Source organism: Lagenorhynchus albirostris, chromosome 5, assembly GCF_949774975.1.
Source record: "Lagenorhynchus albirostris chromosome 5, mLagAlb1.1, whole genome shotgun sequence".
NCBI classification, from domain to species: Eukaryota; Metazoa; Chordata; class Mammalia; order Artiodactyla; family Delphinidae; genus Lagenorhynchus; species Lagenorhynchus albirostris.
This window is the reverse complement of record NC_083099.1, coordinates 144,750,995-144,823,083: the sequence shown is the minus strand read 5'-3', so window position 1 is coordinate 144,823,083 and position 72,089 is coordinate 144,750,995.

The window sequence follows — 72,089 nt, the reverse complement described above, 5'->3', positions numbered from 1 at the left end:
CATAAATTATATGTCAATAAACTTGATGTGAAAATAAAAAAATAAGATGACTCCCATTAAGGATAAACATAAAGAAATCTATACCTAGATACACCATGGCGAAACTATATAACACCAAAGACAGAGAAGATCTTAAAAGTAACCAGTTTCAAAAATTCCTTGAAATGAGTTATCATTTAGATTAAAAGGTAGCTTCTCCACAGCAACGGAAGCCAAAGACAGCAGAATATTATGGTTGCCAACTCCAAGAAAGTAACTTTCCACCCAGAAAGTTAAGAAATATCTTTCTTAAATATCTTTTAAGAATTAAAGTGAAAGATAATTTTAAAGTTATTTCAAGACATTTTTGTTTTATTTGCTTTCAGCTAAGAGTGGGAACTGTTACCAGCTGCTCTGTTACTGAATTTTCAGCCCCTACTAAAGCCTGAACTAGGTTCCACGGCAAGTTCCATCTATGCCTTTAGGGCACTGAGAGATATGCTCAACATAAAACTCATGAGGATTTTCAAGCTGTAACAAGAGAAAAAATGAAAATTAAAAAAACGCTACTGAAAACTTAAAATAATTTCTAGGAGTCATAAATAGAGACACTGGCAGATTTTGGTAGATTTGCAAGCCAAAATTAAACAACCATAGAGAAGGAAATAAGGCAGTGAAAAAATAATCACAAAAAAACACAAAAAACAAAAACCTCCCACTGGCAAGAATCCAACAAGTAAGTCAACACACTAGACTTCCAGAACAGAACTGAAAAGATTTGTTGGTTTTTCAACATTAATTTTTTACTGGATACTTGAACTATTCCTACGATAACCCTTTTCATTATGGCCCTATCATATATGTATTTAACAAGGTAAAGATATATCACTACTCTTGAACATGTAAACAAAGTTTTTTTCTAAAGAAGAGTATGTTGCATGCCAATTTTTCCCATTAGAACTGATTTTAATTTTTGAAAGCAATCTTAGGTAAAACAACTTCAGAATGACTTATTAAATAAAATATGTTCTGAACATTAAAAATAAAACAAAAAAGGAAAATAAAGAAGGTTTTCAGTTTAAAATTGTTTTCTACTAGCACTGTCACCATGATGCACTTTAGAAGCAGCAGCATCTAAAGAACAAGAAGAAATGAAGAGCAAAGACAGTGGTGGGGCGTGAGCACATCTAAACGGACAGTGACGGTGTAATATAAAGAGGGTTGCATGGTGTTAAATATACAACAACAGAGAATGAAAATAACATGTGAGTCAGGAGAGGATAACCAAAGATAAAGTATTTTAAGATTCTTGTATCATTTGGGATATGGTTAAAGATACTGATTAACTTTAAACATTAATAAATCAAGTACACATGTAAGACAAAAACGAAAATAAGAGAAACCAAAATTATACAGTGAAGGAGAAAACTGATGAGGAAAAAAATAATCTGTCAATCAAAAATGTGAAGAAAAGAGTAAAAATAAACATTAAAAAGTTGAACTAAACAGAAAGCCCAAATTAAGATTGTAGGAAGGAGTCCAAATCTATAAGTAATTAAAGTACATGAAAGTAAACTAAACTCTCCAATCTGTAAAAGACAAAGATGGTCAGAGAGGAAAAAAAATTCCACTGGATACCATCTTGAAAGATACAGCTAAAACATACAAAGAGACTGAAAGAATGAGGAAGAAAAATATATGCTGGGCAAATATATCAGAGAAAATTTACTTTAAGGCAAAGATACAAGACCAGATATAGACCACATCACGTACAGATAAAAGGGCTCAATTTATTAGTAAGATATTACAACAGTTCCAGACGTGCATGTACCCTCCAAGAAAGTGTCAACATTTTATACAAAGCAGAAATGAACAGAAATGTAAGAAAAAGACAAACTTACAATCATACTGGCAGATTTAAACACAACTCTCACAGTGATTGATGTATCAGTTAGAGAAAAATGTTTAAAAGGATAGAAAAAATTTAAACAAGATTTCCAAGCTTCATCCAGTGGACATACATAGATCTTACACTCCAAACCAGTGGAATATGTTCTACTTTGAAGCACAGAACATTTCTGATGCTCGATCACACATGAGCCATCCTCCATGCACGTGAAAGACGATGAACACAGAGACCACCTTGCCAACAATGCAGTGAACCAAGAAATTAAAATATTGAAAAATATTGTATATATAAATAACAATGTATATTTTTAACATAATATATGTATTTTAACAAAGTAATTCAAAATTTTATTGGTTATACTCCATTTAAAGTTATAAGATAATGGCTGTATTTCCCTATGCTGTACAATATATCCTTGTTGCTTATCTATTTTTTTTTAACTTTTTATTTTATATTGGAGTACAGTTGACTAACCATGTTGTGTTAGTTTCAGGTGTACAGCAAGGTGATTCAGTTATACATATACATGTACCTATTCTTTTTCAAATTCTTTTCCCATTTAGGTTGTTACATAATATTGAGCAGAGTCCCCTGTGCTATACAGTAGGTCCTTGTTGGTTATCCATTTTAAATACAGCAGTGTGTACATGTCAATCCCAAACTCCATAACTATCCCTCCCCCACGCCCCTCCCCCCTGGTAACCATAAATTCCTTCTCTAAGTCTATGAGTCTCTTTCTGTTTTGTAAATAGGTTCATTTGTGTCATTTAATGTTATTAACATATTTTTAAAACTCCATGTGTTTGGAATTGAGAAACACTTGTTAATAACTCATAAGTCCAAAAAGAAGTCATAGTAGAAACATAACAAAATTAAGGATTATAAAAGTACTATGTATCTTAATTTGTGCACTGCAACAAGCTGTACTTAGAAAGAAATGTTTAATTTTAAATGCTTATCTATATGAAAAGAATGCTGAATATCAATGAGCAAAAATCGAATATAAATTAGGAAAAGAACAACAAAATGAACCCCAAAAAGCAAAAGGAAGGAAATAAGAACAGAAGTTAATAAAATAAGAAAATAAATAGCCTGTAGAAAAAAATAATGAAAATTTTTTAAAAAACAAAAAAATGAAACTACACAAGTACTAAGATAAAATATGAGTGATTTTCTCTTTAATTTGAGTGTAGGAAAAGGCTATCCAGCTATGACTAAAAACCCCAGATACAATGAAAGATAGATAAATTGAACTTTATAAAAAATAAAAATATTTGGCACGGCAAAATTGCCATGAGAAAATATTTATGACAGATAAATGGAAAAAAATATCTGCAACATATATCGCCATATTCTTCACAATGCCAATGTCAGAAAATTGACAGGAAGGCTGCGAAAATGTTCCAGATTAAAGGAGACTAAAGACCCCAGACAACCAAGTACAAGTCGATCCAAGACCAGACCCTGGACTGGATCTGGACTGGATTTGGACTGGAAGGAAGCCGCACTGCCAGAAGGCACTGAACCCACAGAAGATACTGGAGCACGGTCTGAGGGTCAAAGCCTGGTACCTGACTGCGTAAGAGAACATCCCACTCTTGGCAAACAGAAGCCCCTGTGCTCTAAACCCAAAGGCCACTGCCAGACTCCTTGGAGACCAGCATCTCAGCAGCATTCCAGGCTCTCTCTGTCTCCTTAATCTTCAAAATTTGTTTCTTTACTAACTCCCTTTCAGGTTTTAAACATATTCAAATAGCTTCTGTTAAAAAACAAGCAGACAACTCTCCCCTAGACCCATGTTTTCAGAGTCAGACATTTAAACAGCCACCCACAGGCTCCCTCTCCAGTGACCCTGGCATTCTCTGGCAGCACTGAGCTGAGTTTCCCTCTCAGGCACGCCAAATCCAATGGACATCTTCAGTCCTCACCTTACCATACTTTCTTCCCTCTCAACCTGGAGAAAAGAAATACGTTTTGCCATTCTCTGACATAAATCCTACTAATGTTTTCTTAGGTCAGTCTCCCAAGGCAATAGAAATAAAAACAAAAATAAACAAATAGGACCTAATCAAGCTTTTGCACAGCAAAGGAAACCACAAACAAAATGAAAACACAATCTACAGACTGAGAGAAAATATTTGCAAATGATGCGAGACAAGGGCTTAAATTTCAAATATACAAACAGCTCATACAACTCAACAACAAAAAAACAAACAACCCAATCAAAAAATGGGCAGAAGACCTAGAGAGACAATTCTCCAAAGAAGAAATACAAATGGCCAATAGGCACATGAAAAGATGCTCAACATCTCTAATTATAGGGGTAATATAAATCAAAACTACAATGAGGTACCACCTCACACCAGTCAAAATGGCTATCATTAAATACTCTACAAATAACAAACGCTGGAGAGGATGCTGAGAAAACGGAACCCACCTACCCTGTTGGTGGAAATGTAAGTTGGTACAGCCACTCTGGAAAACAGTATGGAGATTCCTCAGAAAACAAAAAATAGAATTACCATATGATCCAGCAATCCCACTCCTGGGCATATATCCAGACAAAACTCTAATTCAAAAAGATACATATACCCCAATGTTCACAGCAGCATTATTTACAATAGCCAAGACATGGAAACAACCTAAATGTCCATCGACAGATGAATGGATAAAGAAGATGTGATACATATATACAATGGAACACTACTCAGCCATAAAAAAGAACGAACTAATGCCATTTGCAGCAACATGGATGCAACTAGAGATTATTATACTGAGTGAAGTAAGTCAGAAAGAGAAAGACGAATACCATATGCTATCACTTATGTGTGGAATCTGAAATATGACACAAATGAACCTATCTATGAAACAGAAACAGATTCACAGACGTAGAGAACAGACTTGTGGCTGCCAAGGGGGAAGGGACTGGGGGAGGGATGGAGTGGGAAGTTGGGGTTAGCAGATGTAAGCTATTATATATGGAATGAATAAAAAACAAGGTCCTACTGTATGGCACAGAGAACTGTATTCAATATCCTATGATAAACTGTAATGGAAAAGAATATTTAAAAAATAATGTATATATATGTAAAACTGAGTCACTTTGCTATACAGCAGAAATTAACACAACATTGTAAATCAACTATACTTCAATTAAAAAAAAAAAACTTCAACTTCACTGATAGAGAAAAAAACAAAAAGAAAAACCGTTTGCACCAGCGCACAGTGTTACCTTGGGCTATAACAGGCACTCTCCAAGACTGCTTGTGGAAACGGAAAATGGCCCAATTTCCTGGAAGATAACCTGGCCATGAGACTTGAAGTCTGAACTTCATACCATTTAATAGTGGTGAAGTGAAGGGGTTACGAGAAGGTCTGGAAGGGGAGCTCTGGACTTGACTCTGCTCTGGTGCTGACTTCAGTTTCTTTGCTGACAGAACAGGCTAATCAGAGGCCTTGGAGAATTGTGGGGACCCAGGGAGGAACTTCTGCCTGGAACACAGCAAATACTATGACCATCTTCTCATACGGTCCTACATTTACCCCTGGAAAGACCCTGACGCTCCCTGCCCTCTCCGTAGAAGCTTAAATGGCCTGAACCTCCTGCTCTGGGACTGGGCAGGACAGGTAAGGAGACCCAGTCTCACAGATGGAGAAGCAGCGCAGACGGGGACAATGACCTAGCCAAGGTGCCAAGGTCACAGGGTGATCCGGGAGAAGGGCTGGAAGCAGAACCAGTCTCCAGACCCCCAGGCTGACTCCACTGGCCCAGGAGGGATCTCTTCCCATGATTTTCACCCACACTCTGCCGAATTAATACAGGGGACAATGAGAACAGCTCACTGCTGTGCGCCCAGGGACAGCTGCGCTCCAGCTGCTCCAGCCCGCTGGGTGTGGCCTGAGGCCTCAGCTCCACACAGAAGGAGCATGTGCGCTCAGAAAGGCGTGCTAGGATGCAGAGCTGGGAGACAGGTGGGTAAAATCAAGCACAGGGACTCGGTTACAGGGGCTGACAGTCTTGTGCCCTGAAAGAGTGAAACAGCCAGAGCTCTCGGAAAAGGTGAAGGCCCACACTGAAAACCTCTTTCCAGCTCAGTGTTACTGGAGCGTACCAATGGTTACTCCTCACATCAAAGAGAAGACAGCCTCCCTGATGCCAAAGCGCTAAACCCAATGGTATAACCCATAAGTGCCACTTGAGTTCCGGAGAAAGAGCATGGAGGCCTGAATGAGCAGAGCTGGTGTGTTTAACTGGAGAAGTAGAAGCATCCTTGGCCCTGTGGCCGTGCAAGACACTCCCCGGTACAGAAAACACCAGGCTGCCCTAACCAGGGCTGAAGGTGGGGCACAGCCCTCCACCCCGGGGCACACCTAACCCCTCTCGCCAGAGCAAGGGTTAAGCCGCCAGCTGCTTACTGAACGCGCGGCACGTTTGTAAATAAAGCACACAGAGAGGCTGGCTCCTGCTTGTCTGAAGTATACCCAGCGGCCACCCGTCCTCCAGCCCCGCACGCCTCCCCGGCCCCAGGGGCCAGCCACACAGCTTCAGCTCCATCACTGTTTCTGCGCGCAGGGCCGCCAGACAGCCTGGCCACACGCAGGCAGTGGAGGGAGGAAGGAATGAGTCATCCCATGAAAACCTATCAGCCCTTCACGCCAGGCTGCTCTGGGGCAACAGCACTCGCCAGCGTCTCTAAGAGCAGAAAAAAGAGCCCAGACTGAACATGCTCGACGGAAAAAGAAAGAAAAGCCAAGAGAAGGAAGGGAGGGAGGAGGGAGGGAACGGGTGCCTTAAGACCTCGGTGGGCCCAGTAGGGCAGCGCCCCAGGGCAGGTGCCGGGTCTGTGAGACACCTGGCGGAAGGAAGAGCGAGTCAGAACCTTGGAAGGGAGGCGGGGGAGCCGCAGAGCAGCCCCGCGCCGGCTGCAGCCCCCGCACTTCTCCTTCGCTCCTCGAGCTCCTCCAGAGGATGGGGAAACGCCTTGCCTCTCGGAGCACGAGCTCTCCGTCTCCACGATTCCAACAGTGGCTGGTGCCCACTGCCGCCCCGTCCTGCAGGCCCTGCTATCTTGGCGTGGCGGGTGGCGGGGCGGGGGGGGGGCAGGAGGATGCACCACAGATGCCAGAACCGCTGCCAGCGAGACCCCGGGACAGGGCCCTGGCAGAGCTCCTGGGGGTGGGAAGCGGCCAGGTGGGGCTCCCTCCCTCCCGACATCCCGCCCTCACAGCCGGTGGGCTCCTCTGCGGTCCTCTCCTCACATTTCACACGCCTCATCCCTGCCTGTGCAGACGGCTGGCCATTCTCCTAGACCCCTCTCCCTCCTCCGCTGCACGGGGCTGGCCCAGCCTCCAGGGGTGTGGGACCACCGCGGCACACGGCTAGCGCACACCTGGTCCGCAGACCGCTGCCGGCATACAGCTGTCCTGCGTTAACACTGCCGCAGTCCACTTGGTGCCACATAACACTGTTAGCATACAGCGGCCCTGTGGACTGTGACGCAGCTGGTATGACTCGGGCTTCTAATCCTGAAAAGGCAGCTGCTTGCCCTCCATCACGACCCTTCTGTTTCCCACCGGCTGAGTAGTTGCAGCTAGAGGTCAAGACAACAGAGCAAGGGAGGACCACAGAGTGACAGGCCACCCAGAGCGTGGGGTGGGCGTGGCCTCTGGGCAGGGGGCCTCGTGGAGCCCAACCCATCCACCCCAGGCCTGTTACAGCCAAGGGAACCGGCCTTGACCACATCGAAGCCCCCGTGTTTGGGGCGCGCTGCGTGCCAGCAGAGCCCTGTCCCCCATGGGCTCAGCAGCTGCTCTCGGTACTCGCGGCTCCACAGTAGCTGCCCTCAGGTCGGAGCCAGGCTCCCTAAGGCCCCAGGGCATTTCTCCCTTGGGTGGGACACAGAAACGTACAGAGCCTAGCACCCTGGTCCAAACCGTAATGCTCACACTAACCTTTACAATAACTAGTGCTCACACGAACCCAATCCTAGTACTAACCTGAACTCCAGCCCTAACCCTATTATAACCCTCATTCTAGCCCAAATAAAATACTGAAAAGGTATTACAATTGGAAGAGATTAAAAAGTATCAATAAGACCTAACAGGATTTATTCCAAGAATCAACACTTGGAATTTCATCACTGGAATTCTCTACACTAAGAGATAAAAGGAGGAAATCCTGTGACTATCTTAAAACAGTAATGAGCATTTAGTAAAATGCAACTTTTATTTTTGATTTCAAAAAACAACTTAATAGAAGAGCAGCAGAAGGAAACTTGTGTAACTTGATGAACACGATGTACCAGACAGCCAGCCACAGCAAGCACTGTGAAGTTCACGGTGAAAACATTTGGGTCAAGTCAGGAATAAGTCAAAATTCAACTGACAAACCTATTGCAGTTAAAGCATGGCCGCATGCAATACACAAAAATTGATATCTTGCCTATACATTATTAAATATTAGAGAAATGTAATAGGAAAAATTCCAATTACAATAAATAGATACTATAAATAAGTTAGAAAAGAGCTCAAAAGAGAAAACCTACAGCAAGAAAGCTATAAAATATAACTGAAGGCTAATAACGGAATAAATGAAGAAATAGAATATCTTCCTCTTTTAAAAACTGAATATTGCTAAAATATCAGCTGTTTGCCATTTAAATCATAGGCTGATGCATCTGAAGTGAAATCCCAGTCTGATCAGCTTTCTAACTTGAAAATCATCCTAAAGTTCATCTAGAAATTGAGTACCAAGAATAGCCCAAATAAATATACCATCAAACTAAAATAATTAAGGCAGTGCACCAGCACAAGAGCAAACAGATCAGTTCCAGAATTCGGAAATAGACACTAGTATATACAACGTTATCATATAAGATGCACACATAGGACAAAAGTAGCAGCACAAATCACTGGGAAAATGAAGTAACTTTTAATAAATAGTGTTTTCAATATCTGTAAGCAAAAATAACATATATTCACCCAATAACATATATCAAATTAAATCCCAAGTGGATTACACATGTCGATGCAAAAAGTAAAAGCAGGAAAGAAAACAGAAGTGACTACCCACATTTCAGGAGGGGAAAGCATTTTCCAAATGTACATGTGCCATAGAAGATGACGTCACAGAGGAAGATACTGATGCAGTGGCTCCAGACGCCAACGCCACATTAAAAGGTGAACGACTCTTTGGGGAAAATAAGAGCCGCAAACATAAAAGCTGAATGTCTTCAGTGAAACACGAGGAAGGACACACCAGCTCTAGCTGAAAAGCTCAACCCGCTTGTACTTCTTTTCGGCTTTTAGAGACACATAAAGCCCCAGGTTTTCAGGGGCCAGGAGCCCAGGCACTCACGCTGCCATAATCTACCGTCTCGAGAGCGACTGGGCGATCGCACATTACGCCTCTTTTAAAATGTCCCTCTCCTCTGACCCGGGATTGCACGTGGGCAAATACCGCAATACTGCCTCGGGAAGGAGGAGACTGACGTATTATGCACAAGGAAACTCACCTCACGACTACCGGTACTAGTGCCAGATCTGAAAACAATCCAAATATTGAACAGAAGTGGAGTGATTGAACAAAATAACACCTACATCCATATAGTGGAAACTATGCAACCTTTTAAAAATAATGTTTTCAAATGGTAACGTGGAACATTTTGCCGTATACCATTCTGTTTAAAAGCAGAGCACAGAAGTATGCATGCAGCTTAACCCCAGAGGCAGAACCTGGAGTGAAACAGACCAAAATGTCCGCAGCAGTGCCTTGGACCCCGTAGTCCCCAAGCACCGACCATCAGCGGGGTCCTCTCTGAGCACCGAGAATGTGCTGTGCGTCAAGGCGGGCTCACGCGTGGTGGGGAGCGGGGGAAGCAGGAGGAGGTGACGCACAACAAACATGCAAAACCAGGAGAGCACAGGGTCCTGGAGCCTTTGAAAGAACACACCAGAAGGGGCGGCCCTGCTGGCCTAAAGCTGCAGCGCTCAGCTCCCCAGGGAGAAAGATCTTCTACCGGATTCGGCAAGGCAGGGGCCACACGGTCTGGCCAAGTGGTGAAGACACAGCCCCGCTGGGAGGGCCAGATGGCCATGCAGGGGAGCTCGGCCCGGCAGAAGCAGACAGCGGAGGGGCTGGGGGACTGCTTTCAAATTCTGGGGTGTGAAACAGCATTTGCAATATAACCTTTTACTTTTTATTTTTAACACATTATAAACGTACATAGTTTTAACAGTCAGAGTCCCACAGAGCTGATGGGGAGCCGCGCCACCGGCCCTCTGCCCACCTCTGCCCCGCAGGCGTCTTGCTCCTTTTCCCTCTTTTCTATTTCTCTCCTCGGTTCCAATGACCGGCTCTGTATGGATCTTGTGTGTCACCCACTAGCTTCCTCCTAGAGCCTGAGGATGAACCTCCACCCCACCCACACCCTCCCCCCATCCCTCCAAGTGCTACACCTCCGCCCACCGGCTGTCAGCAGGGACCACAGGCAGCTGTCAGCAGGGACCACAGGCAGCGTGGACCTGCTCTTCACACCTCACGCTGCATCTCCCTCTTGTACATGTGTTTCCTGGAGTGAGTGAGAGGCTTGCTTGTTTGCATAATTTTCTGTGTACTTAGTGTTACTTTACCTGCAAACTCTCAGCCAGGGACCCACCGGCCTCTGACCCCTCAAGCATAGCAGGAGGCAGCCCATGATCTACTCCTGGAGCCTCATCCCCCTGCCCCACCACCCGAGTGGCAGCACCTGAGCCCGTCAGCCTGCCTGCTCCACCAAGCCGCGCCCAAAGGCCCACGCCAGGCTGCCAGTGCTCTGGGGGCCGGCTGGGTAGGGGCTGGGGCCACAGGGCTCCAGATCCACTTGAGCGCGGCCCCACCTCCTGTTTAGGACAGTCCCCTCTGCTGTGCCTGGGGCCTCCGCTCCACCCTCCAGCCTGCAGCCAGGGTGGGGAAGCGGTTTGTCCAGGTGTGGGAGCCGGGGCTGAGAGTCTGACTGCTTTTTAATCAGGCTTTCCACAATTTTCCTATTTCCGCTTTTCTCCTTGAATTACGAGGCGCGGTCATCAGCTGAGACTGAAACCTGATTACATTAGAAATCTGAGGAAGAAAGATCAGATGCACAAGAAGGGCCTCAGATAAAAGCACACCTTACTAGGGGTTGAGGCGAGGCTGGGTTGGGGCGGGCTTGGGGTCCCCCAGGCCCTTGGCCAGTCTTCAGGGCTGCATGGTCTCCTGGGCAACACCACACTGCTGTTGCATGGAGGGGACAGCGGAGGGACAGGAAGGACCAGGGGTGTTTGTGAGAAGGTGATTACAGGGCTGCCCCGTGAACTGCAGGCTGCAAGTGGAGGGTCACCAAGAAGGACGCGGGTAGTGTGGGGGGAAGGAGGCCCTGATGGAGGAGTCCCGGTCGGGAGGCTCTGTCTGCCCTCACTATAGGTGAGTTTTAAAGTTCTTTTTCATATTTTCCAATTGTGTAGTGAAAGTCGTTATCTTAATGCAGGGCCGGGGGCGGGAAGCCTAGAAAGCCAATAATCTTTCTCAGTATTACAAAGAATAAAAGACTTCAAAGTAAATAAAAGTTTCAACAAGGTTTTCGTTATCACTATTTGCTGATTCCCTGATCTTAGTGTGGCCGAAGGCCTAGCCCCGAGCTGGGCAGGGGCGTGGGGCGGGCTGTGGGAGCCCAGGTCCCCGCTAAACAAACCGGGGTCAGGGTCCCAGCCGGATGTGAGCACAGGCACGCAGGGCGGCGGGGAAAGGCCTATCTGCAGCTGCTCCACGGAAGACTGCCCTTTGCCCGACTCTAAGGAAGTGTGGAAAGTTCTCGGAAGATGTGCAAATGGAAAAACAAGTTCTTCCGGAGCCACCACATCCTCTGGGGAACATCCACTGCAGATGAGTTCCCTTCTGGCTCATCACCCCCTACTCCCACCCAGGAATCCCACAGGAAGACTCTGCAGGGTTCAATCGAGATTGAGATTGCCAATGGAAGCGGACTGATCTCTGTTCCAGCCAGCTCAGTGCCCCTAACAGCTCCCTCCCCGCTCACAGAAGAGGCCACAGGTGCCCTATAAAAAGCCTGCTGCCTTTCCTTAACCAAGCCTCAGGGGATTTGCAGTCCTGTGGAATCACAGTCCTGCCAGCTCGCACTGCCCGGCTATCTCTGCCTCTGCCTGGGTGCCGGGGCCTCCTCTAGCGCCCACACTAGGCCCTTGGGGCCATGCACACGCACAGGGGGAGCAGCCTGGGCCAGCCCGCCCCACCCAAGCATGCTGGCTGTTTCCAGAACTGCAGGCCGGTCAGACTGCCCGGCCTGCCAGGGGGAGGGATGTGGGCGACACCAAAGTCTAGGGGAGAGAGGCCCAGCACTCACAGGGTGTTGTTTATATGCCTGAGTTCCAGAGGCCCTTCCCTCGGGATTTCTGTGAAAATTAGATCCAGATTTGCACAATTACAAAGTTGGTCCCAAGCCAGTTGGGATTTGGATGTACTCTAAGAAGCAGGTATTATAACAGCTTTAGTTTGCAAAAACAATCCAACATGGAGAAAAAAGACTACCCGCTCGCCGCTCCCACACTCAGCAGCGTTGCCCGCAGTGAGCAAGGGCCCCCGTGTATCCCCGCTGCCCTCATCTCTGGGCCCCGCCCCTACGCTCGCTGGCTCCCCTGGGCCTGGAGCCCTTCACCTGCCACCACCCACAGGGGCCACCCCGGTGCCTCCAAGGCTCTGCTCAGATGCCCCTTCCCAGGGGCCGCCCTGACCCCCATCCACTGCCCGTGCAGCCCCGACCCCGACCCTTCTCTGTTCCTCCCTGGCAAGCTCACCACCCGGCACACTACGTGATGCATCTGCTTATTACTTTTATGTTGTGTGACCCCCACAGATGTAATACAGGAAACTGGGATTCCAGAAGCGTGGCTGGCCCTATCAATATGTACTGAATGAATGAAAGCGCAATTAAGGTCTTTGCTCAAGCAATTTGTTACCTAAGAACTTTCCCCTTCAACTATCGGGCGTCCAGTCACCCACCCGCCCTAAGTCTCCGTGTGCACATGCTCCCTGACTCCTCGCCACCGTCTCTCGTGTCTCCTGAGGGGACTGCTGGCGACAAGACCGGAAGGTCACTGTGGTGCTCATAGCGAGCGCTCTCCGATCAGGATGGGCTGAGCCCAGGACCCCGCGGTGGCCTCTCGGGGCTGCAGTCAAGGCCACCAGGAAGAGAAGGGCAGACACCGAGTCTGGAGCCCACATCCCGTCATCAAGGCAGCTCCCACTTATCCTGCCATCACAATGTGGACGCGGGCCCGTGAGGTCAGAGGCCTTGGCTCAGACCCCCGTCTCACCACCCACAAGCACAGAGACGTCGTCTCCCCGAGCCTTGAGAAGTGGGCAGAACAAAAGCACCTGCCCTGCAGGGCGCGGTGAGGGGCTCGTGTGAGCACAGCCGGCACTGCATGACATCAGCCGCCAGCCTGAACACACCAGCCTTCCGGGCAAGACCACTGAACACTTCTAGAAAATAACAGTTATAAGCTGTAGAAAAACAAAGGCATCTTAAGGATAAATTTAAAAGGAATCCTTTCAAGGTAGTTTTGCAAAACTGGAGTCACGGCCACAAAGAGGTGTCCGTGGGGCCTGGACACGATGCCATCACGGCCACAGCACACACTTGTCACTGCTGTAACACGGGACAAAGGCACCGTCCACTCAGCCCATGCTAACAACTGGCTCCCAGGCCCCTGCTGGACAGTTTAGTCAGGTTGACTCTGAAGAAGAAAGGTTAGAACAAAAGGAGGAAACTCCCTCTTTTTAAATATTGGTTCTACAGAAGCCAGAAGGGATAACGTGCACATCACGGACACTGCTGCTGCACCTGACCTGTAACACATGCCTCATGTGACATGAAACCAGGCCATAAGGAGAGTCAGCAAGACACATGGCTTCATACGCAAGCAAGACCTTACAACTCAACTGACGTGGAAAGAATCCCTTAATTTAAAGACATACCTCTCCAACGGCATCATAAGAAGACTACTTACATGGAACCATGTGAAGAGCTTCTCTGTCTGTAGGCAGCCCTGTAAACAGGTTAAAAAAGTTATTATAACTGGAAATCATAAGTAGAAAATAACCCAAAGAATGGTCTATCATCTTAGATATCCAGTCTTATCAAACTAAATAAATTTTTAAAAGAATGTAGTCATAAATCAGTTATTTGGAAGGAGAAAGGCAGTCTCCAAGAGAAAAAATTCCATGAAAGGTGGTTAGATTCTAAACTGCGTCTGGAACTTAAAAGATACCAATAAACGCTCAGAGCCCAGGCTCCCCTGAACCCTGGCCCATGGTCCTAAACCTGATGGAAGTCTAGGGCAGCGTTGACCCCCAGACCCCTTTAAGTCTGTAGGAAGCAGTAAGGAGAAGCCCACGATGAGGTGTAGGTAGGACCCCCCACCCAGATGCCCACCCACATGGTCTCAGTTCCAAGTCTGAAGAGTGCTCTGCCCAGACAGCAGGACCTCCGAGCCCGGCCTGTGCAGACTCTACGGGCAGGTAAATAGCTCTGCCCGAGCCTCCTCCAGGCAGCCCAGAGGCGTCTGTCCAGTGAGGACTGAAGACCAGGCGAACGTTAGACACATCCACTTCCAGCCATGACAGAAGAGGAGGAACTCTCCAGCCTCAAACAATGAAGAACCAGCCAAAAGACATGAGACAAGGGTGTTCAGACATGGGACAACAGGGAGCACAGGACAATGACTCCGAGGGAGGAAATGCATGTGATGCATCCTGGTTGCCCAGCCTACAGCTCTGGGAGGGTTATGAGGCCACAGTGCAGGAAGGGGGAACCTAGGCAAACCTGGGGGAGTCCTGAGATGAGGAAACAGCTGAGGTTCAAGGAGGCAATAGCAGCGAGAATCAGCAGGGCAGAGGACCAGAAAGGAGAGAGCTGAGAAACGCTCCAGAGACGGGTGGGGGTTCGCTTGGGTCGTTGCCAGGACACTGACCAGCGCGTGTGCCTGAGGCCAGGGAAGGCGCAGCAGCGAGAAGCAGGACAAAGGATCGCTGTGACTGCCGCAGCTCCAGGAACGGACCACACTCCCAACAGCCAGACTAGGGAACCTGTGACACGGGGGCCACTGGGCTTGGCACTTGGAAGAGCACAGCCCCGGTGGCAGGGGCACATGAGCACCAGACTAAACTAGGTACAGCCTAACAATGCTCAACAAGCCACTGAAGGGTCTAAACTGTCCAAGTAACAAATACATTTGAAGAGGAAAGTTTAAAATATTTAAAAGGATACAGAGCCCCACAATATACAATCATGATGTCTTTCATTCATTTAAAAAATACCATGGATGCAAAGAAGCATGAGAATATATCTCATAATGAGGATAGTTGATCAGTAAGAAAAAGAACCAGAAAATTACCCAAGGAAATAATTAGCACATAAGGTCCTTAAAACAGCCATTACAAACACATTGTATATGTTCCAGAAGATAGAGGAAAGCATAACATGTAGGAGAGACATGAAAAGCATTTTTAAAAAGACCCAAATCAAACACCTAGAGATGAAAAATATATCTGAAATGAAAAATACACTAGATGGCATTAACATCACATTACACTAGAAAAGGAAAGATTAGTCAATGTGCAGACAAAACAACCCATGCAGACAGAAATGATCTAAAATGAAACATAGGGAAAGACTCCCTCTTCCCTAAAAACACAGAAATATTTGTGTAATTTAAAACTCAGGGGGGAAGAACAGGATGGGACAAAAATGTATTTAAAGAAATAATGACAAAAAAATTTTCAAAAATTGATGAAAATTATGAACCCATAAAGCCAAGAAGGTCAACAATCCCCAAGCAAAAGAAAACATGAAGAAAATCAAATCAAGTTACATCGTAATCAACTTACCCAAAGAGGAAATCTTAGAAGCAGCCAGAGAAAAAAGAACATTACGTACAGAGGGACAAACACAGACGTGGCGGACAAGGACTTCCCAGAAACAATGCAAGCCAGAAGTCAATGGGATGACATCTCTAAAGTAATGAAGGAAAAACTGTCAACCTGAAATACCATGAACAGTGAAAACAACTTTCAAATACAAAGACAAAATGAAGACTTTCTCTAATAAACAAAAGCTAAAATAATTCACCACCGACCCTTCTGAACTACAAGTAATATTAAAGTAAGTCCATCATACAAAAGAAAAATGATATCAGAAGGAAATCTAGATCTATAAAAAGAAATGAAAAGCACTGGAAACAAAATTCATGAATAAATATGAGCCTTTCTTCTTAATTTGTAAGATTGTTTTAAAAGATAATGGACTATTTAAAGCAAAAATAATGACGATGTATTGTGGGGTTTATAGCAGCGTAGAAGTAAAATGGCATGACACCATAACATAAAGGCCACTAGAAGTGAGATGGCAGATTTTAGGTTTTATACTATAAGTGAACTAGTATAATATTAATTGAAGACAGACAGTGATAACTTAAGGATATATGCAACGAATCCCAAAGCAACTTCTAAAAACAAAGTGATATAGCTAATAAGTTAGTAAAGGTGATGAAAGTGATCATAAATAGTACTCAACCCAAAATAAGTCAAAAAAAAAAAAAGAGGATCTTATAGCAAATGGGACAAGTAGAAAACCAATAGCAAAATGATAGATTTAAATTGAATCATATCAATAATCATATTAAGTATAAGTGGTCTAAAACAACCTAATGAGAATACAGAGATTTTTAAGACTGGATAAAAAACAGGACCTCACTATACAATATTTATAAGAAACCCACTTTAAAAATAAATATACAAATAGATTAAAATAAAGGGGATGGAAAAAGATGTACCATGCTAACCTTGATCAAAAGAAAGTTGGAATGGCTATATTAACATCAGAAAAAGTAGATGTCGGTGCAAAGAATATTATCAGAAGTCTATAAAAAAAGGCATTACATACTAATAAAGGGGTCAAAACAACTAGACAGAAGGTCAGTAAAAGCTATAGGGAACTCAAACAACACTGTCACCCAGCTTCACATAACTGACATTTCTAGGGCACTCCATACAATAACAACACAATATACATTCAAGTGTTGGTGAGGACATGGAGAAATAAGCACCTTCATATATTACTGGTGAGAATGTAAAACTGTACAGCCTCTGTGGAAAACAGTTTGCCAGTTCCTCACAAAGCAAAACACAGAATTATCATATGACTTGGCAATTCCACTCTTAGGTATACATCCAAAAGAACTGAAAAGAGAGAATCAAACAGATATTGTTCATAGCATCATTATTCACAATAGCCAAAATGCGGAAACAACCCAAATGTCCATCAATGAATGAATGGATAAACTAATTGTAATATGTCCAAACAATGGAATATTCTGTGGCCATAAAAAGCAGTGAAGTGCTGATACATGCTACAACTCAGATGAACCTTGAAAACATCATGCTCAAAGAAAGAAGCCAGACATAAAAGGTCACATATTGTATGATCCCGTTTCCATGAAATACCCAGAATAGGTAAATCCACAGAGATAGAAAGCAGATTAGTGGTGTCCAGATGATGAGGAAAGGGCAATATGGAGAGTGATTACTTAGTGGGCGTGGGGTGTTTCTCTGGGGTGATGAAAAAGTCTCAGACTTTGAAAAGTCTAAAACTGGGTGGTGGTTGCACAACACTGTTGAATTCACTGAATGTCACTGAATTGTACACTTTAAAATGATTAATTGTGTAGTATGTGAATTTCTCTTCAGTAAAAAGAAAATAAATGTAATATAATAAGGGAATGTTAGGAACTATTGCATGCCAATAAATTTAACAACTTAAATGGAATTCTTAGAACAATAAAGCTATCAAAACTCACTCAAGGAAAACCAGATAACTCTAAATGTATTCAAGTTAAAAACCTTCCCACCAAAAAAAAGAGCCAATCCAGATGGCTTCAATGGAAGAAACACTCAAGGAAGAAATAATACCAATTTCTTAGTAACTTGTCCTGAAAATTGAATATAAGAGAACACTTTCCAAATCCTTCTATGAGACAAGAATTAACCTGATACCAAAACCAAAAAAAGACACTACAGGTAAACACGCCAATACTCCTCATAAATACAGAGGCAAAAACTCTTAAATTTTAGCATATCCAATCATACAATATAAAAAAAATACATCATGACAAAGTGGATTTCAATCCAGAAAAGCAATTGATTTTATACTAAAAAAAAAAAAAAAAAATCAAGATACAGCCAACCTCATTTTATTGCACTTCACTTTATTGCGCTTCACAGATACTGTGTTTTTTACAAATTGAAGGTCTGTGCAACCCTGCATTAAGTAAGTCTATCAGTGCCATTTTTGCAATAGCATTTGCTCACTTAATGTGTCTATGTCACATTTTGGTAATTCTTGCAATATTTCAAACCCTCCACCAGCATAAAGATTACAACTCGCTGAAGGTTCAGATGATGATTAGCATTTTCTAGCAATAAAATATTTTTAAATTAAGGTATCATTGCTTTTTAGACAGAATGCTATTGCACACTTAATAGCCTAAAGTATAGTATAAACATAACTTTTATATGCACTGGGAAACAGAAACAATTCATGTGACTCGCTTTATTTCAATATTTGCTTTATTTCTGTGGTCTGAACCCAAACCCACAGTATCTCTGAGGTATGCCTGAGACCGTTTATACGCGTGGACCATATAGACAGAAAAAAAGAAAAACTATATAATGATCTCAAAAGATACAGAAAAAGCATTTGACAAAATTCAATACGACTCATGAAAAAAAATCCTCACCAAACTTGGAATATAAGAGCACTTTTTGAACCTGATAAAGGACCTCTAGTAAAAACCTACAACTAATGTCACACATATGGGTAAAAGACTGAGTGCTTTCCCCTAAGATCAGGGACAAAGCAAGGATGTCCCCTCTTAGCACTTCTGTCCAACAAGATGTCAATTGCACCAAGCTGATCTAGCAATTCAATGCAATCTCAATCAAAATCAGAGCAGGCTAAAACAAAGAAAATAAAACAGCCAAAACAACTTGGAAAAAGAACAAAGTAAGAGAAGTTATTCCAAGATTTATTATAAAGCTACAGTCATAAAGATAAATAAATTGATCAAAGGAACAGAATAGCAAGTCCAGAAATAGTCCGCATGTTGTTACATGTTTTGTTTTGCTTTTTAACTTTTCGTGCTCTTGTGCTTTCACATCTGGGCCTTGCTGATTCAGGAGGAACAGCCCTCCCAGAGTTAGCCAATTTCTAGAGATAGGATAAACAACTCACCCTGGGGGCACCTTTCAAATACAAACCATCCAATTCAGAGCCCACACCCCAACCACTTCCTCTGTGGGGCCCTCACTCTCTGGGCACTATCCACCCGACCTAATCACCCTAGGGTCAGGTACCAGACATCATGCCCATGGGCCTGCTGAAATTATTCAAACTAGCCAATCTTAAGTCTGCTGACCCTGCCTCACCTATTCTCTGACTCCTGACTGACCCTGGTGCTTCCCCATGTGGCCCTGAATGCCCCACCCTGCCTCCTGTTTCTAGGAGTATAAAGATCTGTGAGTATAAACTTCTTCCTTCATGCCAGTCATTTCCATATCTGCCTGTCTTACCGTTCCTGATTAAGTCAAATTCCAGGTTCCCTTAAAACACACAGATATATGGTCAATTGACTTCTGACAAAGGTTCCAAGGCAACTGAATGGGTAAAGGATACTCTTTTTAATAAATGGTGCTAGAACAACTAGATACCATATACAAAAAAGAAAAGGAAAAAAAAAGGACTTTGACATTTTCTTCACATCCGATACAAGATTAATTCAAAATATATCATAGACTTAAATGTAACAGCCAAAATATAAAACTTTCAAAAGAAAGAATAAGAGAAATGAGAATAAAAATCTTACAGACCTCCAGTTTTACAAAGAATTCTTGAGTATGATACAAAAGACATGATGTATAAAAGAAAAAAACTGATAAGTGGGATGTCATGAAAATTTCAAAACTCTGATCTTCAAAATATACATAAAAATGAGAAGTCAAGCTACAAACTAGGAGAAAATATTTGCAAAACATGTACTCCATTAAGGACTGTATCCAGAATATATAAAGAACTCTCGAACTCAACAAGAAAACAAACAACCTAATTTTTTAAATGGGCAAAATGTTTGATCAAATCCTTCACCAAAGAAAGCATGTTGATGGCAAATAAGCACATGAAAAGATAGGCTGGTGGGAAAAGAGGAAAGTATGTCATCCAGACCAGCCAGAACCCAGCACAGGAGTGGGGCATGCATGCAGGTCACATGGAGATACTCTTCCAAATCCTGACTGTCAAGATGGAAGAAATCTAAAGAGAGACAAACTTCCCAGAGGGAGACAGTGCACCAGGGACAGGAAGCCCAGGTTGGATCAAGTGCGCCCAGCAGCTTTCAATGCACAGAGGGGAGGAAGCACAGGGCCCTGGGAAAGTGAGCGGGGTGGGCACTGCCAAGGCCTCAGAGTGCACAGCAGGGGCTGGGGCAAGAGCACTGGACCGCCTCCGGCAGCTCCAGCCACAGGCTCCTCCCCACCGACTACACTCACTTCCCCAGGTGAACCTACGCAGTCTATAGCCTCAAACACTCTTTCTCCTCTTAATGATGACTCGGGGTAGTGCTGGTGGTCTCACACCGACCGGAACACCCTTGCAACTGCAGATCCTCAGGATCTGCTCACGGTCCCATTTTTTGCTAAATGGGAACGCACACCATGACAGATCTCAATAAAGGAAGCAGAGCGAATGCCACTGCTTTTACCCAAAACTAAATAGGCCATAGCAAAGATCTGACTTCAAGAGGACCAAATTTCCCCAGACTGGGGGATGGAGTGTCTCATTAACTCACCCCCTCCTACAGAGCACTTTCAGAGTCCTGCAGTGCCAACAAGAAGTCGGGGTAACTAGAGTTTAAAAGAGCTTCTGGGGGGAGGACGGGCAAGGATGATTCAGCTTCATTCCTATCACAGAATCCACCAATTCAATTACCATTTCTAAGTAATTACACTCCTGGTGATGGTCTCAGCAGAAAAGAGAAGGAGGCAGCCAGGGCTTGAACTTCTTTACTCCTCCACATCAAAAACTAGCATCTCAAGGCCAATGCATGGTGGTGACATGATCACCAAGGAACGCAGAGGCCAAGAGCCCGAGAGCCCCTTGCCTGACCTCTGGCCTCGCATCATCCTGCATGCCGTGCCAGGCATGCTCCCTGGCCTGCGAGAGCAGGTTTTCACCCGTCCCCACACCCGACTGCAAATTTCCTCCGCTTAGAAGTTCAGTGTCATGCTCACAGCAGCCACCCACGTCCCGGGATGAGGTAAGTTTTTGTTTCATTTTCCTATTTACAATAGCTCACACTCGATGTATATGAATACAGATGTGCACACCCATGTTTCAGTCTTTTTAAGTTATGCTGATGGGCTTTATTCACTACCAACTTGCAAGAATTGACAAAAGGATTTTGTTTCAATCTCAGTACAGGGACTTATTAAATTAAAATTTTAAACTTTGTTATTTTTACTCTCTCAGTTTTCTGAGTGGGTCACTCTCATTACCAGAATCAGACACAAGAAATCTGCTTGGCCTTTCACCAGGGTACTGAAGTTGCCTAAAGTACATCTACTAGACTTTTTAGACAACTCCCTGAATACAAGCGTTTGACTCAGTGGTAGAGAGTCATTGTGCACGCCCCTGCCCTGGACCTCCCCGGGAGTGCAGGTGCTGAGCAACAGCAGGTCCTGGCAGCGACAGAAGCCATGTGCTCAGCCCTGCTCTTTACGACAGCAATTTTAGATCCTCGCAGGACATGTGCTTATTCTCTGTGCAGAAAATTTAGGAAGTGCAGAAAAGCACAAGAGACATATTTAAAAGTACTTCCAATTCCCAGACAGAAGCACTGACAGCAGTAGAGTATATTTTCTCCTGGTAGTTTCTCATTGTAACATGCATGTACAAATACTTCTTTAAAAATGAGACAGATTACATATGTTTTCAGAACAACGTACTATATTTGTCTGTAATATTTGCAGAAAATGTTCATAACAGCTTGTTTTAGCTTTTAATACTGTTTACTGATATTCAAAGAAACGTGTCTATGAAAATCAAACTTATCTATTATTTGAAATTACTTGCGTTGCTTTTATGCTTAGAATGATGTTTCTGCATATCAAAGATCAGACTAATTTTCACATAATTCTTCTCTAATATAAAAAATCTTATTTCTCCTATGACTATAAAAGCAGTGTATGTTCATTTAGGAAAATTTAGAAAATTCAGAAATGTGTGAAATCAGGTTTCAGCTGTGATCCCAGTTCTCAGAAATAGACACCATAAACCTTTGGTTGTACCTCCTTGAGGCCTTTAAAATACACACACACACACACACACACACACACACACACACACACTCCGATATTTTATATCAAATATGCTGTTTTTACCTGTGTTTTGACCTCATATTCTGGGCTCATTTTTCCATGTCATGAATCATTCCTATAAACACTATTTGCTACCTAATACTCTACTATGTGTAGAAGTACAATAACTGATTTACTAAATCATCTATTATTGGGCATTTGGGGTGCTTCCAATTGTTAATTATTTAAATTAATGATGTAATGAACATCTTCTGTACATAAATGTAATGCTTATCTGATTGTTTCCTGAAGATAAGTGCTTAAGAGCAGCATTTTAAGCCAGGTGCCTAAATGTTTTTAAAGCTTGTGATACACACAAGGACAAAGGGCCCTCCAGAAACTGTCTCCCTTAGTCACTTTCTGAGACACAAAATACTGACGTCTCAGAGTCTAGTCTCTGTGATTCCTTGCCAAAACTCCTTTGTATAAACCTTCTCAAGATATATGCCAACAGGATGGTCAGAGAATGATGTGTACGCGTTTGTCCACTAACAGGGAGGTTTGGCACCTTTTCGTGGTTGTTGGTATCTGTGTCCCTTTTGTAAACCACCTACTCAGTAGTCACCAGCAAAGCATCTAGATGAGAGTCAATGGAACACATGGGGATCATAAAAAAGGACACATAACTAATTTATGGCCAAAGATTCAACAAATTTAAGTAAATATATTGAGAAAATAAGAAATTCAGGTGTTTTAAATATTAGAATTAAAATTTTTAATGACCTAATAGTAATCGAATTAAATTGGGAAGGAATCAATGTGATCTCAGGGCCACCACAAATACTTATGTGTAGCCCTGGAGTCAAGATTTTAGCCTCTAACACTACTTTCCACAAAAAGAAAAAAAAAAATTCTTTGCTGTTTGTTTCTATGACTTGAGGCAGAAGATAGCAGAGGGCCTGAAACTGACAAATGACTCAAGAAAAAATAGAAAATCTGAATAGAGATAGATATAGATATAGACAATATAGTATAGATAATATACAGGTAGACATTTCAATGGAAGAGAATTAAGAATCTAGAAGAGGAAAGTTTATAGCTATACAAGCCTACCCCAAGAAGCAAGAAAAATCTGAAATAAACAACCTATCCTTATACCTAAAGGAAGTAGGAAAGGAAGAACAAACATGATTCAAAGTTATTGGAAGGAAAGAAATAATAAAGCTCAGAGCTGAAATAAATGAAGTAGACAAAAAAAATAAAAAGATCAATGAAACTAAGAGCTGGTTCTTTGAAAAGATAAACATAATTGATAAACCTTTAGCCAGACTCATCAAGAAAAAAAGAGAGAAGGGTCCAAATGCATAAGATCAGAAATGAAACTAGAGAAGTTACAACTAACACCACAGAAATACAAAGGATCCCAAGAGACTACTATGGTCAACTAAGTGCCAATAAAATGGACGACCCAAAAGAAATTGACTAATTCCTAGAAAGGTGCACTCTCCCAAGGCTGAACCAGGAAAATATGAGCAGGCCAATTTCCATTCATGAAACTGAATCAGCAATTTACAGAAACTCCCAACAAACAGAAGTCTGGGCTAGACAACTTCACAGGTGGATTTCCCAAACACTTAGAGAAGAGCTAACACCTATCATTCTCAACCAATTCCAAAAACTTGCAGAGGAAGGAACACTTCCAAACTCATTCAATGAGGCCAGTATCACCCTGATACCAAAACCAGACAAAGACATCACCAAAAAAGAAAATTACAGGCCAATATCACTGATGAACACAGATGCAAAATCCTCAACAAAATATTAGCAAACCAAATTCAACAATGCATTAAAAGGATCATACACCATGATCAAGTGGGATATACCCCAGGGATGCAAAGATGGCTTAAAATCCATAACCAATCAATGTGATACACCACATCAACAAACTGAAGAATAAGAATCACATGATCATCTCAATAGATGCAGAAAAAGCTTTTGACAAAACTCAACATCCAATTATGATAAAAACTCTCTACAAAGTGGGTAGAGAGGGAACATATCTCAACATAATAAAGGTCATATATGACAAACCCACAGCTAACATCATACTCAACAATGAAAAGCTGAAAACATTTGCTCTAAGATCAGGAACAAGACAAGAATCCCATTCTCACCACTTTTATTCAACATAATATTGGAAGTGCTAGCCACAGCAATCAGACAAGAAAAAAAAAATCAAAGGAATCCAAACTGGAAAGGGAAAAGTTAACTCTGTTACTGTTTGCAGATGATATAATGTTATACATAGAAAATCCTAAAGATGCCACCAAAAAACTACTAGAATTCGAGAATGAATTCAGTAAAGTTTCAGAATACAAATATACAGAAGTCTGTTGTGTTTCTATACACTAACAATGAACTATCAGAAAGAGAAATTAAGAAAACAACCATATTTACAATCAAATCAAAAAGAATAAAATACCTAGGAGTAAATCTAAGGAGGTAACTGACCTGTACTCAGACAACTATGACACTGATGAAAGAAACTGAAGATGACACAAACAGATGGAAAGATATACGGTGCTTATGGGTTGGAAGAATTAGTATTGTTAAAATGACCATGCTACCCAAGGCAATCTATAGATTCAATGCATTCCCTGTCAAAATATCAATGGCATTTTTCACTGAACTAGAGCAAATAATCCTAACATTTGTATGGGAACACAAAAGATCCCAAATAGCCAAAGCAGTCTGAAGAAAGAAAAACAGAACTGGGAGTAGCATGCTTCCTGATTTCAGACTATACTACAAAGCTACAGTAATCAAAACAGTATGGTACTGGCACAAAAATAGACATAAATATCAATGAAACAGAATAGAGAGCCCAGAAATGAACCCACACTTACATGGGCAATTACTCTATGACAAAGAAGACAGAATATATTGTACAATGGGGAAATGACAGTCTCTTCAACAAATGGTGTTGGGAAAACTGGACAGCTACATGCAAAAGAAACAAACTGGACTACTCTCTCATACCATGCACAAAAATAAATTCAAAATGGATTAAAGACTTAAATGTAAGACCTGAGACCATAAAACTTCTAGAATAAAACAGGCAGTACACTCTTTTACATCATCTTAGTAATGTTTTTTTGGATATGTCTCCTCAGGCAAGGAAAACAAAAGCAAAAATAAACAAATGGGACTACATCAGACGAAAAAGCTTTTGCACAGTGGAGGAAACTATCAACAAAGTGAAAAGGTCACCTACTGAATAGGAGAAGATATTTGCAAATGATATTAATATGTCTGATAAGGGGCTAATATCCAAAATAGATAAGGAACTCATACAACTCAACATCAAAAAAACTCCAAACAACCTGATTAAAAATTGGGAAAAGTTTCTGAATAGACAATTTTCCAAAGAAGACATACAGATGGCCAACAGGCACATGAAAATATGCTCAACATCACTCATCACCAGAAAATCAAAACCACAATGAGATATCACCTCATATCTGTCAGAATGGCCATTATTAAAAAGACAACAAATATCAAGTTGGCGAGGATGTGGAGAAAAAGAAACCCAAGTACATTGTTGGTGGGAATGTAAATTGGTGCAGCTACTGTGGAAAACAGTATGGAGGTTCCTCAGAAAATTTAAAATAGAACTACCATATGACCCAGCAATTCCACTCCTGGGTATTTATCCAAAGAAAACAAACTCACTAATTAGAAAAGATACATGCATCCCATGTTCACTGCAGCATTATTTACGATAGCCAAGGTATGGAAGCAGCCTAAGTGCCCATCAATAGATGAATGGATAAGGAAGATGTGGTGTATATACACAATGGAATATTATTCAATCATAAAAAAGAATGAAATCTTGCTGTTTGCGACAGCATTGACAGACCTAGAGGGTATTATGCTAAGTTTAAAAAGTCAGACAGAGAAAGACAAATATTGTATGATTTCATTTATATGTGGAATCTCAAAAAATGAAATAATTGAACAAACAAACAGAAACAAAATTATAGATACAGAGAACAAACAGGTGGTTGCCAGAGGGGAGGAGGGTAAGGAGAGGAGAGAAATAGGTGAGAAAGATTAAGAGGTACAAACTTCCAGTTGCAAAATAAATGTCACAGATATGAAATGTACAGTGTGGGGAACATAGTCAATAATTATGTATATCTTTGTATGGTAACATATCATAACTAGATTTATTATGGTAATCATTTTGAAATGTATAGAAATATAGAGTCACTATGTTGTGTAACAGGAATTAACATAGTGCTGTAGGTCAATTATATTTCAAAAACAAACTCATAGAAAAAGAGATCAGATTTGTGATTACCAGAGTCAGGGGATGGGGAGGGAGAATTGCATGAAGGCAGTCAAAAGATACAAACTTCGGGGGGTGGGATGAACTGGGCGATTGGGATTGACATATATACACTACTGACACTCTGTATAAAATAGATAACTAATGAGAACATACTGTATAGCACAGGGAACTCTACTCAACAATCTGTGGTGACCTAAATGGGAAGGAAATCCAAAAAAGAGGGGACATATGTATATGTATAGCTGATTCACTTTGCTGTACAGCAGAAACTAGCACAACATTGTTAAGCAACTATACTCCAGTGAAAATTAATTTTAAAACAAAATACAAACTTCTAATTATAAGATAAATAATTACTAGGGATGTAATGTACAACGTGATAAATATAATTAACAGTGATGTATGTTATATATGAAAGTTATTGAGAGTAAATCCTAAGAGTTCTAATCACAAGGAAAACAATTTTTTTATTTCTTAAATTTTGTATCTATATGAAATGATGGATGTTCACTAAACTTATTGTGATAATTATTTCATGATGTATGTAAGTCAAATCATTATGCTGTATACCTTAAACTTGCACAGAACTGCATGCCAATTTTATCTCAATAAAACTGGAAGAACAATAAATAAATAATAAACATTTTAAAATAAATATTAAAAAATTGCAAATCACACACACAAAAAAGAAAAAGAAATTGGACTTGATCAAAATTAAAAAGTTTTGTGCTTCAAAGTAGTCTATAAATAAAGAAAGGGAAAATACAAGCCACAAAATGGGAGAAAATTTCTACAAATCTGATAAGGGACAAGCATCCAGAATATATAAAGAATTCTTACAACTCAACAATAAAAAAGACACGTAACTCAATTAAACAATGGGCAAAGGATTTGAATATACATTTCCCCAGAGAATGTATATAAATGGCCAATAAGCAAGAGAAAAGATTTGAAACATCATTAGTCATTAGGGTAACACAAATCAAATCACAATGATATACCACATCACACCTACCGGAATGGCTACAATCAAAAAGACTGACAATAACAAGTGTTAGTGAGGATATGCAGAAATTGGGACCCTCATGCAATGTTGGTGGGAATGCAAAATGGTGGAGCCATTCTGGAAAACACTCTGGCAGCTTGTCAAAAAGTTAAATATATTGTTGCCCTGTGACTCAGCAATTTCACTCCTTACTTAAGAGAATTAAAAATATATATTCATACAAAAACCTGTACATCAAGTTCATAAGAGCATTATTCACAAAAGCTACAAAACAGAAACAACCCCGATCCATCAGTGGACGGAAGGATGAACAAAATGCTCTATCCATAGAATGGAATATAATTCAGCCATAAAGAGGAATAAAGTACTAATACATGCTACAACATAGATGAACCTTGGAAATATTATGCTAAGTGAAAAAATCCAGACACAAAATATCACGTACTGTATGACTCCATTTATATGAACTGCCCAGAATGGGCAAATCCATAGAGACAGAAAGTAGATTAATGGTATTGAGGCACTGGGGAAGGGAGAATGGGAGGTGACTGTTAATGGGTACGAGGTTTCTTTTTGGGTTGTAGAAAATGTTCTGAAATTAGACAGTGGTGATAGTTGCACAGCTCTGTGGATACACCAAAAACCACTCAATTATCCACTCTAATGAAGTGAATTTTATGGTATGTGAATTAAATCTAAAATCAAAAAATAAACATAATGGGCATCTATGTACTTACCATGAAGAATAAAGAGTTGTCAACATTTTGCTTTATTTGCTTCAGATCTCTATTTAAAATGAAACACAATCTAAAGATGACACATCATCATTCACATTCAGGTGTTTATACCTGTAACTGGCTATGTAAATATCCAAAAACAAAGATACCATACAGCACCCATACTTTTATAGCTTGGTTTTTCACAGTCAACATTGTTACTGAGATTAATGCATCCTGATATACAAAGATCTAATTCATTCATTTTAATGCTGAATAACTTTTGACTGTGTGAACAAAACAAATGTCTGGGTCCACTTACTGAGGCCAATTAGGTAGTTTCCACTGTTTTGTTACTACAAACACTGTAGGACCACATCCTCAGGTACTCGTGACATCTTCTAGAGCAAATGCTGAAAATGGCATTGGTGGGTCATATTGTGTGCACATTTTCAACTTTACTAATGTAACCAAATTGGTCTCCAAAGTGGTTATACCAACCTGTACTCTCAAGAGCAAGGTGTAAGAGTTCCCATTTACCCACAGCTCACCGATACTTATTAATTGACTTCATGCTTGCAGATCAAATGAATAAGAAATGGTCTCGGACTTCCCTGGTGGCACAGTGGTTGAGAGTCCGCCTGCCGATGCAGGGAACACGGGTTCGTGCCCCGGCCCGGTAGGATCCCACATGCCGGGGGGCGGCTGGGCCCATGAGCCATGGCCGCTGGACCTGCGCATCCGGAGGCTGTGCTCCGCAACGGGAGAGGCCACAACAGTGAGAGGCCCGAGTACCGCAAAAAAAAAAAAAAAAAAAAAAAAAAAAGTCTCTCATTGTTTTAATTCGTATTTCATGGATTACTAGAAAAATCAGTTTTCATACATTTATAACCTTTATGATTTCCTCATTTTGAATTTTTTATAGCCTTTATCCATTGTATGCTTTTTCTTTCTAGATCTTTGATATTAATCCTTTTCAAGTTATATGACTTTCAAATGTATCCTCCTGCCTGTAGTGTATCTTTTTACTTTATAAATATCTTCTACCATACAGATGATTTCTCTATTTCATATAGACAAATAAACCAGTCTTTTTCCTTACAGTTGGTGCTTGGTTTAAGAAATTCGTCTTCACCCAGATGTCAAAGATAATCTTCTGTCTTCTATAAATTTTAGTTCTGCTTTTCACACTCAGGATTTGATTCCGTCTAGAATTCAGTCTCATATATGAAGCATGAGGTATGGATCTAATTTTATCTTTACATATAGGCAGAAGATTATCCCAGCAATACTTATGAAACGATCCATCCTCTGCCCATGGACTTGTAATGCAACCTCCGGCATTATGAATTCCTTTGGGTGTGGGCGTGTGGGGGAGTGTGGACGCGGGTGGGTGTGGGTGTAGCTGGGTGTGTGGGTATGTGGGTATGTGTAGGTAGGTGGGTAGGTGTGGGTGCATGTGAGTGTGTGTGGAGGGGGGTTGTGAGTGTGTTCCCAACTCTGGTGCACTGGCATAGTTGCCTATCCCTGGTCTAATAATGCAGATCCTAAATGTTACACCTTTATAATAAGCTTTAACATCTGAAAGAGTTAAGTCCCTCTTATTTTTCTTCAAAAGTAATTAGTATTTTGGCTCCTCACTCTTTACCCATAGTTTAGAGTCAGGATTTCAAAACTCATGAGAAGCCCTGTCAGGTTTTGCAGTTAATTGACAAATGTCATTTTAAAATATTGATTATTCACATTATTAACAAGATAGAGCTAATATTGTTTATTTATGCCTTCTCTTTTCATTTTTTTTAACATCTTTATTGGAGTATAATTGCTTTACAATGGTGTGTTAGTTTCTGCTTTATAACAAAGTGAATCAGTTATACATATACATATGTTCCCATATCTCTTCCCTCTTGCATCTCCCTCCCTCCCACCCTCCCTATCTCACCCCTCTAGGTGGTCACAAAGCACCGAGCTGATCTCCCTGTGCTATGCAGACCTAATGAAACTTAAAAGCTTTTGCACAGCAAAGGAAACCATAAACAAGACCAAAAGACAACCCTCAGAATGGGAGAAAATATTTGCAAATGAAGCAACTGACAAAGGATTAATCTCCAAAATTTACAAGCAGCTTATGCAGCTCAATAACAAAAAAACCAAACAACCCAATCCAAAAATGGGCAGAAGACCTAAATAGACATTTCTCTTTTCATTTTTTGATCAATCTTACCAAGGGTTTGAAAATTTGTTTTTCTTTACAAACAGCCAGTTTTTTATTTTATTACTTATAATTTCCTTCCTTTTGCTTTCTTTTGCTCTCCTAACTTAACTTGGACACTTATTTGATCAATTTTGAGCCTTTAATCTTTTCAAACACATAACCCGCAGGATGTACATTTCTCTCAAAGTACTGCCACATGCTACAAGCCTTAATTTACATCGCTGGAGTCAGTCAAGCTGAATATTCCCATTGTCATTTCCACTTTAATCTGAACGATTTTTAGAGTTTCTTAAATGTCAAATACATAAACTTTCTTTCTCTGTGCTTTTATAATTGAACTCTGACTTAGCTTCATTTGGTCAGAGAACATAGCCTGAAAGAATGTGAGACTTACTTTGTGACCAAATACAAAGTCAGATTTTGAAAATGCTTCACATGTATCGAGAACTTACATATTCCATAATGGCTGCATTTTTTTATATGACCAAGTGATAAAGCTTGTTCAAATCTTTTATTTATGTGTTTGTATTGGATCTAGCAATTCCTGAGAAAGGAACATTAAAGTAGCCTATATGATTGCAGATTTATCAATTTACCCTTGCAAATCAGACAATTTTTCTATATAATCTGAGTTTTAGTTATTACAAATATATAAATTTAGAATCATTCTGTCTTTATCAGAATGATAAATGATCTTTTTAATCTTATATTAAAAAACTTTCTGTCTTTACATGAGTTCATCTGACACTAACAGTCGATACCAGTTTTCGGTGCCTAGTATATTTACATGACATAAATTATCAAACTCTCTCCCAGATGATATTATTAAAAGCATTTGAGTGGATTTTGTATTGTATCACTTAAATCCAATCTTAAGAGCCTCATGTCCTCATCAACTCGCTGGGCACCCACCCTAAAACACAGGATTTCCTGGAGGACTGGATGTGGGTTTGAGATAAGAAGTGAAGTCAGGGCGGCTCCAAGGCTTCAGCTCCAGCAACGAGACGTCGGGGCTGTGGTGGAACACGTGAAGTCTGAGATGCTCACAAGCCTCTTGCAAGTGGAGACGTCAAAGAGGCAGAGACAAACTAGTCCAAGGGTGACGGGGAAGCCTCGGTGTGCATTGTCAGAACAGAGAGCAGGTGAGACCCCAAAGGAGTGAGGGAAGTGGGGGCACCATCAGTCCCACGGAAGAGACTCAAGACACACAAGCGAGGGCAGCGCATTCCCGACAGGTGTAGAGGCCACCAGCCCTTCGGGGAAAAGATAAAGCAAGATGGCAAAACATGATACATTTACACCCTCCCAACCCCAAAACTGAGACACCATACAAACACAGTTGAAGTTTAACCATGTGGCCCTGGGCACGTCCCACCTGCAGCTGTCCTGGCAACAGGCCCCCTTCCCCAAGTGAACAAGGAGCACATAACACACAAAGGAAGAAAACAGAAATCTGGACGGAGCCAGGACAGTGGGCTTGGGAGGGGTTAAAGAATCAGATTGCGAAGAAAAGCATCTGCATATGACGACAGGGCGCCCAGGAGAACCCTGGGCTGAGCTGGCTCAAGGGCTTCTGCTGCCAGGTCATGTGGATCAGAAGTCACATGGCTGCCCATCTTTAGTGCCATTCTCACTGCCACTGTCATCTCTAAGAGACCACCACCTAGGTAATACACATCCTCACCCCAAGGGCCCCTCATGAGAGGGCAGGATGGCAGCAGCCGATAGGGGTCCTGCTGAGCTATGTTCCAGAGAGGTCCGGCACGGGGCCCAGCAAGGGGCACAGCCTCGAGGAGCCCCCACTGTGCTGGGGGAGAGGATGCAGGGAGCCCCACATTAGGGGAGAGGACTCGCAGAGCCCTCATTAGCGGAGAGGACGTGGGGACCCGAAAGCCATAATGCAAGGTGGGCAAAAGTCTCCCGCCACCCCCCACCTTGCCAAGGTAATATGCAGAGAGCTGCAGTATTCAAAAGGACACGATGCTTCCTCCTGGGCAGATAAGGAAAGCTGCGTGGATGGACGAGGCACGCTCTGCCAGGCCTGTGGGCAGCACTGAACACGCAGAGTTTACAGGCGCAGAGTCCTGACTGACGGAGAGCAAGGATAAGGTCAGGGCTCCGCCCAGTTTGGCTGGAACATAAACAAAGGGAAAAGGAGAAGGGGTGGGCTCAGCTAGAAACACAGGTTGCAGCCGAAGCCAGAGGACCCAGAATGTGTGGTGCAAGGGCTCGAGTGCCTTGACCTTTCCTGAAAGATGCAGGATGCCAAGGGCAACTTCTGAACAGTGGTAGCATGTTGAAATCTGGAATTATATTACTATTGGAGGAATTTCCTAAAGTCTAGATAAAACGTTCATCGGCAAACTCCACGCAGTGCTAGAAGACAACCTGTGTATTTCACTGCAAAGGCAGCAATATTTCAACATAAATTATATAGAAGTAACTCTCACTAAAATGGATCTTCATAATCAGTATATGAATGTAGATTTCGAAAACAGCTCAAGCGAATAAAATGCTGACCACAAACCAATGTTCACACTGTCAATAGAAGACTTGGAAACAAATCATTTGGAAAAGAAAGAGTTCACGGCCATCCCCCCTTATCCGCAGTAGATACGTTCCAAGACCCACAGTGGATGCCTGAAGTCATGATAGTAGTGAACCCTTTGTATACTATGTTTTTTCCTAAACATACATACCTATGATAAAATTTAATTTATAATTTAGGCACAGTAAGAGATTAATAATAATAACTAATAGCCTCTCCAGTAATTTTTATATTTTTCAGCCCAAACCTATTCCTGAATCTGTGTAACAATCCTTCACTTGCAGTAAATGGCTGGTGTCGCTCATTTCGGGGGATCCCTTGCTGAAGGCTTCGTACAAGCATCATGCTTTCTGGCCCAACAATTGGAACGCGTTTTCTATTCTTGTCTTTCACCCACAAACTTAATGCCTTTTCCATGTTACCTAAGCACTTAGCATGCACTGTGGCCGTAACTTTTGCGGTTTGAAGTGTGGCAGCAACACTAGCATGAATTTCTTTTTCCTTCTTCACAATTTCACGGGTAGAAGATTCTTTCTCACCGTAGATCTTAGCAACCTCAGCATACGATTTTTTTCTTTCCTTATTAAGATCAGAACTTTCACCTTTTCACTTAAAGGAAGCACTTTACAGCTTCTGTTCGGCATATCTGAATTGCAGCATCACTACTCTTGTGCTTTGGGGCCAGTATTAAGTCAAATAAGGGTGACTTGAACACAAGCACTGCGATACTGCGACAGCCCACCTGATAACAGAGAGGGCTACTAAGTGACTGAAGGGCGGGACACGCTGGACAAAGAGGTGATCCATGTCCCAGGCAGGATGCAGCAGGACAGGACAAGATTTCACCACACTACTCAGATTCATAAAATGACGAATTGTTTATTTCTGGAATTTTCCGTTTCATATTTTTGGACCTCAGGTAACTGAAACTGAAAAGCAGAACGGCAGATAGCGGGGGCTACTGTGTTTGCAGGTGGTAGAAGAGAGTCAGTCTTCAGAATTGGCTCACCAAATGAAAAACAGCAAAATTGCAACTTTGGGGAACTTAGGGAATTGCAAATTAAAACAATGAGATACAACTACACACCTTTTAGAATTATTAAAATCTAAAAAAACCCGACAGTACCAAATGCTGGCAAGGAAGCAGAAAACCACTCTCATTCATTTCTAGTGGGACTAAACACAGTCTTGCCGTGTGATCTAGCAATTGTGCTCCCTGGTATTTGCCCAAGTGAGTTGAAAACTTAACGTCCAAAAAAACCCCGCACACAAACGTTTATAGCAGCTTTATTCATAACCACCAAAAGCTGGAGGCAACAAAAACATCTTTCAATAGGTGAACAGATAAGCCACGGTACATTAGTACAATGGAATATTATTCAGCAATAAAAAGAAATGACCTATCCAGTGACACATACACACAAAATAGATGAATTTTAAATACACATTGCGAAGTGAAAGAAGCCAATCTGCCTAAGCTACATACTGTATGATTCTAACTATATAACATTCTGGAAAAAGCACAACTGTAGAGATGGTAAACAGATCAGCAGTTATCTGGGGCTCGCGAAAGAGAATGAAGAGGTGAAGCACATGAGATTCTTAGGGCAGTGAAACTATTATGTATCGTGCTGTAATGATGACTACAAGACAGTAAGCATTTGTCAAAAGCCACAGAACTTGACAGCACAAAAAGTAAGCCTTAATGTGCGCAATTTAAAAGAAGCATTTAGGAAGTCAGGATAATCCCAAGAGGGAATGTGGAACGTGACAAAAGACATCAACAGTGCTGCAAATGCCTGAAACAGCCCCCCTGAAGGGGATGGGGAATAAGGTGCTGCTGGTGTGAGTAACTCTGGAAATGAGTGGAGTCTGTAAGAGAAAAGGCAAAGGGACTGTACTTGAGGCTGCGCTCTAGTTGATAAAGCTGTTTTCCAAGGGATGAAAGTTGACAGTTCTGATACTGCTGAGCATGTGTGATGGAATTAAGCCATTAAGTAAGTGGATGGGATGGTGGGAGCCAGGTGTCTCGTTGTTTGAGGGGCAGGTTACACCTAAGGAAAGGGATGAGGCTAGAACAACCCATATGCTGGGTGAACTGGAGCTGGAAATGTCAGCATGAACTGACGTTTAGCTTAATACAGATACAGATGGTTACCTATGGAAGTATTTATAGATATGTCTGGATACACAGGTTAATATGTACACACATCTCCCCTGTGCTGTCATCCAGGAGTGCCTAGAAGTAACCATACCTCAGTAGCAACATCCACATCAGCCCCCAGACACTGGATTCTTATACCATTTTCTGATCAAAGGTACCAGGCTCCTGGTTTCTAGGACAGGGGCAGGATCCACACAACATGAGCCTGGAGCATCTTGTAGTACCAGAAAGGAAAGATATGCTTAAAAACAAAACAGAGGGCTTCCCTGGTGGCGCAGTGGTTGAGAGTCCGCCTGCCGATGCAGGGGACACAGGTTCATGCCCCGGTCCGGGAAGATCCCACATGCCGCGGAGCGGCTGGGCCCGTGAGCCATGGCTGCTGAGTCTGCGCGTCCGGAGCCTGTGCTCCACAACAGGAGAGGCCACAACAATGAGAGGCCCACGTACCGCAAAAACAAAAAACAAAAACAAAACAAACACACGCACTCAATGATGAGAGCATATCAAAGGGACACAAGAACCAGTGAACGAATTCCCATTGGCCAAAACTGGAACAATCTGAGCAATAAAATAAAGTAGCACAGGACTCTAAACCAAAGGCTAAATAAATACCCACGGCTCCAAACGGACATAAATAAGTGATTGATAAGGAAACGGGGAGAAGAGGGAATCTGCTCTGCGGGAGAATCCACGTGGTTCTGCAGACACTCCGTCCTCGGGGAGCATCCCCCTACCTTGGGTGTGGGGTGTGCACGGCGACCTCCTTCCAGAGGACAGTGGGGAAGGGGGGAGCAGCTGCACAGCGGAGAGACCTGACAGACACACCTGCGCCAGGTGACCAAGGTCAGCGTCCACGGTGCAGGTTACGTGACAGTGTGCACGGCGACCTCCTTCCAGAGGACAGTGGGGAAGGAGGGAGCAGCTGCACAGCGGAGAGACCTGACAGACACACCTGCGCCAGGTGACCAAGGTCAGCGTCCACGGTGCAGGTTACGTGACAGCGCGCACCCTGGAGGGGATGTGATGAGAAAGGCCCTTCCCCTCTGTGGAATTTCTCCCATAAACCTACACCCCGAATCTGATCATGGGACAACATCAGACAAATTTCAATAGAGGAACATTCTACAAAATATTTGACCAGTACTCCTCAGAACTCTATCAAAAACAAGGAAAGTCTAAGAAAATATCACAGCCAAGAAGAGCCTAAAAAGACAAGACAATTCAATGTATTCTTGGACAGAAAAAGGACATTAGGGAAAAACTAAGGAAATTGAGAGCATGGATTTTCGTGAATAATAACATATCAACACTGGTCCATTAATTATAACAAATGTACCTGATTAATGTAAAACGTTAAACTGGGTGTGGGAATCCTCTGTCCTATCTTTATAATAATTCTGTAAATCTAAAGCTGTTCTAAAGAAAAGTTTTGTTTCTTTTTTATAAAAACAGCAATTAAAGGAAAGAAAGGCCAAGGTCACCAAGTGTTCAGTAGTCTGGTCATGGTATTTCACTAGTCACGTTCAACAGCAACTTTCTTACAGTACTGTCAAATTCAGACAGCTTGTTATGGATCTTAGGACACTGACACTGCAGAAGTCAGAAGGTCCAGGTTTACAGGAAACGCTCCAGATTTCATCGTCTGGGCACCTTGTAACTGGCAGTGTACCTAAGACGCAAAGTGTCTCCCTCCCACCAAGGTATGTGATCTGCTTAGTTGTAACGGAAGCAGAACAAAGAGTCTGCTTTGCTTCAAGAATTACTTCAAATTCTTACACTGAATATTGGCATAGTACACCGACCATTCTAGAAGGCAGGCTATCAATTCTGGACACTATTAAATGCTCCTGGCGCTTGCTGGCCACTGCCTTATCAGCAGCCCCCTTTTGCTGAGCACCTCCAACCTGCCAGGCCCTTCTCACACCAACTCAACAAGACAGGGACTGTTATATCCATTTTCCCGATGTGGAACCTGAGGCCGAGAAAGGCTGAATGGTTTGTCCAAAAGCTCCACAGACAGCAGGCAAGGGAGCCAGTCTTTAAACTCCCACCTGCCGGGCACTGCAGCCAGGCCAGGTTCTGCTCGAGGGCCCAGGGACACCACGGCAAGGTGGCTGACACCCAGGGCCTCGCCCGGCCGTGGGCAGAGCCCCTGGTCAGGTCGACGTTTTCATGAACAGCGCAGATGCTCCTGGGGGAGCAAAGGATTCTTCCTACATGGAGAAAGATCAGGAGTCATCTTAAATCTGTGCCCTTGAAACAGAGCCAGGGTCTAAAAGCTTTTATGGAACCACATGCATCACAGTCATCAATATGCCATTAGATCCTGGACATTAATTCCCTAAAAGTATTTCTGAACCTTTGAAAGGATTAACCCTTTACTGTAGGAAATCCACCCCTCCTCCCATAAGCTCCAGCCGCTGGCTTTTCTTTTCCGGCTTCAATGAGACACTGATTTTCTATGTTCATTAAGGTTACTTGGATAAAGCTCTGCCTTGCAAGTGGTCCCTTTCACTTTATTTCCCAGATATCAGGAGGATTCCCTTCAGCTGACAAAAGTTCTGTGGTTCCTAAATGCCACGCAGCAAAGACAGTGGCGTTCCCTCCCTGGCTGCTTGATCCACAGGGGGTGGCACGAGGGTTCAGGGAGTCACAGGCCACAGGCACCCACAGGGGCCCAAGAGTCTCCCCAGGGAACCGGACGGGGTGTTTGGACGTCACCTAACTGCCCTGGGCACGGGGACTCCCTGTGCTGGCCTCCCGCTGTCACCTCCTCCGCCAAGGTGGCCAGAGCCTCTGTGGGGGCACCTTCCTATGCCACAGCCCCACCCTCGCTGTCACGGCAAGCTGCCTGTCGCCTCCCTACAGCGACACTGTGGGCCTAAGTAAGCTCCTTTCGCACTGAACCGGTCTCAGCCATTTCCAAATCGAAGCCTTTCAAGTCGTCCGCCTTCGCCTTCGCCTTTGTAACCCCGAGGAGGAGGGGAAGGGGGAAGGGCCGGTCCTCCTCCGGGACAGCTTTAACCAAGTCAGGTGAAACTTCCCCGGCCCCGGCCCCGGCCCCCTGGCTTGTTACTCACGGTGAAGCAGGACCCGGTTCTGCGGTTGCAGAGGCCTGGGCTGAATCCTGACACGTTTACTAGTAGACTCTTCTAAGCGTCAGTGTCCTCCCAGCCTGTGGCAGCCACTTCCCAGGGCGCTCAGGGGAGGGCACAGCACCCACACAGCGCTGCTCCTCTGTCAGCCACCGGCCTGCACAGCCCACCCTGGCCCCCTCCCCCAATCCCTCCCTGGAGCCTAACAACAGGCAGGCAGAGGGCACACAGTGAAGCTGATCACCTCCAGCATTCGGATGCCATGCTCCTAACGCTGCAACCTCTACCTGCTAACTGCCCTCAGCCATCAGCCTGATGATGCCTCGGGGGCGGCTCATGTGTGCTGACTGAGCCTCTCCAAGTGGGGCCAGAGGAAATCACTGGGAATGAAGATGCCCAGGCCTCACATCTACTGGATCATACTCGGCATTTTAAGAATCCCAGTGACTCACGTGCACGGTAAAGTTCGAGAAGCGCTGGCCCAGACCCCTAGGGATAGAAAAGGATTTCCATTCCAAGCTTTCTGTCAGGGAACACTTGAGAACAGAAAGCATTCTTCCTTTCCCACTCCTGCCATTACTAACGCGCGTGCACATTCAGCCTGCATGGAGAGTGAACAGAGCCTGCTTCAAGGCCCTGTAAGAAAGAACAAATGGGTGCGCTGACAGTGACAAGTCTCACAGCCGCGAGATTCTGTCATCTTTTTAACCGACCTCCCTCTAAGCACTTTCTCCTCTATTTGATCCAAGTTTGCAAAGCTAAGTATTGATTTTTCAAAAATAAACACATAGCCTAGTCCTAGAGTTAAGTCCCCCTGGGAACTGGAGCAGTCTCAAATTGAAGAAGAAAAGGAACAGGAATGCACTGGCGTTTTCTGACATCTTCTGGAAGCCAGGGGGCCCATCCCTGCGTGTCCACGTGGACCAGCACAGTCTCCTCCATCAGGCTAGAGCTTCTTAATCTAAGCCGCTAAAAGGCCCTCCTGTGCCATTTGGGATTTGTGCTAACTGAACCAGCACTTGCTGATTAAGCTGAAACCTCTCCTCATTCTAGAGCATTTACTGCACTTGGTGTGAGGGACAGGGTGGGGAGGGGGAGAGGAAGGTGGGGGTAGGGGGGGCCAGCACCAGTGGCAACGATTAACTCTTTTTTTTTTTACATCTTTATTGGAGTATAATTGCTTTACAATGGTGTGTTAGTTTCTGCTGTATAACAGTGAATCAGCTATACATATACCCCCATATCCTCCCTCTTGCATCTCCCTCCCACCCTCCCCACCCCACCCCTCTAGGTGGTCACAAAGCACCAAGCTGATCTCCCTGTGCTACGTATACCCTGAGAAAACCATGATTAACTCTTATCACACACCAGCGTGTTAGGCCCTGACTACGACAAAACCAGCCAAAGGAAAGCAGCAAGACTCCCGGGGGAGCCTTGTGTCGAAGACGCTCCCAGGAGTAAGTGCCGACAGCAACACCCTTGCTCGGCCCCAGGGGCCGACACAGCCGGGCTCCCCCACAGTTAACTGCGGCCCGTGGCTGACGGTGACGTCAGCACGCAGAGCACACAAGAGCGATTCGCACTCAGGAAGCAAAGTCGAGAACCTCACCATGCACACAGCAGCACGGAGCTGATGAGAAGGGCCAGCAGAGGCCTTCCTGCTGGGCCAGAGCACCTGTCCACCCCTGGCCCAGGCGATCCCTGGCAGACTCTGCGATCAGCTCAGCAAAACCAGAAAAAGCGGCACACTCCCCAAAGACGGCCTCCGAGGAGCTGACAAGAGAGCAGCAGCCGGCCCCGGAACCGAAGACAGCAGCCTGCGTTATCTCCAGAATCAATTGTCCTAATGTATTCAGCAGACAGGCATGCTCGGCCGCGCACTTGCACTATATCACATCCCTCTGTAGGTCATTTGGCTCACAAAATTGATTTAGGTGAGATTATTCAATTCCATTTTACATGTTCTGGAACTCTGCCAGCAGCAACTTCTGTTCTTCCAGAGGTCAGGAAGCTATGGACAAGGCAATCTCCTGCTGTTGTAAATGGAACTCCATATTCCCTTTATGAATTTCCTGTCAATCTTCAAATTACTTCAAATACGACTGCCCTTCACTGAGACAGTGTTTTACGTCCCCATGTCTACCTTCCTCCCATATCCGATTACCTGCCAGCTGCAGACAGCTCCTCCCGGGGCCCCTCTGGATGCCTGCGTCAGCAGGCGTGCATGCAGACAGGGCAGGGGCCCCTGCAGCCGCTAGTTCGCAGCAGGCCCGCTGACCACCACCAACAGAAGCCAGAATGTCTTGCATTTCAAAAATCCCTGCTCCTGGCCCCACACCCCGCCCCCCGCCACCACCACGTGCCTTATTCTTTTGGTGGGAAAACGTGGGAACAATCACGGCTGTCTCCTCTCACTCCCGGCTTTGCCTGCCCTTTTCCCAGCCCCAGCCATTCCACACTGCCCAGTCCTGCTGCCAGCATCCCCCTCGAGCATCCCCTGTGTCTGACACCAGTCGCCCGGGTGCTCAGTGCTCCTGGAGCTCCCCCCACGCCTGACCTGCTGCTTTCGGCAGGTGTCCTTGACCTCTTGACACTGGAGGGCCAGCCTCGGTCCTAAGCCCTTGTCCCTCTCTGTACCCTTTTGGAAACCCCACTCACCCATCTGTGTGATTGCGTACCAGTCCCACACCTCTGTCTCCGCGGCCTAGTCCTCTCTCAAACCCCGACTCACCTGCAGTGAGTGGCCTGTTCCACCTCCAATGTGACACGTCCACAGAGGAACCTCGGGCCACCCACCACCCCCCACCCGGGGTCCTGAGGGCTTCCCTGCCCGTAACCACTGAATGCCCCCCTCCCAGGCTAGCTGGCCCCAAATCACTCCTTTCCGCATCTCCCGTCTGACTGTGAGCTACCGTGCGCTGCACCGTCCAGCAGGATCCAGAATCAAAACGTCACTTCCACACGACCCTGGTGCAAACCGCCATTGCCCTTTCCCTGGGTTAATGCGACGGCCGCCTAACGGGCTCCCCACCCTGTCCTTGCCCTGAAAGAGCAGGCAGAGTCAGCCCGTTAAAGCCTATGTCCGTTCACGTCACTGCTCTGCTCAAAACCCTGCAATGGCGCCCCATTCCCCGAAGAGTAAAAGCCAAATTCTCCAATTGGCCTCCAAGGCCCGACAAGCCCTGCTCCCCCTCGCCCCGCCCACCACAGCCTCCGGCCCCAGCTGCCCTGGGCTCTCAGTCACCACCTCCAGCACAGCTGGCTTTCTGCCATCTTGCCTCTGGGAACGCTCTTCCCCAGACAGCCACCTGTCTAACTCCCTCACCTGCTCCAAGCCTGTCCTCAGATGTCACCTGCTCAATGACGGCAGCCTTGCACTCCACCCTCTCCCACCTCCACCCGGCACTACCCTCACAACACGCCAGCGGCTCCTTTCTTACAATCCCTATTCACAGTGTCTGTCTCTCCCGACAATGTGAGGCTCCTTGGGGTGGGGGTCTCCATCTGGTCTGTTCACCGATAGTGCCCAAGAGCCTACAGGGCCTGGCACTTGGTAGGCACTCCATAAATTTGAATTTATAATTGTTGGTCTCAAAACCCGAGTTCCCTAGAAACCAAAGTAAAAAGGGAAGTAAAATAAGTTTCAGTTTTGACCATGTTCTTGGTGTCTGAGGAGCAGCAAGGATGCCGATGTGGTTAACAACATCAGCTGGGGTGCGTGGCAGGAAGTGAGTTTGGGAGCAGGCAGACGCCAGGTCATGTGAAACTTGCGACCACTTTGCCTTCTATTATGAGGGGCACAGGGAGACTCAAGAGTTTTGAACAGAGGGATGGCACGATCTAACCTATGTTTTTAAATTAAACTTCTGGTTTTGAGATAATTATAGATTCATATGCAGTTGTAGAGATAATACAGAGATAATCCACGCAACCTTAGCCCAGTTTCTCGCAACGGTGACATCTTGCAAAACTAAAGCACAATACCACCACCAAGATATTGACATTGATGCAGTCAAGATGTAGAGCGTTTCCATCCCCATAGGATCCCTCATGTTTCATTTTCATAGCCACAACCACATCCCTCCCACCCCCATCTCCTCCTTAACTCCTGGCAACCACTAATCTGCTCTCCATTTCTATAATTTTTTCATTCCAAGAATGTTATACATATGTAAACTTTGGGATTGGCTTTTCCCACTCAGCCTAATTCTCTGGAGATTCATCCAGGTTGTTTCGTGGGTCTGTAGTTCAGTCCTCTTTGTTGCTGTGTAGTGTTCCGTGGCTTAGATGTGACAGAGTTTGTTTCATCATTCATCCACTGAAGAACATCTGGGTTGTTCCCAGTATCTGGCTATTGCAAATAAACCTACTATGAACATTTGAGAATACATTTTGTGTGAACATAGTTTTCTTCTGAAATAAATGCCCAGGAGTTTTATGTTGTGTGGTAGTTACTAGTTTTCCTTTTTTTTGAATTGAGAACATTTTTTTAAATTAATTAATTTATTTTTGGCTGCGTTGGGTCTTTGTTGCTGCTTGCGGGCTTTCTCTAGCTGCGGTGATCGGGGGCTACTCTTCACTGCAGTACGCGGGGCTCCCATTGTGGTGGCTTCTCTTTGTTGCGGAGCATGGGCTCTAGGCACGTGGGCTTCAGTAGTTGTGGCACGTGGGCTCAGTAGTTGTGGTGCATGAGCTTAGTTGCTCTGTGGCATGTGGGATCTTCCCAGACCAGGGCTTGAACCCATGTCCTCTGCATTGGCAGGCAGATTCTTAACCACTGCACTACCAGGGAAGTCCACAAGTTTAGTTTTATAAGAACCTGCCAAATTCTTTTCCAGCATGGTTTTACCATTTTACATTCCCACCAGCAATGTTTGAGATCCAATTCCTCCATATTCTCACCATCATTTGCTACTATCACTATTTTTTTTAATCTTAGCCATTCTGATGTTTGTATAGTGACATTTCACTGCGGTTTTAATTTGCATTTCCTGAGTGGCTAATGACGTTGAACATCTTTTCATGTGCTTATCTGCCATCTGTATCTCAGTGAAATGTCTCACATCTTTTGCACAGTTTCTAGTTGAATTGTTTATTTTTTTAAGTTGAGTTTTGATAGTTCTTCATATATCCCATTACCAGTCTTTTCTCAGATATGTGATTTGCAAATATTTCTCCCAGTCTGTAGCTTGTCTTTTCATCCTCTTAACAGGTTCTTTGCAGAGAAAAAGTTTTTAATTTTGATGAAGTTGAATTTATCAATTTTCCTCTCACAGATAATGTTTGGTGTCAAGTCTGAGAACTATGCTCAGCCCTTGCCCTAAAATGTGAAAACTTCTCCTATTTTTTCCTAAGTTTTATAGTTTTACATTTTACATCTGAGTTTGAGATCTATTTTGAGTTAATTTTTGTATAACGTGTGAAACTTAGATTGAGGTACATTATTTTGCCTATGGATGTTTGGTTGCTCCAGCACCATTTATTGGAAAGGTTATGCTTCCCCCATTGAATTGCTTTTGCAATTCTCAAAACTGTTTGAGAAAATAATTTCTCAAAAATCATTTGGGCATACTTCTGTGGTTTTGTATGCTATTTTTTATACTGGGTTCCCTATACTGTTCCACTGATCTCTGTGTCTGTCCTTCCAACAATACCACACAGTCTTGATTACTGTGGCTATAAAATAAGTCTTGAAACTGGGTGCAGTGGTTCCTCTCCTTTTTTCTTCCTTTTCAAAATAGTTTTAGCTACTCTGGTTCCTTTGTTTTCCACATTTACTTTGGAATCAGCTTGTCTATATCTATAAAAATTTTGGCTGTAATTTTAGTAGAAACTGCATTAAGCCTGTATGGTAACTTGAGAAGAACGGACACCTTCACTGTGTTGAATTTTCCAATCCATGAACATAGTATGTCTTTCTATTTATTTAGGTACACTTTGATTTCTTTAAAAAAAAAAGTGTTCTAAGGAAGAGGGATCAATGACTCAAATCAGATGCTGCTGATAGGTCAAGTAATATGAAGACTAATACTTGACCACTGGATTTAGCAAAGTCAAAGAGGTCTTTGGTGATTCTGACAACGTTTTTTTGTGGAGAAAGAGGGAAATCCAGATGCAGTGGGTTTAAAAAAGAATAGGAAGAAATTAGAGATAATAAATAAGACCTGGGACAGGTGAGTCACTAACTGCACCTATAATTGAGGATAGTGATGACTTTTCTTCCTTAAATTAATCTTTACTGAGTACCTGCTTTGGGTTAAAAACAACAAAGTAAGGAGATATTAGGGAAATAGGACTTGTAGGGAGAGACATAAACATAATAAGCATATTGGATTCTGAGAGGAGATTACAGACAAATATATGAAATACCACTATGGAAAGGCAAAATTATATACTGGAGGGAAATCAGGACAGAATTCTCCCAGGAGGTAATATTATATCTTGAAAAGGGCTATCATGAGGATCAATGAAAGCTTTTTAAAAATAGGATCATATAGAAGTAATTAAGAGGATATGAGGTATTAATGAAACTTAAGCAAGTCAGATGGTGGCACTGGTAGGAAAAGATCTAAGTTTAATTCTTAAGCAAGATGGAGAATTACTAGTTCAGTGAACATACAATGTCCTTTAAACCAAAAGAATATGAATGGGCAGTGCTATAGTTTAACTCTCTAACATCAACATTTATAAAGTGTCTTACATGAGGTTAAGTTTATGTCAAGCTATGAAATAAAACACACAAAAGTCTATTCCCCTACCAAAAAAAAACAAATAACAAAGAAACACCAACGTATATCCCTCCCATTCTCCCCCATATCAGCTTGTTAGCTTAAATATTCTGAGTATTGCAAACTATCATCCTAACATTATAAACAAAGACCAAATGATATACTTTTTAAAAAAAGAAACAAAGGGAAGTTCAATAAGTCAGTCACAAAAGGACAAATACTGTATGATTCCACTTACATGAAGTACCTAATGTAGTTCAATTCATAGAGATATAAAGTAGAATGGTGGTTTTCCAGTGTTGGGGGTGAGGAGAGAATGAAGAGTTATTGTGTAATGAGTACAGAGTTGCAGTTTTACAAGATGAAAAGCATTCTAGAGATGGGTGATTGTGATGATTTCACAACTATGTGAATGCACTTTTTAAAAAATAATTATAGACTTTATTTTATTTTTTTAACATCTTCTTTGGAGTATAATTGCTTTACAATGGTGTATTAGTTTCTGCTTTATAACAAAGTGAATCAGCTATATATATACATATATCTCCATATCCCCTCCCTCTTGCATTTCCCTCCCACCCTCCCTATTCCACCCCTCTAGGTGGTCACAAAGCACCGAGCTGATCTCCCTGTGCTATGCGGCTGCTTCCCACTAGCTATCTATTTTACATTTGGTAGTGTATATATGTCCATGCCACTCTCTCACTTTGTCCCAGCTTACCCTTCCCCCTCCCCGTATCCTCAAGTGCATGCTCTACATCTGCGTCTTTATTCCTGTCCTGCCCCTAGGTTCTTTGGAACTTTTTTTTTTTTTAGATTCCATATATATGTGTTAGCATATGGTATTTGTTTTTCTCTTTCTGACTTACTTCACTTTGTATGACAGACTCTAGGTCCATGCACCTCATTACAAATAGCTCAATTTCGTTTCTTTTTATGGCTGAGTAATATTCCACTGTATATATGTGCCACATCTTCTTTATCCATTCATCTGTCGATGGACACTTAGGTTGCTTCCATGTCCTGGCTATTGTAATACCACCGAGCTATACACTTAAAAATGGTTAAAGTAGTAAATTTTATGTTATGTATATTTTACCACAAAAACATAAATAAATAAAACAAAGAGAGGGGACTTTTGCTTCTGCACATGATGAAGTAACCAGGGTAGGACTTATCCTCTTGCTATGAACAACCAGAAAACTGTAGAAAACATATATATGAAACTACTGATTTCAGACATTGGACAACAGGCTACACAAAACTGTGATAAATGCAAGCCCTATAATTGTCCTTTGTCAGTGAAAGCACTTACCAGACTGCATGACAAGGAGGGGAACCTAAGAAGAAAACCATAGCCTATTGAGGTGGTGAAACATATGAGAGCTCAGTGAAGCTGAGGCAGTTAGAGATTGTGAAGAGGAGATATGAGGGAAGGCTCTGAAGACAAGAGAGCCACATAAAAAGAGCTCCAAAAATCTGCACTGGGGGGGTCACCTTCATCTGTTGCCAAATTCTAAGCAACACATGAAACTCAATGAGGCAAAGCAAAAATTGAACAATTTCCAATGTTCAACAGAGAGCTGGGAGGCATTTAGAATTTTGACCAGCAAGAGCAAAGAGTTCCAGTTGAACCACCAAGGCAATACATAGAGACGGCAGAGGATTGCACCTAAATAATGGCAGAAAATATTCCAAATTTGATTTAAAAAACTATATACCCACAGATTGAAGAAGCTGAATAAAATGCAAAAAATAAATGATAAATATAAAAGAAACCACACTAAGGCACCAAAGAGTGGGAGGAGAACCTTAAGCCCAGAGGAAGAAATATAAGAATGATGCTGTACACCTGAAACTAACACAACATTGTAAATCAGCTATACTCCAATAAAAACTTTTAAAAAAAGATATATAAGAATGAGCATAGTTTCTCATCAGAAATTATACAGCCAAAACACAATAGAACAAAAAAATTTACGTGCTGAAAGAAAGACTGTAAACCTAAAATTTTACTCTCAAAAAAACTTCTTTAAAATTAAGGAGAGGGAATTCCCTGGTGCTCCAATGGTTAGGACTCCGCATTTTCACTGCCAAGGGCATGGGTTCAATCCCTGATTGTGGAACCAAGCTGCATAGCACGTCCAAAAAAAAAATTAAGGAGAAATAACTTTTTTAGTTAAATATAAGCTGAAAGAGTTTGTCACCAGCAAACTTAAGCAACAAGATATGTTAGAGAACTTTCTTTAGGAGGAATTAAAATGATACCAGGTGAGTAGCCACCAAAATAAAGAAGATATAAATTAAAAAACAAGTAGCAAGACAGTAGAGTCAAACCTAACCACATCAAAGTTACAATAAATGTAAATGGTCAAAACAGTCCAATCAAAAGACAAAGACAGGGTAAAAGCAAGACCTAACAATAAGCTGCCTAAAATAAAACCCAGTTTAAATATAAAGGTAAAAATAGGTTAAAAAAAAAAGAATTGAAAAAGATAAGCCACGCACACACTAACCATAAATAAAGACATTTCATAATCATAAAAATGTTAACTTATTAAGAAGACATACCAATACTACATGTATATGCACACAATAACTGACAAAATTAAAAGTAGATATAATACTCCTCTCTCTGTACTTGATAAATCAAGTAGACATGCAATCAATAAGGGAACAGAAGATCTGAACAATATCATCAATCAATTTGTCCTAACTGAAACTTTTGGAACACTCCAGCCAATAACTGAGTAATACAGAATAATTTCAAGTGAACATGGAAAAGTTTAAAATAATACAAAATATTTTTTCTGAATTAAATTAAAAATCAGGAACAGAGAGTTATCTAGAAAACCCTAAATATTTGTAAATAAAATGCCACATTTCTAAAAGACTCATGGGACAAAGAAGATATCACAAGGAATTTTAGAAAACATCTTGAACTGACTGAAAATGAACATACAAGATAGCAAAATACAAGGATAGCCATAAATTTCCAGTGGCAATATAAAATGATATGGCCAATCTGGAAAATCATTTGGCAGTTTCTAATTAAACTTGCAACCATCACGTGACCCAGAAGTTGTACTCCTGGGCATTTGTCCCGGCAATGAAATTTTATGTTCACAGAAAAACGTGTACATGAATGTTCATAGCAGCTTTATTCTTAGTAGCAATACTGGAAGTAATCTAAATGCCCTTCAACAAATGAATGGTTGAACAAACTCTGGTACATCCATACAATGAATACTACTCAGCAATACAAAGAAATGAATTATTAATGCATAGAACAACCTGGAAGTACTGAAAGAGCATAATGTTTAGGAGAAAAGGGCTAATCCCCAAAGGCTGCATACTATATAATTCCACTTACATAACATTAGCAAAATGACAAAAACTACAGAGATGGAGAACAGATTAGTAGTTTTCAAGAGTCACAGACAGTGGATGGGATGCAGGATGGATGAAAATACAAAAAGGTGGCAAAGGGAGTCCTTTTGGTAATGGAACAATTATGCATCTTAACTGTGGTGTTGACTACATGAATCTACAACTGGGATAAAACTGCACAGAACTCTACACACAAACACAAACAAAAATATGCAGGTTAAAAATACAATGAAAGCTGAATAATGTCTGTGTTCTAGTTAACAGTATGTCAATGTCAATATATCAATGTCAATTCCCTGAATTTGATATTGTACTATACATATGTAACATGTCACCATTGGGGGAAAGTAGGTGAAGGATACACAGAATTCTTCATATTATTTTTACAACTTCCTGTGAGTCTATAATTATTTCAAAATGAAAAGTTTAAAAAATATGTGGGATACAGATAAAGCAGTGTTTTGAGGGAAATTTAATAGGTCTAAATACTACTATCAGAAAAGAAAAAAAATCCAAAATCATTTATCTTAGCTTCTACTTTAAGAAAAACACAGGCTTCCCTGGTGGTGCAGTGGTTAAGAATCTGCCTGCCAATGCAGGGGACACAGGTTCGATCCCTGGTCCAGGAAGATCCCACATGCCGCAGAGCAACTAAGCCTGTGCACCACAACTACTGAGCCTGCACTCTAGAGCCCACATAAGCAACTACTGAGCCCGCGTGCCACAACTACTGAGCCCATGAGCCACAACAACTGAGCCCATGCTCAGTTTATCCCTGATAAACTTGATGTCACTGAACTCAATAACTTAGAAAAATCAGTACCTTACAAAACACAAATTACTAAAACTGACTCAGGACACAAAAATCTGAAAAGCTTAAAAAGCTAAAATCTTAATTAAAAAACTTCTCACAAAGGAAATTTGAGGCCTGGATGAATTCTACCAAAAATTTAAGGAAAAAAATAATACAACTGAAGACAAACTCTTTCAAAAAATAGAGGAAGGAACATTGCCTAATATATTTAATGAGGCCAGCTTTAACCCGTCACAAAACCAGGCAAAGATACAAGAAAAGAAAACTGAACAATTTCCCTCATGACCACAGACATAAAAGTCCTTTACAAATATCAGAAGGGACTTCCCTTGTGGCACAGTGGTTAAGAATCTGCCTGCCAGTTCAGGGGACACAGGTTTGATCCCTGGCCCAGGAAGATCTCACATGCCACGGAGCAACTAAGCTGGTGTGCCGCAACTAAGCCGGTGTGCCACAACTAAGCCTGCACTTCAGAGCCCATGAGCTGCAACTCCTGAGCCCACACACCGCAACTACTGAAGCCCGCATGCCTAGAGCCTGTGCTCCGCAACAAGAGAAGCCACCACAATGAGAAGCCTGCACACCACAACAAAGAGTAGCCCCTGCTAGCCACAACTGGAGAAAAGCCCACACACAGCAACGAAGACCCAACACAGCCAAAAAGAAAAAAAAGACTGATTAGAAAACTCAAACCAAAAAAAAAAAAAAAAAAGTACCAGCAAATCAAACTCAGAAAAATAGCTAGATATATTTTTCTTTAAAAAAAGACAGTCCATCAGGACCAAGTTGAGTTCAACCTAGGAACGCAAAGTTAGATTAACATTCAAAGTTCAATCAATAAAATTCAAATTTCCTCAAGCTGATAAACGAATCTATGAAAAACCTGTTAACATTACAATTAATGGTGAATGACTGAATGCTTTCCCCCTAAGATAAAAAACAAGACAAAAACATCCTTTCTCACCACTTCTATTTAATATTATACAGGAGGTCCTAGACAGTAAGGTGGGAAAAAGAAATAAAAGGCATACATATTGGAAAGGAGTAAGTAAAACTATCTTTATTTGCAGATGACAAGACCATGGAGAAAAAGATTATTAAAATTAATAAGTGACTTTGGCTAAGTAGAGGATATAAATTCAGAATACAAAAACAATTATATACTAGCTAATAATTAGAAATGAGTATCTTTTAAAACTACCATTTATAATAGTATCCAGAAACACGAAATGTTTGAGGGGATAAATTTAACAAAATACATGCAAGAATTTTATACTGAAAACCCCAAGACTCTGCTGAGAGAAATTAAAGACTTAATAAATGGAGAGATTGCAATATGCATTGATTGGAAGATTCAGTATTGCTAAGATGTCAATTCTGTTTGAATTGACCTACAGATTCAATGCAATCTCAATCAAAATGCTAGTAGAATTTTTGGAAGAAGTTAAGAAGCTGATTCTAAAATTAAAAAAAAAAAAAAGCAAAGACCTAGAATTGTCACAACTATTTGGAAAAATAAGAACAATGTTGGAGGATTTAGTTACCTGATTTTGGATATCCAGTAATCAATACAGTGTGATATTAGTATAAACATAGGCTTATAAATGGAACAGAAAAGAGAACCTCAAAATAGGCCCAAGCATTTATGATCAATTGATTTTTGATAAAGGTGCAAAGACATTTCAATGGGGAAAGGATTTCCAAAAACTGTGTCAGAAGAACTGGCTATTTATATACATATATATAATATAAATGAACCTCGATCCTTACCTAACACCATACACAAAAGGTAACCTAAATATAAAAGCTAAATCTGTGGAACTTTTGGAAGAAAAGTAAGAAAAGAATCTTTCTTCTTGGACTTTGGGGTAGAGTAGAATTTCTTAGATACATCAATAAAAAGCAATATACCAATCAAAGGAAAAAATGATAATTTCTATTTCATCAAAATTTTTAAATTCTGCTCTTTGAAAGACACTATTTACAAAATGAAAAGGCAAATAACAGATGGAAAAAAGATTTCTCATACATACATATGAAAAAAGAACTAGTATTCAGAATACACAAAGAACTTTTCATAACTCAATAATAAGGAAACAACAACCCATTTAAAAAATAGCAAAATATTTCAACAGATACATCATGGAAGACATACAAACAGCTTAGACATACTAAGAGCATATGAAAAAGAAGCTTGTCATCATTAGTCCTCAGGAAAATAATTAAGATCACAATGAGATACTAATATCTATCATTAGTCTTTAGGAAAATAAAAACTATAGTTAGGATGAGATACCAATACACATTTAGTAGAATGGCTAAAACTGAATGACTGACAATAACAAGTACTGATACAAATGGCAGTAAACTGGAACTGTCATACATGGCCACAAGGAGTGTAAAATCATTCAACAACTTTGGAAAACAGGTAGATCCTTGTAATAGCACTTCCATAGCACTTACCATTCCACCTAGCCACTCTCCACTCCTAGATATTTACACAAGAGAAATGATAACATATTCTCACACTAGGACATGTACACAAGTATCCATAGCAGCTTTATTTATAATAGCCAAAAGCTATAAACAATCAAAATGTCTATCAATAGCAAATAAACAAACATATCTTACAATGGAATGGTACTCAGCTGTAGAGGGAACAAAACACATTCACACAACATGAATGAGTCTCAAATGCACAGATGCTGAAAGAAAGAAGCAAGACACAAAAAAGAAGCCAGTACACACTGTATGATTCCATTCACATGAAATTCTGGAAAAAGTGAATCATATCAACAGTGACAAAAAAATATCTGAATGGAAAGGGGCACCAGGCCTTTTGGGATGATGTTCTATACCTTGATGGTGGTGGTAGTTACAAGAAATATACACACATCAAGATTTATTAATCTGTATACTTAAAATAGATGCATTTCATTGTATATAAATTATTCAAAGGGGAGGGGGATTCTGCCTTCTATTACAATGTTGTGGTCAGAGCGGGCCAACACCACCAATGAGGCAAGAAGATTTTTTTTAGTTATAAGTTTCAAAAGCTGTATTTCTAACACCATCAAAGCAATGAAGACTAAATGAATTAAAATTCCTCACTAGGAAGAGCCCTTCTAGATAAGCTAAAAATAAGCTGCTAATTCTGAACACTGGCTAAGAATCAGGCTTGGTCCAAGCTAAGGGATTCTATGGGAGGAAAGAAAAACCAGCAGAGCTTTTTTGTAGCCTCAAGGCCTGCAACAGACTGGAAACTAAAGGAGCATCCAACACAAGGCCTGTTCTCCCCACCAGACAACTGCTGAGTTCTGGGACCATGCAAAAGGCCAGGGGACTGGGCCAGCAAGACAGACTGACGTTTCTCCCCATATCTTCACAGGTTTAGGGGACCAAGTCACACTAATGGAAACGGGCCTGCAGTAAGTATCCAATCCATCTCCCCCTCAAATCATTTGCCAGATTTTGCACCCATCAGTGTGTGGCAGGAGCCCAAGATCTTTTAACTGGTTGAACTTTCAGGGCTGAGGAGACAGGGACGTGTAAGCGTTTTGGTCAAGAACCCAGGAAGGCCATTCTCAAGATCAGGGACAAACTAGAGATTTCTAAACAATGGTCTTAGAGTCCATCTCAAGGAGCTTAGGAAAAAAAAAAAGAGAGAGCAGTGTAAACCTAAAGTAAGTTGAAAGAAAGAAATAATGAGCAGAAATCAACAATATTTTTTAAAGGCATAGAGAAAAGTATCCAAGCTAAAAGCTGATTCTTTGAAAAGATCAACAAAATGTATAAATGTATAATAACTCACAGTTAGAATAATCAAGATAATATAATGAGGGTATAAATCATCAATAACAAGAATGGCAGAGGAATTATTTCTACAGGTCCTACAGACAATAGAAGAATAATAAGAGACTATTCTGAACTACTTTAGGTAAAAAATTCAACTTAGAAGAATTGGTAAAATTCCTTGAAAGACAACAACTACCAAAGTTCATTCAAAAAAAAATAGATAACCCGCACAGGGCCATATTGATTATATAAACTGAATTCCTAGTTAAAAACTCTAAGATCAGAGGGCTACACTGGTAAATTCTACCAAACATTTATGAATGAAATAATACTAATTATATACAAACTCTTCCAGAAAACAAGAGAGGAGAGAACACTCCAACTTCATTTTATGAGGCCAATATTATCTTGATAACAAAACCAGACATTATAAGAAAAAAACCTCCAGAACACTATCCCTCATGTAACTAGAAACTAAAATCCTTAAAACATTCTCAAATTGAATCCAGAAATATTTTAAAAGGAAAAAAATCACAACCAAATGAGGTTTATCCCAAGAATTCAAAGTTGGTTTCACATTCATCATTCAATGTAATTTACCATATTGACAGAATAAAGGAGAAAAACCAGATGATCATCTCAATAGGTGCAGAAAAACCTTTGGCAAAATTCAGCACCCACTGATGATAAAAAGTCTAAACAAACCAGGGACGGGAATTCTCTCAACCTAATAAAGGGCACCAACTAAAAACCTACAGCTAACTTCACACCTAAGACTAGCAACAAGGCAAGGTTGTCCACACTCACCACTGCTATTCAACAATGTGCTGATACCCACAGCATGAATGAATCTCAGAATTATCATGCTGAATGAAAGAAGCCAGACAGAAAAAGAGTAGGTAGTGTATGATTACATTAATACAAAATACAAACTACTCTAAAATAACAAAAAGTATGTCTGTACTTTCCTGGTACCCAAAGGCAGAACAAGGAATGGACTGTAAATGGACACAAGGAATCTTTCGGGGTGACAGAAATGCTCTGTCTCATGGCTGTACACAACTGTCAAAACTCATCCAACTGTACACCTTAAATGTATGTAGTGTATTTATGTAAATAAATTTTTTAAGAAAAAACTGATTAAAATGTTTAAAAACAGGAAGAGAGAAACAAATGGATGAAAAGATGAAAAATTTCAACAGTCTTGGAATCTACAGAAAAGTAGTCAAATTGACATTCTATAATTGAAAAATATAATATTAAGAACTTATTGGATGTCTTTAAAAGAAAAGCAGCCAGAAGTAAAGACACAATTAGAGGAACTCAGACGGGTCCAATAGAAAATATCCAAACTTTTGGATATTTGGATCTAAAACTGAAATTCAGAGAGAAAAAAATATAAAAAAAGAATGAAAACAGTACGAAGCATAAGAATGTGTGGGACATGGTCAAAAAGTCTCACATACGTGTAATGAGAGAGTGGAAAAGAATGGGGTAACAGCAGCATTTGAATGAATAATGGCTGAGAATTTTCCAAGTCTTATTAAAGACAATGCATAATTCAAAAAGTCCCATGAACCCCAAGTAGGATAAACAGAAAACACATGCACATGCATGTATACACGCAGAGACACAGGCACGATGACAGAAAATCTTAAAATCAGGCAAAGAAAAAAAACACACCTTTTCTTTGAAACAACAGCAAAACAAAAGGCTGACTTTTCAACAAGCACTATAAAAGCCAGAAGACTTAGAGAACATGTTGAAAATGCTGACATATTTAAAATGCTAAAAGAAAACAACTGTCAACGTAGAATTCTATACCCAGTGAAATTAATTTTCAGAAACGAAGGGAACCTAAATGTGTTCTCAGGCAAACGTCAAGAGAATTTGTCATCAATAGACCTGCACTACAAGAATACTTTTAGTTCTTCAGGCTGAAAGAAAATATTCCCAACTACAAGCATAGAACCACAGGAAGAAATGAAGAATGCCAGAAAGGGTAAATATGTGAACAAATATTTTAAAATATCAACTGCTTAAAACAGAAATAATGTCATGTTGGACTTACACATAGAAGCAGAAATATGTGACCATATCAGAGGAATCTGTAATAAGTCATGATGTAATTGAAATCTCTTGGGTAACTTTTAATGTAAGAATAAATAAGAATCCAGGAGATTAAAGAATGAAATAAAAAATACCTGATTAATCCAAATGAAGGCAGGAAAGGGGGAATAAAGGAACAAAGAACCGGTGGAACAAAAAGAAAACGAACAGTAAGATGGTAGAATTAAACCCAACATTTCAAAAATCAAATTAAATGTAAATAGATTAAACACTCCAACTAAAATGAATAAAAATTATTATATTCTATTCAAAACAAGCATAATTTAAAAGTAAGGATGCAGGGACTTCCCTGGTGGTGCAGTGGTTAGGAATCCGCCTGCCAATGCAGGGGACACAGGTTCGATCCCTGGTCAGGGAAGATCCCACATGCCACGGAGCAACTAAGCCTGCGCACCACAACTACTGAGCCTGCGCTCTAGAGCCCATGAGCCACAACTACTGAAGCCTGCACGCCTAGAGCTTGTGCTCTGCAACAAGAGGAGCCACAGCTATGAGAAGCCTGTGCACTGCAAGAAGAGTAGCCCCCACTCGCCACAACTAGAGAAAGCCCGTGTGCAGCAACGAAGACCCAACGCCGCCAAAGAAAAATAAATAAAATTTAAAAATAATAATAATTTAAAAAATGAAAGTAAGGATACAGTCCTTACTGTAGGTTGAAAGAAGAGAAAAAGCTGTACCACATGAACACGAAGCAACGCAAAGCTCCAGTGGCTTTATTATCATCAGACAAAAATACCTTAAGGCAAAACATAAGAGCAGAGAAAAAGAAGGACACTTCACAATGATAAAAGGGTCAATTCAATGAGAAACGATAAGACCCTAAATTGGTATGCAACTAATATTGTCTGTTTAAAATATACAAAGCAAAAACAGAACTAGAAAGAGGAATAGATAAATCCGCAATCATAGTTGAAGATCTTAACACACCATTACACCAACATTTGTTAAGTAAATTTAGCAAGGTCACTGGATAGAAGGTCAATATGCAAAACCCACCTGCATTTCTATATAGTAACAGCAATATCATCAAAATATTTTTCAGAAATAAGTCAAACAAAACCTGTGCAAGACCTCTACACTAAAAACAACAAAACATCATTGGAAAACATTAAAGACAACATACAAGAAGGAATAAACCATATTCTTTGATTTAGAAGACTCAATATTGTAAACATGTCAGTTCTCCTCTAAACTGATCTACGGAACCAAAACACGCCCACGAAAATCCTAACAGATTTTTTGTAGGAATTGGTACGCTGATTGTAAAATGATAAAGATAGGCAAAGAACTTAAGAGTAGTGCGACCAATCTAGACAAACACAGGTGGAGGACCCCACCAGCCTTTATCAGGATGAGAACTGTAAAGCTACAGTAATCAGTATAGCAGCTCTGACAGATGGAGAAACAGATCAATGAAACAGAACATAGTCAAGAAACAGACCCACACATGGAAGGTGTGCCCATTATCTATTTATTGCCTCTCAGCCCCAAATCACCCTTCTTTGCTCTGTTTTTGTGATACTAGTGCTGGACCCTAAGAACATTTCTCCACGGCCAGCTGACACAGTCATGGCATTGTCAGGAAAGAGCACTGCAAGAGGAAGGGGTTCTCTTTCAGCTTCCAGGGTTTGTTTGTTTTTTTTCTTGCTCTGTAGCATGAAGGCCAGGGGGCAGTTTCTCCATGAGTACAGCAGGCATCCCTGCAGGTGACTTCCTAGTGTATCACGGGCACCACAGCAGCCAAGCCCAGCTTGAAGCACCTCAGTGAATTTCTCCAGTGGGTCACAGCCATGACTTCTCCGGCAATGATGAATCTTAGACTTGTTGGGGAGACCCTCTCTGAGGCTGTCCCATCTCCAGGTACTTCCCCTCAGCTCCAGAGGTAGCGGCTGCTCCCTACATCTGCTATTCCTGTATTCTTTACAGCAACCTTAGTCTTTACCTTGTTTGATAGTTAATCCCTTTTGCTAGTTAACAGTTCTTTATAATAAATGTTCCCTATTCAAATTACTGGTGTAACCACTGTCTCCTGACTAGACCCTGATCCATAAGGGCACTTGATCTTCTGCAAAGGTACCACCTGTAATTTGGCGGGGAAAATAGTCTTTTCAGTAAATGAGACTAGATGAACTGGATATCCACAGAGAAAACGGGAACTTGGACTTATATCTCACACTAGACACAACTGGACTGGACCTAAATGTTAAAGGAATATAATAAAATTTCTAGAGGGAGACACGGAAGAATATTGTCATGGCCTTGGGGTAAACAAATTTTTCTTAAACCAGACACAATAAACATTACTCATGAAAGAAAAGATGGATAAAATGAACTTACTAATAAGAACTTCTATTTATCAAAAGACATCATTAAAAGAGTGAAAAGACAGGCTTCCCACTGGGGGAAGACGTTTGCAATGTATGTATTAAACAAAGAATTTTTCTCCAGGATATACAAAAACCACTACAATTTAAAAAAAGAGAGAGAACCAAAAATGGACAGGAGACTTGAGCAAGCACTTCACAAAAGAGGACCTTCAAATGGACAATAGCATAAAGAAGTGCTCGATGTGATTTACCCCAAGAAATACATGTCTGGTCTTTATCCCCATTCTTGGCAAAGAGCTCCTAAAACCCTTGGAATTTCCTGAAGTGAAAGAGGGATAAAGGTATCTTTTGCTATGTTAATGAAATAACTTTTAGAAAGTCCCTAGGTAACCCAAGGATGGGACCTGGTGGCCAGGGGAACCAACCACATGATTAGAGGGCTGGACCTTTCCAGGGAGGGGAGAGGGGCTGGAGATTGAGCTCCATCATCAATGGCAAACGATTTAATCAATTATGCCTGGGTAACGAAGCCTCCATAAAAATCCAAAAGGCTAGGCTTCGGGCTTTGGAGAGCTTCCCGGTCGGTGACCAGGTAGAGCTGAGGGGAAAGCGGTGGGCCCGGAGAGCACAGGAGCTTCGAGACCCTTCCCACGTACCTTACCTTACGAATCTCTTCCATCTGGCAGTTCATCTGTATCCTTTACAATCAACTGGTAACATAAGTAAATGTTTCTCTGAGTTCTGTGAGTCACTCTAGCAAATTAATCAAACCCAAGGAGGTGGGTCATGGGAACCTCCAGTTTACAGCCAGTTGGTCAGCAGCACAGGTAACAACTTGGACTTGTGACTGGCATCTGAAGGGGGACAGGGAGGGCCTGGTGAGACTGAGCCCTTGGCCTGTGGAATCTGATGCTGTCTCCAGGTAGATGGTGTCATAGTTGAGTGCAACTATAGGATATACAGCTGATGTTGAAGCATTGCTTGGTGGTGTGGGAAAAAAACACACGTTATCGGTGATCAGGCCAATGGAGACTAAACCACAGTGAGATACCAGCACACAACTCCACAAAGGCAGACGTGAAAAGGACAGAAACCAGCAAGTGTTGCTGAGGGTGCAGAGCAACTGAATTCTCAGGCATCTTTGGACAGGTTGCAAACTGGCTCTACCACTTTGAAAAACTGTCTGGCAATTACCTACTAAAAGTAAACAGACACCAGCCCTATGACACAACAATCCCACTTCTGGATACATATGCAAGAGAAATGTGTGTCTATGTTGCCCAAAGAAACCTACAAGAACAGTCAGAGAAGTTTTATTCTCAACAGCCCCAAACTGGAAACCCCAGATGCCCGTCAGTGGTAGAGGAGTTGAATGGAGAGACACTTTGTGGTGTGTGCACTGCGATCCCACAGAGCCAGGAACAATCCCTTTAAACATCTTTTTGAATTCCTGCTCTCGCACAAACTTTTTAAGAATACCCTCTCTACTGATTTCATTGTTTTTACTTTTCCCCTTATCACACTAAACACTTTTCAAAAATCACAAAGAAGTTTTTTCCCTACTTAGAGTATCTTATGAGTAAGACAGAGACAGAGCATGTCGCCGCAGCTCTTTTTTAATCAGACATGTACTATTCATTTCCACACACTAGAGAGGGCGCTTCCTCCGTCCACTCTGTGGCAGCAGAAGTGGCAGAGGGCGGACAACACCCAGGCTCTCAGACATCTCGGTCGCCGCGCACCAGCCGCCAGGTGCCCGCCCTGCCTGGGCGCCTTCCCCAGGCGGTTCCCTGTCGTCTCACAAGCTAGGCCCCGGCAGATGTACAAGACACTTTTTTCTATTTTACTAGTTAGAAAACAGAAGTGTAGCAATAAAGCTAGGACAGCTATCACCAACTGCCCACCTCCCACGTGCCAGCCCGCACTCTGCAGTCTCCAAGACACGGATGAGACGCCCATCCTCTCCGAGGCCTTCTGCCATCCTTCCAAAGTGCTGCCTCCCCGGAGCTCCACACACTTCTCTTGCTCTTCTCTGATGATGTGTGGCTGGCTCTTCATGGTACCGAGGACACATGTGTTCGTGCATCATGCCCCACCCCCAAGTGGATTCCATGCTCCCTGGATTACATGGAAAGACTCTCCCCTGTACTTACATCCTCAGCAGCAGTCAGGACAGGGCTTTTCAGTAAATAACCTGTTGGGCTGAATTTCTAGCATCACATCTCAGAGCCTCAGCCTGGGAAGACCTTCTGGAAGAGAAGGGGCTTACGGCTCATCTGATGAAAGCAAGGGCCAGCATATGACACAGGAAAATAACGAGCAACCTTTGCGAGGACCCCGGTTTGCTGCAGGGACACTATTAATTCCAGCGGAGCTCTTGGCCAGGAATGTAGGAGCCAAAAGCCTGATTAGCTCATTGCTGAAATGCTGGCAAACATGCTGGTTCTTGGCCTGGCCCCAAAAGAATGTGATGTGAACATTACACGCCATTAAGCTGACTCAGAGAACAAATGACTAAGTTTCCGATAATCAAGGAGATTTTGGCCTGGCCATTCTTCATCCTGATGCAACCTGAGTATAATGCATTGAGAGGGATGATTCCAGCCCAGCCCAAAAGAAATGTCACTGATACGGTGTGTGTGTTCTCAGCCAGTCTTGCCTCACGTAAGGGGCGGAGTGAGGAGCATTTTACTGCCTTTCTAATGCTCCAACAGCCATTCAGAGCCCTCTGGGAACAATCTTCTTCAATACCAGGCTGTAAAACAGGTGATTCTGTTTATAGGCGCTGTGCTATTTAAAGACCAGCCAGCTCATTAGCGTCAAGCGCCACAGCCCTGCACTCCACATAGCAATTCAGATATGGCCCCCAAATGGAGGGAAACCTTCATGTGCCAAGGAAATGAAAGATGTCAGAGGGAACTAAGACGGGCACAGGTCACCTCACCCACGCGTTGGGAGATATAGGAAGCTAAGTCTCCAGGCAGGGGTGGCCAGGGCTCTTCCAAGTGACCCGAAGGCTAACAATTCCACATCGTTTCCCACACTGTCATTATTCCTTCATTCTGGAGACCATGCCTGTGCGCCTGTGTGTGTGGTCGTGTGTATGTGGCGGCAGGGGAGGGCAGGTGGACCAGGGGGCTGAGACTCCTGTGAGTGTCTCTTATTCAGCGAGAGGTGATGACGGCTTCAGAAAGCAAGCCAAAGTTCAAGGTGCCCTCCCTCCACTCAACTCCAGCAGAGATCTCAACCACACACCCATCTTCCTGTTGGTCACTAGACACCAACCTCAGTGACACCCAGTTTCCGGAAAGAGACACAGGCTTTAAGGGAGTTCAAAGGCACATGCAGCTTGTCATATCGGGGACAGGAAGCCAGGTTTCTGACTTCATTTCTACTAGCAAGGAGCTGGGGACAGGACCCACTTGTCACAGTGACAGCGTTCCCTGCAGGCACTTCTACTCTGAGACAGGAGCTCTAAACCAGCTAAGATTTCTCAGGAACTAGGGAAGAGTAATATTCTATGGTCAATGATGCCTTGAGGCCCTGCAAAATCCTGTCTTTTTAGAAAGATTCAATCACGTTTAACATAATCTAGGTAATAAATTAGAAACTTAATCTTAGGGTTTAAAATTTTTTTTTCCTGATGGTCTGGGAACTGAAAGGGAATTGCAATTAATCAGAATTTCCTACTCCCCAATTCTCATTAGAAGAAACTTTACTGTTCTTTCCATAAAAGGCATGGAACCAGCCCAGAGTTACCAGCCAGGGAGAGGTGCTAAGGCAGAGCTAGGGGCGAGCACAGGGCACACCTCTACACCCCAGGTGCTGCCCCCAACGACGATGACCACCCTGCAGCTGAGAGGCATGCTTCTTCACCTCTGTTCCTCCACTGGCACCCAGAAACCACAAGTGAGCCAGCCAACAGCTCTGCTTCCTGACACCAGGCAGTGAAAGGTACATCTCTGTCCAGGGGACCTAACCTGCCAGACGGCTCCAGGACCAGACCCAGGGTCACTCCCTCTCCCTCCTCAGCCACCCAGAGCCCTGCTGCAGAGCACCTGCTGCAGCCAGGCACAGCTTTCCTGTCTCCTCTGTCCTATATCTTCTCACGCAGCTGTTCAGTTGAGAACTTGTCCTACCCACCTTCTCTCCCTCATAAATTACTGGAAGAAAAAACCTCTTAGCATCAGAAAAAAACCATCTATAATACCTTTGGTCTCCCTCTTAGCACTTAGCACACAGGTCTATACCCCCCCTAATACTGCTGGTACTAATAAATGTTGTTGAGTAACTGAACAATCTGGGTTAGAAAGATTTTCCATCACAGAGCAGAATTGCCTGTAGGACTTTTGTCTTTTTTTTTTTTTTTTTTTTAGAGAAGTAAGCCTTTATTTCCATATTTCATAAATAAAGCTGGCTCAGTTGGTTGCTTTTGTAGGGTTTTGTCTTGAAAATCAAATTCTGATGTTAATTTCTAAAATTGTTTACAATATGAAAGTTGAAATGAATCTCTGTTTCTTTCCAATGTCAGTCTTTCAGTTGAACCCACTTTCCTGTTAGCATTCACCTAAAAAAAAACAAATAAAGAACTCAGTCTTCTCTTTGACTCAGTGCTTGGTGACAGCTCATCATCTCAGCAGTTCCCTGAGGTCCTTCAGCAAAACCACTGGCGTTTCCACTCAAGCACCAGGTTTCCTATGACACCAGACCAGTGGTTCTCAAACTTTTTGGACCCAGGACCCCTTTCTTTCCTCAAATTATTTCTTAAATGGATTCTATTCATTGATATTTACTTGAAATAAACACAGAGAGATTTTAAAATTATTTATTCAGTAATTCATTCACAATGAATAATAAGCCCATTACATAACAATGAAAATAACACTTTTTAATAAAAGTAACTATATTTTCCAAACAAAAATAAATTAGAAGAATTTCTGGAACTCTTTAATGACAGGATTAATAGAAGACAGCTGGATTGCCACACCTGCTTCTGCATTCAATCTGTTGTGAAACGTTGTTTTGGTTAAAGTATGTGAAAAAAGCCCATCCTCACCCAGACATGTGGCTGGAAACAGGAGTATCTGCATAGGTTTATCAGATCACCATGGATATTCTTTGATATGACATCAAAAGTCAGCAAGTGGTCATTTCTTAAAGGTTACTTGCAACATGGAATCTGAAAACCCATCAACAAACTTTTATTAACATTAAAACCCAATATCTAGCAATCTTGCACCCTAGACATATATTTCATCCATGCATGGTTGGTGTGACATCATGCATTAGTCATTTTGGAAAATACTGGCTCAGTGAGTTATGCGGACCTTCCTGAATACATTTCAATATATAATGTCAAAAAATCACATTTGTTAACATCACCACTGAGTTCATCAGAAACATCTTTAAGTACTGAGAAGCTGTCAAGCTCACCATAGCAGACACAAGTTTTCAAAATTCTAATTTTTGACTGAAAACTCAAATTTTGTCAGTTGCAACAAACACCAGCAGTTATCTCCTTTGAAGTCACAGGCTCACTTAGTCCAATTTTCAGACGTTGTCTGCCAAAATCACACGTCTGAATAACCACGGTTTGTCTGTCAGTTATTCTTTAAAGTAAAAACCACGTTCCATGAGAAGAGGGGCGAGTTCAGCTCCCCACCCAAAAAAAGCATAAGCACTTGTTTTTCCTCGAAACAACTGCCGTGATTCCATCTGCAGACGTGCATTGTGCAAATTCCCAGTCTGTCTCTCAGAACACTTAAAAGACATGTGCCCAAGGGTCAAGATTTAATTAAATTAATCATTCTTACTGCTTCATCGAGGACATTCTCTTCGCATGCAAGTGGCTCTCTGTGCGGTGGTGGTGCTGAAGGAACTATGAGAGTCTGCCCGACCGCGCCCGCGGCCCCCGGCGCGATGGGGCTCAGGAGCCAGCAGTTTTGCCCGTCTTCACTTTTGTGCCATCAGCTCAGGGCTCAGCACTGTGAGAAAGGAGATCATGTTTCCGGATCTTTATGAAAACACGGGAATCGTGTCTCCCCCTGAAGGGGTCTTGGAGAACCCTGGAGGTCCACAGATCACAGCTTCTGTTGTCATCCTATGGGTGCTAGAGGGCCGACAAGGGATTGGGAGTCTCAGGGTTGCCTTCAGAGGCGGAAGCGACATGCCTATGGCGCCGGCCCCCGCGCCTGAGCCTTATGGAGTGGGGGGTCGTAACTGAGATCCTGGAGACCACTCACCAGACAGTCCTCGCCTCAGGGTGGAATTTAACCCTCTGTTCAGTAAGGACTTGCGGCTTGCTTCCAGCTCGGCATTCCAATCTGGTTCTTTGCCTAATGGGTGCTGCAGGGCCGGGCCTCGCCCTCGGGCACCCTTGGTGGAGCCCAGCTGAGCCTGGGCCGGTCTGGAGGGTGTGCCCAGCTGAACGAGATCTGACCGCAGGCAGACAGCCCCGGCCAAGGACCCCGGCCTCACCAAGCTGACCCCAGGCCCCTGGCTTCAGGCGCTTCCTCCTGGGTCTGAAGGAAGGGGGCTGACAGCCAGGCTCCTCTCACATGTCCAGCAGAGCACAGGGCCTCAGCCTCGCCGTGCTCTGTCCTCCAGACGGGAGAGACTCGGAGCCCGGCCGCAGTACACTGGGGCAGTGGGCACACTCTGCCAGCTCCCGGGCTGCCCCACCATCCACCCAGGAGAAGCTGTGCCCAGAAGGTGCAGTGGTGCCCAGAGCAAGGAAAAGAGAAATAACAGACACCATGTGGGGTGTAGCTAAGAGCAAGAAGCCCCTCAGAGCCAAGGATGCCGGGCAGCAGGGAGCTGTGTCCCCAGGGGCCGGAGCCCAGCTTCAGGAACTCCAGGAAGTAGGGAAGAGAGATGGCAGAAGCCAGGGTCACAGTCCCTGTGGGGACCAGTGGTCCACATGTCACCCCAGTGCCCTGATATAAAATAACACCTCTGTCAATGTCAGTCTCCATGCTATCACATGGATAATACATGAATTTGAAAAGACCATTAAATGAAAAATTCCAGCTTCCTAAGTGGACCTAGAGAAGTAAAACTACCTCAAGATTAACAATTTCGCAGTAAGCAAAATAATCTACTTCATTATTTGTCTGTTTAATTAATGAGGTAATTAATCAAGTCTAGGAAATTCAGCAACAGTTTAATCATAAGGGGTTATGGAAGACATCAGTAAGAAACACGGCTCTATTACAAAATCTCATCTGTTTAAAATTCCATGAAAACTCAAACTACCAGTCTGGGGCACTTAAGTATCATGGGCGATTATTAACTGTGTCACGCTACAGACGCCTGTAAACTGCACTCTGTGTGAGGGGCACCACTTTGGACTGTTTCTATTTGCTTAAGGACAATCATGAATACAGCTCAGAACTCCCTGGAAAAGCACCCAACTCAGTAAAAAACACAGAAGTACATGCCCGCTGGCCCTCCTCACTCTGAGATGCTGTAAGTTTCCAAGGTTGGCTTGGGTACATTATCATAGGAGCACCTGGCCTCAGAGGATGAACTTAGTGTGCCAATAAATTATTTATCCCCAAAAGTACTTCAGGATGAAATAACGCCTTTTATACCCAGAGAGCTTTACTATCCAACATGTTTGCATGTCAGTCATCTCGTTTTGCTTCCACAAGAGAATTCCCCAAGAGGATACAGGCCAGGTACTCACATCCTCCTTTCTCCAAAGCAGAGACAGACTCAGAGCAAGGGAAGGGCTCCAGGCTTCAGCCACCACAACGCAAAGAGGGAGGGGTGCCCTGTGAGTTTTAGACATCACTGCAATTTGGGTTCAAAGTGGTTTTCTTCACTGATTTTATTCATCTTATGTATATCCCAATTTAGTCCCCCAAAATTAAAGCATCTGATTTTTTCTTCTTACAAGAAATCAGAAAAGGCTGATTAAAAACAGCCTTTAAAACTTTTTAACTTTTAAAAGTTAAAAACAAGAAAGATGAACTTCCAATACTGTGCCCTTGTAATGTCTGCCTAGAAAACGGCCACGAATGTATGGCTTCACATCCAAGTGGTAGTGAAACAGAGAAACAGAAAATGGTTCCAACAGTCCCCAAAGAGTTTGGTTCAGAAATGTTACTCTTTTAAATTCTCTATCATTAAATACATATTTCAACAGAGATGAATTAAGACACAAATGGCTTCTTTGAACTGGGGTGATGCCATAATAAAAACCGTTGTCAGGCAGCTGGTAATGAGGAAGCCCTATTTTATGCATTGCAAAGCAGTGATCATCTGAAGGTAGACCACACTCACACCCAGCCTCCAGCTCGGGGACAGGAGAAAAAGGAGTGCCAGCAGCCTGCGTGACTGTTACCTGCTCTGCCAAAACAGGCATCACAGCAAGAGAAGAGCTGCAAAGACTGGCCTACTTGAGAGACCAGAAAGCACCTAGAGACAGTCCAGAAACATGGGGCTCACCTCGTGGGAAAAGCCTCCCCCTCTGCACCCCAAGAGTAAGAGGTAAGGCTGAAACTGTTCTGAGAAGCATAGGCCCATGAAGACTCCTTGGCTAAACAGAGGGCTCAGCTGTACACACAGATCAGATCATAGGGTTTCTCTCCCACCCACAGCCATGCCTTCAAGACACACTGAGCAGAAAGAGACACAGGCATGAGAAAGCAAAGATAATGACCAGGCCAGAGGGTCATGACTAGGAAAGAACTCGGGGTGTAGGGACGGGCACATGGAACTGCTGAAAGCAAACAGATCAGAAGCTACTAGAATTTGGGGGGAATTTTACTGCCAAAGAAACATAAGCCTAAAATAAGTCAGTGACTGTCAAAACAATCCCCGGCCTCCAAACTCCGCAAGCGGAAGCAAGCTCTGGAATCAGGGCAGACCCCGCCCATCAAGGGAGAGATCCTCTCCAAGGTCCCAGGCAGCTGTGCCCACAGAGGACAAAGGCCAAGGAAAAGCCTCCCATGGTCAGGGCGAGGAGTCTGGGCAGACACTCCCAGGGCAGAGGCAAGAGAATCAGACGAGACCACAGTAGAACCAGGATGGCCACCGCCACCATCACATCAGAGCACAAATAAAATATGAACTTTGTCCAAGCCCTAAAACACCACGTGTGGCCTCTCCCAGCTAACATGTGGAAGGGCTGCTTCCTTAGCAATTGCAGCATTAGCCTCGCCCTAATCCACCCTGCCTTAGATAAAATTCGTTAAGATACTCGTTCATAAAATGGCCCCTGCTTACTGACAGCACTCTACTTTCTTCCATCCTCCCCAGAATCACCCAACCAAAGCCCAAATCCTGTAACAGATTCTTTCTAACACCCTCTCCCAGTTCCCCATGGTGTATGGTCCCAGCCTGTTCCATCACAGGCGCCCGCTGAGTTCCTGGTGGCCTCTGTTTAATAGTCATTGACAGACGCCTTCATAATACCTGTCCTCAGGGTGTCACTCTTGCTTGAACCAAGGACTGATGTTTATCTTCCATTTCTCCCCTTTCAAATGGAAGGTTTTTTCCATTGCAATTGTCAATGGTTTGGCTCCACTACTGAACAGTATGAGCAGCAGGTAGATAACCTGTGTGTTAGTTCAGTCACCAAACCTCAAGAGCCATATCTGTATTTGTCTCCCTGGGGAAGATGAGTACAGCTGCAAAAGAAGAATGTGCACAGATATTTCAGGGCCAAGGGGAAGGACTGCGGCAGAGGTAACTGTCCACCAAACAGACATGCAGCTGCTAACCATGGACTACGCTTCACCCACCTCACACTTGCATCTAGGCAGGCCACGTGACTAGCTCTCCCCAGTGGAACATCTACAGTTACTGTACATGTCATGTCCAGGCCAACATGGGTGAAAAGCATGTGTGCATCCTCTGCACTGTACTCCCCATCTGCCAGCTGGACAAAAAGGAAGTTCAGGCCCTAGATGATGCTACCAACCTAGCAGATAGCAGGACCACAGTGGTCAAAAGCCAGGCCCGAATCACCATGCAGAGGAAAGCTGATCATTGTTGAGGAACATCCACAGGGGACTATCACATGAAGGAGAAGTAAATTTTCTGTGTAAGGTCCTAACATCTGGGAATTTTACTATAGATGCTGAAGTTACCCGAAATAATCCAGAAATTGGGGGCTACAGGCACAGAGTAAAAGCATGAGTCAGACTCTGAGAAACCAGCCTTCAACTTGTGTTGGAAGAACAAAGGGATAAACCCTAAATGTGGAGAAGTCCTGAAAAGCAAACCAGCCCTCCCATGCACCGCTGCCTTGTTTTGTTCATCTGGTTAGCTTCAGGCTTGCGCTGGGATTAAGATGGCTTCTTTAAGAATAAAGAACCTTAGTGATAACAAAATAAAACCTGTCCAAAAATGATACAATCATCCTAGGTCTCATAGGATTCCTCAAAATAATTCTGCAGATACAATCTCTAGCACATGCAAAGAAATTAGACACCATGAGCAAGAAACAACAGAAAATAAAAACAGATGCACAAAAACATGAGAAGTCAGAATTACCCAATATGGACTATCAAAAAACTGCACTTGCAATAATGCAAAAACAAACAACCCTGTTAAAAATGGGCAAAAGTCTTGAATAGACATTTCTCTAAAGAAGATCCATCAATGGCCAATAAGCACATAAAGAGATGTGCAACATTACTAATCATAAGGGAAGTGCTAATCAAAGCCACAGTGAAATATCACTTCACGCTCATTAGGATACATCAAAGAAACAGAAAATAACAAGTGATGGCGAGGATGTGTAGATATTGGAATCCTGTACGTTGTTGGTGAGAATGTAAACTGGTGCAGCTGCAGTAGAGAATGGTATGGTGGCTCTTCAAAAAATTAAACATAGAATTATCACATGATCCAGCAACTCCATTTCTGGAAACATGCCCAAAAGAAGTGAAGACAGGGACTCAAACAGATACTTTACAACTATGTTTAACAGCATTATTCACTATAGTCAAAAGGTAGAAGCAATCCATGCATCCATCAACAGATGAATGGATAAACAAAATGTGGTTTATCCATAAAATGGAATATTATTCAGCCTTAAAAAGGAAGGAAATTCTGACACATGCTACAAAATGTATGAACCTTGAAGACATTACGCTAAGTGAAATAAGCCATTCACAAAAGGACAAAATTGTGTGATTCCACTTCTAAGAGGTACCTAGAGAAGTCAAATTCATAGAATCAGAAAGTAGAATGGTAGTTTCCAGGGGACTGAGAGAGAGGATTATTGTTTTTTTTGTTTCCTTTTTTACATCTTTATTGGAGTATAATTGCTTTACAATATTGTGTTAGTTGCTGCTGTACAACAAAGTGAATCAGCCATAGGTATACATATATCCCCATATCCCCTCCCTCTTGAGCCTCCCTCTCACCCGGGATTACTGTTTAGTGGGGACAGAGTTTCAATTTTGCAAGATGAAAAAAGTTCTAGAGATGGATGGTGGTGATGGTTGCACAACAATGTGAATGTACTTAATACCACAGAACTATACATTTAAAATGTAAATTTTATATATGTTTTATTACAACAAAAAAAACACTACGTTCTGTGGAAAAGAGTATCAGTTCCTCAAAAACTTAAATGTAAAATTACCATATGATCCAGCAATTCCACTTCTGGATATAAACCCAAAATAATTGAAAACCGGATCTTGAAGAGACATCTGTACACCTATATTCATAGCAGTATTATTCACAATGGCTAAAATGTGGAAGGAACCCAAGTGTCCTTTGACAGATTAAATGGATATGCAAATATGGTATATACATACAATGGAATATTATTCAGCCTTAAAAAAGGAAGGAATTTCTGGTACATGCTACATGGATGAAACTTGAGGACATTATGCTAAGTGAAACAAGTCAGTCACAAAAAGATAAATACTATTGATATATGACTCCACTTATATGAGGTACCTTAAAGCAGGGGTCCCCAACCCCCGGGCCACAGACCAGTCTGTGGCCTGTTAGGAACCAGGCCGCACAGCAAAAGGTGAGCAGTGGGCGAGCGAGTGAAGCTTCTTCTGTAGTTACAGCCGCTCCCTATCACTCGCATTACCACCTGAGCTCCGCCTCCTGTCAGATAAGCTGCAGCATTATATTCTCATAAGAGCTCAAACCCTGCTGTGAACTGCGCATGCGAGGGACCTAGGTTGCGCGCTCCTTATGAGAATCTAACGCTTGATGATCTGAGGTGGTGCTGAGGTGGTGATGCTAGAGCTGGGGAGTGGGTGCAAATACAGATTATCATTAGCAGAGAGGTTTGACTGCACAGAGACCATAATAAATCAATTGCTTGCACACTCATATCAAAACCCTGTAAGTGGCAAGTGAAAACAAGCTCAGGGCTCCCACTGATTCTGCATTATGGTGAGTTGTATAATTATTTCATTATATATTACAATGTAATAATAATAGAGATAAAGTGCACAATAAATGTAGTGCACTTGAATCATCCCAAAACCATCCCCCCCCCACCCCTGTCCATGGAAAAACTGTCTTCCACAAAACTGGTCCCTGGTGCCAAAAAGGTTGGGGACTGCTGCCTTAAAGTATCTCAGAAATCATAGAGACAGAAAGTAGAACCAATCAAAGGTGGTTGCAAGGGCTGGGAGAAAGGGGGGACGAGGAATTATTGTTTATTAGGTATAGACTTTCAGTTTTATACGATGAAAGAGCTATGATTAAGATGTTAATTTTTATGTTACATGTATTTTACTACAATTAAAAAATTGGGAAAAACAAACAAAAAACACTATGCTTGCTATGGTCAAAAACACAAAGGAGAGATTAGGAGCTATAAAAAGTAACTCAGTTTTGAATACTATTTTTTAAATCTACAATTGAAAATTTTAAAAATCATGAATGAGATTTAAAGCAGATTATGTGCTACTGAAAGGAGAACTGGTAACTGGAAACTAGTTCAGAAGAAAATATTCAACTTAAAGTATGGAGAGACCAAACCCTGGGTAATACAAAATACAGGGCATGAGAATATATGGCGAAAAACACACATCTACTTACAGTCCTAGCAAGACAGAAGAGAGAAGATGAGACAGAAGCAAAACCTGAAGATAATAGCAGTGAATTTTCCAGACTTGTGAAAGACATCATTCCATAATAGATACAAGAAGCCAACATGCCTTGGGCGGGGAGGGGATACATGGAACTTCATCAAACTATATACACCTAAGGCCAATGAGAAAATCCTTTAAAAGCAATAGGAAACGTACAGAGTACATCCAGAGGCATAGCAGTTATGTTGGCTACTGACTTCTGAACAGGAAAAATAAAATCCAGACACAGTGGAAAGATATCTTTAATGTGCTGAAAGAAAATAATGCCAACATAAAATTCAATATACAGGAATAAATTCTTTTAAGTATAAAGGTGAGGGACTTCCCTGGTGGTCCAGTGGTTAAGAATCTGTGCTTCCACTGCAGGGAGGACGGGTTCAATCCCTGGTTGGAGAACTAAGATCCCGCATGCCACACAGTGCGGCAAAGAAAAAAAAAGAAAAGAAAAAGAAAGAGTAAAGGCGAGAGAGTGATATCAGTGAAAATAGCAAAGTAAGGACCTCCAAAAAAAATCCCTCTTCGATAAAAGCAATGAAAATACAGCAACTGTCAGATTCAACTTTTTCAGAAATCTGGGGGTTTAACCAGAGGCTTGCCACAATTGGGGAGCATGTGTTAAAGATAAATGGTTGAATCTCAAGAAGAGCAAATTTTGGTCTTTAGCTTGCACTACTCCCACCATTTCTCCTAACCCCCACCTCAACTCCATAGTAGTCTTGAAAACCAACAGCCTACAGTCATAGTGAAAAGCAGCAGCCTGGCAGCCACAGAAGAGGACAGAACAGGGCTGGAACTCCTTCAAAGACTTACTCCCAGAGAACTGTCATTATCTGACATAGCTAATGGGTTCCACTTGCCAGGCTCTCTTTGACCTGAGTCAGAGCTTGCACAGTGAGAAAATCATTTTCCTCAGAGGTATATGTCAAAACAATTAGAGGCAACTGTTTAATTTTGTAACTGCCTGAGGCAGTGTACAACTGCTGGGGCAAACAATTAACCAAAAGCTTAAAAGCAAAAGCTGGGGAATAGGCTGTCTACAGGGGATTTGAAAACTCCAATATATCCCTGGAAATCTAGAAGACCACATCATATATGGAGAGCTGTGCACCTACCCAAGGCTGTGCAAACGCCCAGGAAAGACCTGAGAGGCTGTAAGTGCTCACACTGGGCTGACTTTGAGGCTCTGCACAAGCAGGAGGGGAAGACTAAGATAGAGTTGTAAACTGTCTGATGAAATGCTGAAGCATGCCCCCAATATACAGATACACACAGAGCCCCTCAGGAAAGACTAGGGGACTTACTGATTCCTGGCATTTAAGGAAATCTCTATCCAATCATTAGCTGACCACGAAGCTAGCCAAACTGAGACTTCAGTGGAAATATATGACAAAGAATAT